Below are 72,089 nucleotides of genomic sequence, written 5' to 3'. Positions count from 1 at the left end.
TGTTTGCACTTGGCGCTACCAGTGTGTGAATTCTGACGTTTGCATTAATTACTGGCAATATTATAAAGCTCCCCCCATGGTGTCTGGCTCATGCCATTTGTATAGCGGCAAGTATTGTGTGTTACGTGACATGGCTGCTTTGTAGGGAGGAACCGTATGGCAGAGTAATTGTGAGGGGGGATTATGCAGTGAAAGTCAGGTTAGAAGTCAAGGGAGAATTCAGAGGAGCTTGCACTTGGGTCTGTGAGACTAAACTCTTAAATACAATGCGCATGCGCAAAAGACGTGCACGAACTTGCTCGACACGGAGCAGTTACTTTCAACAGAGCATTCATTTAGGATGAAGTCTGGGAAAGGAGGGGTCTGGCGGCCATTTCAAATCAGCCGGAGGATGAAAAGTGAGTGATTTTGAACGAAAAACATATATGCATTAAACATGGGCTACAAGGGGGTTACATTAACATTAACTACTACATAGGAATAAGTCATTATAAATGTTGTGTTGACTGTCCCTTTAATGATTCAGATAGGGCGTGTCATTTTAAACAACTTTCCAATTTGGTTTTATCATCAAAATTGCTTTGTTCTCTTGATATTCTTTATTGAAAGCTAAACCTAGGTAGGCTCATATGCTAATTTCTAAGCCCTTGAAGGCTGCTTCTTATCTCAGTGCATTTGACAGTTTCACACAGCTAGACAGTGCTAGTTCATACGTGCCATATAGATAACATTGTGCTCACTCCCATGGAATTATTTGAGTCAGCACTGATTGGCTAGAATGCAAGTCTGTGAAAAGAACTGAGATAAGGGGCAGTCTGCAGAGGCTTATATACAAGGTAATCACAGAGGTAAAAAGTATATTAATAGATACAAACTCAGTGGGAGAATAACTATTTTCTTTAAGATGATCTTTTTAGATACAATTATCAGAAATGAAGCCCATCTTTGTAACCTAGTTTGTATTTTCTTAAATATCTCTCTGTAATTTAATGGGACAGTCTAGCCAAAATGAAACTTTCATGATTCAGGTAGGACATGCAATTTTAAAACAACTTTCCAATTTACTTTTATCATCGTATTTGCTTTGTTCTCTTGGTATTCTTTGTTGCAATATGCTGTGCTATGCTATGCTAATTTCTAATCGCTTGAAAGATGCCTCTTAATTTAGTGCATGTTTACAGATTATAAAAGCTAGACAGTGCTAGTTCATGTGGGCCATATAGATAACATTGTACTCACTCACATGGAGTTATTTATGAGTCAGCACTAATTGGTTAAAATACAAGTCTGACAAAAGAACTGAAATAAGGGGCAGTGTGCAGAGGCTTAGATAGAGGGTAATCACAGAGGTAAAATGTATATTAATATAACAGTGTTGGTTATGCAAAACTGGGCAATGGGTAATAAAGAGATTATCTATCTTTTTAAAATATAACAATTCTGGAGTAGACTGTCCCTTTAAGCATAGATTTAAGTAATTTTTCTATATGGTTCCAACAGATTTGGAAACTGGTGGTATCATAAAAATTCTCCATAGACTTTAATGAGGATAAATGTTTTTATCACTTATTTTTCACAATTTACCACCTCAATGGTATTTAGGTCTTTGTGTTTTACAGCTGACAAAGACCTTTATGACAATAACATTAGTTTGTATAAATGTATATAATGCACCATCATTTATATCAGTAATATATAGAGGAATAAAATATCCACACACACATTTTAAAACTATAGCAAGTAAAACTTGCTGATTTTGGCCTATTTAATCCACTACCTGTACTCAAAATTGAATACTGAAAATTGGATATCGAAAAGCTATGTAAACAAGGGCCAACAGAAGACATTACACTCCTATTTGTTAGTAGGACTAATGTGTACTAAATGTTCAATTTAAATTGTTCTCTAAAAATAAAGGGCTTTGGTTTACAGACAGAGATGAGATAAGGAATCATTCCTGTGTGTAGAATGTGATTAGATAAATAGGTATGATCTCTCTAAAGTTCAGCCCATTTTAAATGACACTCAAGTCAATATTAAACTTTCATTATTCAGATAGAGCACTAATTTAAAAAATAACTTTCCAATTTACTTCCATTAAAAAAATGTGCACATTTTTTTTATATTTAAACTTTTTGAGTCACCAGATCCTACTGAGCATGTGCAAGAATTCACAGAATAAGCGTATATGCATTTGTGATTGGCTGATGGTTGTCACATGGTACCTGTATGCATTTGTGATTGGCTGATGGCTGTTGCATGGTACTGGGGGAGTGGAAATAGACATAACTTTTTAAAATTGTCAGAAAAAAATCTACTACTCATTTAAAGTTCAGACAAAGTCCTATAGCATTGTCTTGTTATCTTGCATTTGTTGATTATGCAAATCTACTGTTTACTGGTCCTTAATTGAGTTGTTGTTTTCACTAAACCTAAGTGAAAAAATATAAAATACTTTTACCAATAATCATCTTCTATAGAATATACATAATACAATCTATTTTACACTTACCCAGCTGTGTGACTAACCCTGCTGATTGGGTAACCAACAGTTACCGATTTGAACCAACGTTCTCTGTGGCTCCTAAGTCATACTTTACCTGTGGGTTTAGCCTTTTTGCGAGGTTTAAACACATAGATTGGCAGGGTGCATAGTGATAATACTACATGATCATGTCACTATAATGCCCTGATATAAGAGTGTAACTATAGATATATACACCCTGGCACACTCGGCTCTCTGGGCTACTGAACTGATGGAATAATCTAGTTTAGCAGATATCTAATCCCAGGACATAGGGGTGGCGGTTTCAGGGTGATCCCAGGGGAGCGGCAGCACTTCCAGAGTGTCATTTTAAAGCTCTTGGTCCCTGGATGCCACAGTCAGAAAATACTAATCCCCAAAAGAGCGGAGCTCTGAGGGAACATGGTTGCTGGAGCGACCAGGGTTAAAGTTAGCGGGTGTCCTGCTGTTCTTTGGCCGACCAGGAGCCCGGGCAGCCTGAGAGGGGTTAGGCGGGTGTCTGTTGTGAGGCGGCCGACCGGGAGTTCCAGGAGCCATACATCAGCTCTTCTCTTAACAAGTTTAGAACACAAAACAAGCAAACAAAAGCTTCCAGAGATTGTGGTTGCTCTGAGGAGCCCAAAACTACTGAAAAACAACAGGGGTGAGGTTGTAGAGGGGTAGGGGTTTAACACTTGCAGCCCAGTATCCTTGACAACTCCCCACTTCCAGTTCGGCAGACCCGGCTAGATCCTTAGCGGATCGGCCTGGGGCTGTCCGATGGTGGCCCTACACTTCTCGGATGATGGTTATCCCATCTCCCCTGCGCTTGAGGCACCCTGGGGGGTTTCTGCTGGCATTTATCCCCTGCGCCCTGCGCACAGGGATAGTTGCACAATGCAAAGTACCAAACAAGTTTGCCAAGGCCGGCTCCCAAACGGTTGCTCTCCCACAAGTTCCAGTGTCATTAAGTTCCATGGCCATACTGCCTCCCTCTGTGACACTCTGAGTACCGGCTGATCCACCCACAAACAAAACCAGTGCAGGTTTCCCAGCTGTATTCCCACCCCAGACCGGAGGGTGAGGTTGCTCCTAGGTGGGGCAGGCAAAGCTCAGGTGCCCATGTGGCACCAACTGCATAAGCTTTTATCCTCCTTGCCCAATGCAACGCCTGCCCCCGGTGAGAAATACTCCTGGGCGCAAAAAGGGTAGAGATCATGCCGAGCTACTGGGGAGAGAGACGGGCTGTCTCTCCTCCTGGGAATGGGATATGCTGCTGGGGAGGGAGGCCGACTACCTCCGCTCCCTGAGAAACTGTGCTTTTGCTGGGGAGGGAGACCGGCTGTCTCTGCTCTCTGTACGGGGTTCTGCCGCTGGGGAGAGAGACCAACTGTCTCCTCTCCAAGAAAGAGATTCTGCTGCTGGGGAGAGTTATCGACATCCGTCTCTCCGTGCAAGGGGTTCTGCTTACGGGGAGGGAGGATGACCACCTCCGCTCCCATGGGATGGCTCTGCCGCTGGGGAGAGAGACCGTCTGTCTCCTCTCTCGGCTCCTGGCTCTGCCGTGGGGAGAGAGACCAACTGTCTCCTCTCCTGGCTCTGCCGCTGGGGAGAAAGACCGACTGTCTCCTCTCCCGGGAAGGGGTTCTGCTGCTGGGGAGAGTTATCGACATCCGTCTCTCTGTGCAAGGGGTTCTGCTTACGGGGAGGGAGGATGACTACCTCCGCTCCCAGGGGATGGCTCTGCTGCTGGGGAGAGAGACCGACTGTCTCCTCTCCCAGAAAGGGGTTCTGTGTAAGGGGAGGGAGGATGACTACCTCCTCTCCCTGGTTTACCAGAGCTGCTGCAGGGGCTGAGCAGAGGCCGGCAGCTCTCTGCCCTGTTGCCAGCTCTTCTGCTAGGGTGGCCCCCTGGTCCAAGACCATAAGCTCGTAGCCAGACTGCTGATCGGGATCCAGCAGCCCTAGTTCCCTTTTTCTTTGTTGCCACTCCTCCACGGTCAAGCTCCATGAATCCCAGAGGGCTGCTCACCAGATCTGTATACCCTTGGCACGCTGCTTAACGCGATCTAGCAGCCTCTTGTATTCCTTGACCAGTGCCTCTTCCTGGTCAATTATAAAGTCCAGATTGTCTAGTAGCCAGGATTCCTCCAAGAGATCCAGCAGTTCCTCTTGGAGCCCAGAGATATCCTCCAGACCCTGGTCCGTCTCACTCCCAAACTGTGGATCCTCTGTCCTTTTTGTAAATAGCAATCCTGGGCCACGGAAGCCAAAGCCCTCTGTGGGAGAGCCATCCTCCAGCCATTGGAGGGCCCGATAGCCTTCGTCCACCCACATCTCTTACTGGACCAGTCTATGTAGAACAGATAGCCATTCCTTCTTTGGCTGTTTTCCCAGGAAAGGCACTCTCACGGTCCGCCGAACCCGTAACCTTGTGTCATTTGTGGGGAGGACCTTTCCATTGTCCCGCTCCTGTTGAAGAGCTTCCCACCAGAGGTCCCGGTGGATCAGGTCCCTCTGTTCAAGCACGTCCTGTTGGTAAATAGGACCGTCCAGCTGGGCCAGCGCCTCCTGTACTCTCCTTAGAAATTCGACTTCCATAGTTACCGACTACTGTGGCCCTTCTCCTCTGTCAGCAGGAATCATGTGGAAGAAGCAGATCCCACCGCTGCCAGCCAATGTGACTTATACCCCGGCTACACCGACTGGGTAGCTCCGCCAAACAAGTCCTGCTTCCTCCCTGCCAACTGCAGCTATGTAGCTGGCAAATAACCACCCCTTATGCCCGACAGCACCAGTACTCAGGGTCCTTCCTCTGCCTGGAACAGGCTGCTATGTAGCCCAGGAAAGTGATTTTAGCAGGAGCCCACCCAAATAACTAGACATACTAGCATTCAGGTGAAACAGGAACTAATTTTATTGAAAACACACATACACAAAGCTCATCTTGATAAGGTACTGGAACAATACCACAATTTTCCCGCCATTCCCGCCTCTCCAGACAGACTGGCACCTCCATAGCAGCCACAGAATCCCAGGACACAGGGGTGGCAGTTTCGGGGTGATCCCGGTGGAGCAGTCCCCGGATGCCACAGTCCAAAAATCAGCATGATTTGTCACTGGGGACCGGAGATACAGCCTGTTGAAGTTATGGGGGTAGGGGTGTCAAAAACCCTGGTTCCCAAAGGAGCTCCCCTCCAGTAATTCCCACACCTCTTGTCCTCCCTAGGGGCTACTAATCGCCAAAAGAGCAGAGTTCTGGGGCACATGGTTGCTGGAGCGACCAGGGCTAAAGTTAGCGGGTATCCTGCTTTTCTGTGGCCGACCGGGAGTTCCAGGAGCCCGGCCAGCCTTGGAGGGTTTTCCCCATCATACATCAGATTTTCTCTTAACAAGTTTAGAACACAAAACAAGCAAACAAAAGCTTCCAGAGATTGTGGTTGCTCTGAGGAGCCCAAAACCACTGAGAAACAACAGGGGTGAGTTTGTAGGGTTTAACCCTTGCAGCCCGGTATCCGTGACAGACAACCCAAAGTATTGATTTAGGCCCATTTTGGTATATTTCATGCCACCATTTCACCGCCACATGCGATTAAATAAAAAAAAAAGTTCACTTTTTCATAAACTTTTTCACAATTTTTAGAGTGCATCACTGCAATAACATTAAAGTGGCTGGAAGTGATCAGGATCAATTCCACCGCTTGGAAACACTAACGACGTACATGCTACGTCCTTGGTCGTTAACTACTATTTTTTGTAGGACGTACCCTGTACGTCGTTGGTCGTTAAGGGTTTAATATCTCTGTTTCCTCTTGTCATGTGTGTTTATGTGAATATATATATAATACATTAGCAAAAACCTTACTTTAACCCCTTAAGGACCGGTCATTTCAGACTAAATCTTCCCCAAAAGACCAGAGCATTTTTAGCATTTTTGCCATCACTACATTTAAACAAAAATAGAGCCTTTTTTATTTTTGTTATTTACCTATATAAAACTATATTTTTTTACCAAACAACCCAAAGCATTTATCTAGGCCCATTTTGGTATAGTAAATGCCACCATTTCACAGCCAAATGCTGTATAATGTCCCTTTAAGACCATTTTTTTATTTATTTATTATTTTCTTCAGTGTATGATTACCCTTTACCTTCAATCTCCCTGATCCCTCCCAAAAAACTCTCTAACCCTCCACTTTTAAATAATTTCTGCCTTCAATAAATGCGATCAAATAAAACAATTTTTTCACAAACTTTGGGGTTCTCACTAAAATGTATTTACATAGCGATTGTGCAATCATGGCATAAATGTTTATAAAAGTTTATCTGGATTCCCTTTTGTTAAAAAATAGCAGACATACATGGCTACTGCTTTTTGGTAATTAGAAGGAAGCTAATTGCAGCTGGGCACCACACTTTTACTATTCCCAGCCGTGAAGGGGTTAATCGAGTAAGGTTAAGTTTAGCTTTAGTGTAGAAATGACCCTCCCACCTGACACCCCCTGATCCCTACCTGACCCCTCCCAAACAGCTCTGTTTCCTCCTTCTCCCCCCACTGGTCGCCCCATCTGAGGTACTAGCAGACAGTCTGCAGTTTAAATGGACAGTATACACTCATTTTCATATAACTGCATGTAATAGACACTACTATAAAGAATAAGATGCACAGATACTGATATAAAAATCCAGTATAAAACTGTTTAAAAACTTACTTAGAAGCTCTCAGTTTAGCTCTGTTGAAAAGGTAGCTGGAAAGCCCACTGCAAGTGGGAAATAAGACCCTCCCCCTTCTTTTGCATATGAAAAGACCCTTTACACAAACCGGAGCAAGCTGGAGTAGGTAGCTTACGGAATTGTCATAAAACTTTGGGGCTTGGTTAGGAGTCTGAAAATGAGACCAATGTTATTAAAAAAAATAAGCAAAACTATAAAAAAACTTTCAAAAAACTTCTACAAAACATTTATGCAAAGAAAAAATTAGTGTATAATGTCCCTTTAAGACCATTTTTTTTATTTATTTATTATTTTCTTCAGTGTATGATTACCCTCTTACCTTCAACCTCCCTGATCCCTCCCAAAAAGCTCTCTAACCCTCCCCTTTTAAACGATTTCTGCCTTCTTGGGTAAGAAACCCAAAATGTTTTTCATTATTTAAATAGAATATATAATTTTAAACAACTTTCCATTATACTTCTATATAATTATTTATAATTATATTTGCTTCATTCTCTAGGTATCCTTTATTAAAGCAGCAGCAATGCACTACTGGGAGCTAGCTGAGCACATACGGTGAGCCAATGACAAGAGGCTTGTATGTGTGACCACTAATCAGCAGCTAGCACACCATAGTGCATTATATACTTTGCCACAAAGGTCTCCAAGGGAATAAAGCAGATTTGATAATATGAGGTGATTTGATCAACAATGGGACGCTAGTGAAAGAATAAATATGTTGATGATATAACATTTAACAGCAAATCATGTCTATTGTGTTAACAACAATACTACAATGGTAATGTATACATACAAAATTGAAAATATACCGGATTGTCCCTGAGTAGAATAAAGTAAAATTTCACTTTAGAAATGTGAAAATCAGCTCTCCTTATATCCAAGAGTTGGCTGCCTCCTCCTCACCGACAGGTCCCGGTTAACTATAAAGATTGAGAAAGAACAGAGGGGCGCCTAATGTGTAATATCATCAGGTGTGTGTAAAAACACAATGTAATAAGAGCCAAGTGGGTACTCACATATTCATGGAGCACACCAATGTGCTGGTAGGTGCAGGCTGTAGATTTTATAGGTGTAACAGCTCACCCACAACTAGGATTTCCCATATGCTGCAGTAAAGGGATAAAGTATAGACAAAGCAGGCACTATATGTGCAGGTCACTCAGAGTACAGTTGTATCAACTTTGTAAAAAGCCAAATGGGTACTCACATGTTAACCAAGCACACTGCTAGTAGAAGCAGGCTGGCAGATTTGAGGATAGGTGTGTCAGCTCACCCCAAGGAGGGATCTCCCAATAAGCAATGTTCAAATGCAGAGGTATTAGAATGATTCAGCTCCCATATGGTAACAGTGAATGCAGGTAAATAGGTAGGTAAGGTATATCCACTCTAAATAGTTTTCCATAAAAATTTGTATTTATTAAAAACAAATATAAAAGAGTGGAATAGGGGTATTCTAGTATCCCCCTAAACATGCAACGCGTTTCTCGGCATAACACGCCGTTTCTTCAGTCATATTGTATATCCTTGGGGTGAGCTGACACACCTATCCTCAAATCTGCCAGCCTGCTTCTACTAGCACATGAGTGTGCTTGGTTAACATTTGAGTACCCATTTGGCTTTTTACAAAGTTGATACAACTGTACTCTGAGTGACCTGCACATATAGTGCCTGCTTTGTCTATACTTTATCCCTTTACTGCAGCATATGGGAAATCCTAGCTGTGGGTGAGCTGTTACACCTATAAAATCTACAGCCTGCACCTACCAGCACATTGGTGTGCTCCACGAATATGTGAGTACCCACTTGGATCTTATCACATTGTGTTTTTACACACACCTGATGATATTACACATGAGGCGCCCCTCTGTTTTTTCTCAATCTTTATAGATTTGATAATAGAAGTAAATTGTAGAGTTGTTTAAATTTGAATCATGAAAGGTTAATTTTGACTTTGCTGTCCCTTTAATTTGTTTCTAATTATTTGTTTTACCTGTGTATAAAATAGTATAAATTGTATGGGAAATTTCACCTTTTAGGTTTATTTTTTTATGTGAAATAACTGTTTGCTGTTTGTAATTTATTTTTCATTATCAAATTGTACACAGCCTTTTAAATGACCTGAGGCTCCGGCTCCTACTTAGCATATGCAGGAGTTCCCATTATATAAAAATATGAGTCTGTTATTCAGTGATGTGAGATGTCATCGCAGAAAATGCAGCATGTCTGCAGAAAGAACAGGACACATGCAGGAACTGTTAGCACTATAACTTTGTAGTGCTGCCCCACAGTTCTCTTCAAACAGAGCTGTGTTCTGGCTGCATTGTGTCAATTTTCCTTAACACAGTGCATCTAGGGCAAAGTGCTGTTTGAAGTGAGCAGTCAAATATGCAGTAGCGCTGAAAAGTAGCAGCACATTGCTCTCAGAGATTTCCCAGTCTGTTTATTCTAAATGTAAGAGCACTGCATCTTTTTATTACTACATTTCTATGTTAGACAAAGAGAAAAGTAAACAGCTTTATTAAAGAGACATTTTTAAATTTCTTTTTTGTATGCAGCTAATTTGCAATGCAATAGTCAACTACTGCACTATATATAAATCATAAAAAATTGCTTTATTCTTCAGTTAACCAACACGTTGGAATTGAACTGGTGCCTTAGTGTAACTGTCTAATTAATTTAAAATTGAATTTTATTTAAAAAAAAAACCTGCAGAAAATTTTTCACTAAAAAAAATCTCATTGCAGAAAGTAAAGAAAAGTTCTGGCTCTGGGGTTATTGGCTGATAGCTGTCACATGGTACAGAGGCAGAAAAAAATATCATGAAAAATAATCTACTGATCTTTTGAAATTCACATTTTATATTTTATGGTCCTTTTTTTTTAAAATGGACTGAGCTTGCCAGGAGAACATATCTAATGATGTTATTACTCCTTTCCTTATCTCTAACCAATATATTAAAGGGCCATTATACACTCATTTTTTCTTTGCATAAATGTTTTGTAGATGATCTATTTATATAGCCCATAAAGTTTGTTTTTTAAAAAAATGTATAATTTTGCTTATTTTTAAATAACATTGCTCTGATTTTCAGTCTCCTAACCAAGCACCAAAGTTTTATTTGAATACCGTCAGCTACCTTCTCCAGCTTGCTCCTGTTTGTGTAAAGGGTCTTTTCATATGCAAAATAAGGGGGAGGGGAGTGTCTTATTTCCCACTTGCAGTGGGCTTTCCAACTGCCTTTTCAACAGAGCTAAACTGAAAGCTTCTAAGTACGTTTTTAAACCGTTTTATACTAGATTTTTATATCAGTATCTGTGCATCTTATTCTTTATAGTAGTGTCTATTACATGCAGTTATATGAAAATGAGTGTATACTGTCCCTTTAATTTAAATGAAAAATGTAGTGCCTATCTCTCCCACACCCCCTTGCAGTGTGATTTAAGACAAAATGTCAGACAGTGAGAATTAGTAGGAAGTACAATACCAATACTGCAGTATCCAATTTAACTTATTTTTAAACAACTGATTATTAATATTTCTTGCTGGAGAAAATATTGTTTCATATAAATGATAGACAATAAAGATTATAATATATTTGTAACGTTGTGATAGGGCCCCACTTAAATAGATTTTCTACCATTATGTTGTATAGCTCTGGAAGATTAATATTTAAAGGGACACTCAAGTCAAAATTAAACTTTCATTATTCAGATAGAGCATGTAATTTTACATTTTCCAATTTACTTCAATTAACAACATTTGCACAGTCTTTTTATATTTACATTTTTTGAGTCACCAGCTCCTAAGCATGTGCAAGAATTCACAGCATATACGTATTTGCATTTGTGATTGGCTGTCACATGGTACGTGTATGCATTTGTGATTGGCTTATGGCTGTCACATGGTACAGGCTGGGTGGAAATAGACTAAACTTTTAAAATTGTCAGAAAAAAAATCTACTCATTTGAAGGTCAGACTAAGTGCTATTGCATTGTCTTGTTGTTTTGCATTTGTTGATTATGCAAATCTACTGTGTTAACTGGTCCTTTAAGGGTAGTTATATTAGAGGATGAAAAATATAAAGATTTTAAATCCTGTTCACAGTAATATACATGTAACTAAGGTAGATATAATGACATCTGGCATCATTTTATAAACTTCCATATGGAGTTACTCTGACCAGATGCTTTTTTTTTTACATTTTATTTTATCAGAGTCCGTATTTCTTTTATGGATAGACTTTTGATTTAGGAATTGCAAATCATTAAAATAAATCTGGGGCACAAAGATTTTATCCCAAAATTGTATTCCTATTCTGCTCATTTACCTCACCTTTTTATTATAGATATTTTTATAATACTCAAAAAATGTATTTGTATATCTTACACCTTGATTTTTTTATTGCCTCAATCCTATTATTATTCTGTTTAGTTCTAATAATCCTAGAAAGATCTTGGGCAGACTTTACAAATTGGTCAGTATAACGTGCTCTAACTCTCATATCTTCTTGTTACAACTTGTGCTTTATAAATAGCTCTCTTGCTGATTTAGCTGGGATAAACCTGTCCCAGTTCTCTTTTGTAGGTTTGGTCTTTAAACATATGGGGGAAAAGATACTTTAGTCCCAGGACTTGCAAGGAAGTGCGCATCTGGCATGTGCAGGCACATTCATGTTATTTCCCTATTCAGTTTAAAATGCCATCTGTGCATATCCTAAAAGGGCTAATTAAGTAAAAAATAGTTTTCATAAAAAATGGTTTAAAAATTGCTGGCAAGTATTTTTAAAATAATAAAAAAAATTAAAAAAGCAAAATGACTTGCATAGCCATGCTGTCTGGAGAAGTCTGACCCACCCCCCTTATCATTGTTTAGACACAAGCATTGTATTTCAACTGAGTTCACAGCTACTTATTTGCTTCTAGGCATGCTCCAGCAGATAATTACTGTGCACTTCTGCATTCTTCCAAAGCAATGGTAGATATAGATGCAGCTATAGAAGGAAATGTGTGGGAGGAGTTAGAGCTGTACAATTCAGAAACCTAAATGAAAGGGTTAATGGTGAGGCACTGCAGTATACATTTGCAGGTAAAGTAATTAAAGTACATATTATTATATTTTTTCTCTATCCAAACTTGTTTTATGTCCCTTTAAGGAAGTTTACTATGAAATCTCCTGAGATCACAGCAAAGCAATGTAAGACCTCAGCACTGCTGATGCTGCTTAGAAATTGGCATTTTTCAGCTTTATATCAGCCCTAACTGTCCACAGAGCACTTAATCTGGTGAGTTTTGAGGTAAATATCTTCCCTTTGTACGTAGAGATGTTCAGGTGATATTTTCAGCTTTTTACAGTTATGCTGCATCACTTTCAAGTCATTTAGCCTTTGAGTATAATGTCCCTTTAACTAGAGTTGGCTGTAATATTGTTTTCTAATTCAAACAGCATCTGTTCTTATTGACTGGAGTAGCTGTGAAAAAGATAAAGAGAGAGATTTCAAGTGGTGCACTAATTTATCGCTCACCCACAGAGCTTGCATTAGCAATTAGCGCTGATAAAATTGTTTTATATAGATCAGATCTCTGGTTCATTTTATAAATGTGCCCCAAATGCCCCCAAAATACAGTGGTGAGTGTTAATAAAAAAAAAAAAAATTAGCATTTTTATTGTTCGATAAAATAACTGCATCAGGCAGTTTTTGGGGGCTAAAGTCGGTGGCTGTGGAGTGTTAGAAAAAAACAGCACTGAAAAGTGCCTTTACATTTTGGTCTATGGAAACTGTCTGTTCCCTGTAAATATATATGTATATTCTTATATACTTATACACAAAGTAACACATAAATATATATGTATATGCTTATTGTAACGGACCCCTGGTACTCCCGTTGAGCACGTCCGTTAACTTTTGGCTTCCTCTGCTAATTTTTGGACCCTCCATTATCACTGCACTTAGTCGAAATGGTAAAAAGCTCAGATAACCTCCTCAGCCGATCTGATCAGCCTACACAGTTGAATTATAGTTGTTATCTCACAGCATAAGTCGAGACTACATGTAGAGGTCAAAAACATAACTAGAAGAAACCACAAAATTATTAGGGCTCCAGTTCACTCTAGCGGGACAGCCCGTCAGCATTTCCATTCTTTTTGCCGGGCCTGAATTAACATAGTAAAATAGAAGGTGAGGTTGAAAAAAGACAGCAGTCCATTGAGTTCAACCTATACAAATCCAAAATACTTACAAAAAGCTCTAGTTATGCTTAAATAATCCCATTAAAAGGTGACCCATTTAATGCTAGCAATCATATCCATGAATTTTGTTTCTAGACAGAAATGTATCCAAACAATTTTTAAATGTATCTAGGATATTTGCATTCACTACCTCCTTTGGTAATGAGTTCCACAATTGTATTGCTCTTACAGTGAAAAAACGTTTCCGTTACAAGAGATTAAATCTCCTTTCCTCCAGCCTTAAATTGTGACCTCTTGCAAACAATTCTTGGAATAAACAGAGCTTCTGCCATCTCTGTATATGGGCCTTGAATATATTTATATAAAGTAATCATCAAGTGCCTTTTATCTAAAGAAAACAGACCCAGTTTGGCTAGCCTATCCTCATAGCTTCAATTATCCATTCCCCTTATTAGCTTTGTGGCCCTTCTCTGAACTTTTTCTAGTTCTGCAATATATTTTTCTTTCATGTAATTAGCAAGAGTCCATGAGCTGGTGACGTATGGGATATACATTCCTACCAGGAGGGGCAAAGTTTCCCAAACCTTAAAATGCCTATAAATACACCCCTCACCACACCCACAATTCAGTTTTACAAACTTTGCCTCCCGTGGAGGTGGTGAAGTAAGTTTGTGCTAGATTCTACGTTGATATGCGCTTCGCAACAGGTTGAAGCCCGGTTTTCCTCTCAGAGTGCAGCGAATGTCAGAGGGATGTGAAGAGAGTATTGCCTATTTGAATACAATGGTCTACCTCTAGGGGATCTATTTCATAGGTTCTCTGTTATCGGTTGTAGAGATTTCTTCTCCTACCTCCCTTTTCAGATCGACGATGTACTCTAATATACAATTTCCTCTACTGATTCTCGTTTCAGTACTGGTTTGGCTATCTACTATATGTAGATGAGTGTCCTGGGGTAAGTAAGTCTTATCTTTTGTGACACTCTAAGCTATGGTTAGGCACTTTATATGTAAAGTTCTAAATATATGTGTTTAAACTTATATTTGCCATGATTCAGGATAATCAGTATTCCTTTAAAATTCAGACTGTCAGTTTCATTATTTGGGATAATGCATTTTAATTCAATTTATTTTTCTTTACCTTGAAAATTTTCAATTGATCATTTTTCCCTGTGTGCTGTTAGGCTCGCGGGGGCAGAAAATGTTTCTTTTTATTGCGTCATTCTTGGAGCGGACTTTTTTGGTGCAAAAATTTCGTCATTTCCAGCGCCGTAGTTGACGCCGGAAGTTGTATTCTGTTAAACGTCATTTTTGACGCATGTGTATTCAGACATTTTTTTGCGCCAAAAAATGTGGGCGTCGGTTCCGACGTCGGAGGATGTGGCGTCATATTTGGCGCCAAAAATATGGGCGTTGTATTTAGCGACAATAATGTGGGCGTCATATTTGGCGCCAAAAAATGTGGGCGTATTTTTTGTTCCACTTTTTTTCCTCACATTATTTAAACCTCACTTTTTTTATTGCTTCTGGTTTCTAGAAGCTTATTATTTTGCATTCTTTTCCCATTCCTGAAACTGTGGTTTAAGGAATTTGATAATTTTGCTTTAAATATTGTTTTTTTCTATTACATATTGCAAGATTTCACTGTTCCTGTTTCAAAACGTTCTAAGGGATTCCCGTTGACTGAGTTCAGTCCTACCAAAGCTAAGTTCATTTATTTTAAATGTTATGAATGTTTATCTTTAGCTATGGTTTGTAATAGTTTATCATGATAAACTTTTACATGCAGAATCCATTAGTATTTATGCTTTATATATTGCTATTCTTTTTTACATCTTATGTACAAGAAATACTTAGAATCAGAAAAATATTCTTATAAATCTTCTATTTTAAAGGCTTTGTCTGACATCGTGCCTTCTAATAAAATTTTTAGGTCTTTTTCAAACTTCTTTTTTAATTATTGAAGTTTCAAATGACCAACAACATACTGATTTATCCTTCTCTGATGATGTTTTTTCTCATTCAGAATTTTCTTCATCAGATATTGACACTAACAAATCTACTTTCTCCAACATAGGTGTGTCCGGTCCACGGCGTCATCCTTACTTGTGGGATATTCTCTTCCCCAACAGGAAATGGCAAAGAGCCCAGCAAAGCTGGTCACATGATCCCTCCTAGGCTCCGCCTACCCCAGTCATTCTCTTTGCCGTTGTACAGGCAACATCTCCACGGAGATGGCTTAGAGTTTTTTAGTGTTTAACTGTAGTTTTTATTATTCAATCAAGAGTTTGTTATTTTAAAATAGTGCTGGTATGTACTATTTACTCTGAAACAGAAAAGAGATGAAGATTTCTGTTTGTATGAGGAAAATGATTTTAGCAACCGTTACTAAAATCCATGGCTGTTCCACACAGGACTGTTGAGAGGAATTAACTTCAGTTGGGGGAACAGTGAGCAGTCTTTTGCTGCTTGAGGTATGACACATTCTAACAAGACGATGTAATGCTGGAAGCTGTCATTTTCCCTATGGGATCCGGTAAGCCATTTTTATTCACACAGTAAATAAGGGCTTCACAAGGGCTTATTAAGACTGTAGACATTTTCTGGGCTAAATCGATCATATTTACACATATTTAGCCTTGAGGAATCATTTAATCTGGGTATTTTTTGTAAAATAATATCGGCAGGCACTGTTTTAGACACTTTATTCTATTGGGGCTTTCCCTAATCATAGTCAGAGCCTCATTTTCGCGCCGGTATGGCGCACTTGTTTTTGAGAACAGCATGACATGCAGCTGCATGTGTGTGGAGCTCTGATACATAGAAAAGTCTTTCTGAAGGCATTATTTGGTATCGTATTCCCCTTTGGGCTTGGTTGGGTCTCAGCAAAGCAGATTCCAGGGACTGTAAAGGGGTTAAATATAAAAACGGCTCCGGTTCCGTTATTTTAAGGGTTAAAGCTTCCAAATTTGGTGTGCAATACTTTTAAGGCTTTAAGACACTGTGGTGAAATTTTGGTGAATTTTGAACAATTCCTTCATACTTTTTCGCAATTGCAGTAATAAAGTGTGTTCAGTTTAAAATTTAAAGTGACAGTAACGGTTTTATTTTAAAACGTTTTTTGTGCTTTGTTATCAAGTTTATGCCTGTTTAACATGTCTGAACTACCAGATAGATTGTGTTCTGACTGTGGGGAAGCCAAGGTTCCTTCTCATTTAAATAGATGTGATTTATGTCATAATAAATTTAGTAAAAATGATGCCCAAGATGATTCCTCAAGTGAGGGGAGTAAGCATGGTACTGCATCATCCCCTCCTTCGTCTACACCAGTTTTGCCCATACAGGAGGCCCCTAGTACATCTAGCGCGCCAATACTCCTTACTATGCAACAATTAACGGCTGTAATGGATAATTCTATCAAAAACATTTTAGCCAATATGCCCACTTATCAGCGAAAGCGCGACTGCTCTGTTTTAGAAAATACTGAAGAGCATGAGGCCGCTGATGATATTGTTTCTGAAGGGCCCCTACACCAGTCTGAGGGGGCCAGGGAGGTTTTGTCTGAGGGAGAAATTTCGGATTCAGGAAAAATTTCTCAACAAGCTGAACCTGATGTGATTACTTTTAAATTTAAGTTGGAACATCTCCGCGCTCTGCTTAAGGAGGTGTTATCCAATTTGGATGATTGTGATTATCTGGTCATTCCAGAAACACTATGTAAAATGGACAAGTTCCTAGAGGCCCCGGGGCCCCCCGAAGCTTTTCCTATACTCAAGCGGGTGGCGTACATTGTTAATAAAGAATGGGACAGGCCCGGTGTACCTTTCGTACCTCCCCCCATATTTAAAAAATTGTTTCCTATAGTCGACCCCAGAAAGGACTTATGGCAGACAGTCCCCAAGGTCGAGGGGGCGGTTTCTACTCTAAACAAGCGCACCACTATACCCATAGAAGATAGTTGTGCTTTCCAAGATCCTATGGATAAAAAATTAGAAGGTTTGCTAAAAAAGATGTTTGTTCAGCAAGGTTACCTTCTACAACCAATTGCATGCATTGTCCCTGTCACTACAGCCGCGTGTTTCTGGTGCGATGAGCTAGAAAAGGCGATTATTAGTAATTCTTCTTCTTATGAGGAGATTATGGACAGAATTCGTGCTCTTAAATTGGCTAATTCTTTCACCCTAGACGCCACCTTGCAATTGGCTAGGTTAGCGGCGAAAAATTCTGGGTTTGCTATTGTGGCGCGCAGAGCGCTTTGGTTAAAATCTTGGTCAGCGGATGCGTCTTCCAAGAACAAATTGTTTGACATTCCTTTCAAGGGGAAAACACTGTTTGGCCCTGACTTGAAAGAGTTTATCTCTGATATCACTGGGGGCAAGGGCCACGCCCTTCCTCAGGATAGGTCTTTCAAGGCCAAAAATAAACCTAATTTTCGTCCCTTTCGCAGAAGCGGACCAGCCCCAAGTGCTACGTCCTCTAAGCAGGAGGGTAATACTTCTCAAGCCAATCCAGCCTGGAGACCAAGGCAAGGCTGGAACAAAGGAAAGCAGGCCAAGAAACCTGCCACTGCTCCCAAGACAGCATGAGATGCGGGCCCCCGATCCGGGACCGGATTTGGTGGGGGGCAGACTCTCTCTCTTCACTCAGGCTTGGGCAAGAGATGTTCTGGATCCTTGGGCGCTAGAAATAGTCTTCCAAGGTTATCTTCTGGAAGTGATTCATCCTGTTCCATTAAAAGAACGAGGGATGGGGTTCTACTCCAATCTGTTCGTAGTTCCCAAAAAAGAGGGAACGTTCAGACCAATCTTAGATCTCAAGATCCTAAACAAGTTTCTCAAGGTTCCATCGTCCAAAATGGAAACCATTCGAACAATCCTTCCATCCAGAAAGGTCAATTCTTGACCACGGTGGATTTAAAGGATGCGTATCTACATATTCCTGTCCACAAGGAACATCATCGGTTCCTAAGGTTCGCATTCCTGGACAAGCATTACCAGTTCGTGGCGCTTCCTTTCGGATTAGCCACTGTTCCAAGGATTTTCACAAAGGTACTAGGGTCCCTTCTGGCGGTGCTAAGACCAAGGGGCATTGCTGTAGTACCTTACTTGGACGACATTCTGATTCAAGCGTCGTCCCTTCCTCAAGCAAAGGCTCACACGGACATAGTCCTGGCCTTTCTCAGATCTCACGGATGGTAAGTGAACGTGGAAAAGAGTTCTCTATCTCCGTCGACAAGAGTTCCCTTCTTGGGAACAATAATAGACTCCTTAGAAATGAGGATTTTTCTGACAGAGACCAGAAAAACAAAACTTCTAAACTCTTGTCGGATACTTCCTTCCGTTCCTCTTCCTTCCATAGCACAGTGCATGGAAGTGATAGGTTTGATGGTAGCGGCAATGGACATAGTTCCTTTTGCGCGCATTCATCTAAGACCATTTCAATTGTGTATGCTCAGTCAGTGGAATGGGGACTATACAGACTTGTCTCCGAAGATACAAGTAAATCAGAGGACCAGAGACTCACTCCGTTGGTGGCTGTCCCTGGACAACCTGTCGCTAGGGGTGACCTCCCGCAGACCAGAGTGGGTCATTGTCACGACCGACGCCAGTCTGATGGGCTGGGGCGCGGTCTGGGGATCCCTGAAAGCTCAGGGTCTTTGGTCTCGGGAAGAATCTCTTCTACCGATAAATATTCTGGAACTGAGAGCGATATTCAATGCTCTCAAGGCTTGGCCTCAGCTAGCGAGGGCCAAGTTCATACGGTTTCAATCAGACAACATGACGACTGTTGCGTACATCAACCATCAGGGGGGAACAAGGAGTTCCCTGGCGATGGAAGAAGTGACCAAAATCATTCAATGGGCGGAGACTCGCTCCTGCCACCTGTCTGCAATCCACATCCCAGGAGTGGAAACTTGGGAAGCGGATTTTCTGATTCGTCAGACATTGCATCCGGGGGTGTGGGAACTCCATCCGGAAATCTTTGCCCAAATCACTCAACTGTGGGGCATTCCAGACATGGATCTGATGGCCTCTCGTCAGAACTTCAAGGTTCCTTGCTACGGGTCCAGATCCAGGGATCCCAAGGCGACTCTAGTAGATGCACTAGTAGCACCTTGGACCTTCAACCTAGCTTATGTATTCCCGCCGTTTCCTCTCATCCCCAGGCTGGTAGCCAGGATCAATCAGGAGAGGGCGTAGGTGATCTTGATAGCTCCTGCGTAACCACGCAGGACTTGGTAGGCAGATCTGGTGAATATGTCATCGGCTTCACCATGGAAGCTACCTTTGAGACGAGACCTTCTTGTTCAAGGTCCGTTCGAACATCCGAATCTGGTCCTACTCCAGCTGACTGCTTGGAGATTGAACGCTTGATCTTATCAAAGCGAGGGTTCTCAGATTCTGTTATTGATACTCTTGTTCAGGCCAGAAAGCCTGTAACTAGAAAAATTTACCACAAAATATGGAAAAAATATATCTGTTGGTGTGAATCTAAAGGATTCCCTTGGGACAAGGTAAAGATTCCTAGGATTCTATCCTTTCTTCAAGAAGGATTGGAGAAAGGATTATCTGCAAGTTCCTTGAAGGGACAGATTTCTGCCTTGTCTGTGTTACTTCACAAAGAGCTGGCAGCTGTGCCAGATGTTCAAGCCTTTGTTCAGGCTCTGGTTAGAATCAAGCCTGTTTACAAACCTTTGACTCCTCCTTGGAGTCTCAACTTAGTTCTTTCAGTTCTTCAGGGGGTTCCGTTTGAACCCTTACATTCCGTTGATATTAAGTTATTATCTTGGAAAGTTTTGTTTTTGGCTGCAATTTCTTCCGCTAGAAGAGTTTCAGAATTATCTGCTCTGCAGTGTTCTCCTCCTTATCTGGTGTTCCATGCAGATAAGGTGGTTTTACGTACTAAACCTGGTTTTCTTCCAAAAGTTGTTTCTAACAAAAACATTAACCAGGAGATAGTCGTGCCTTCTTTGGGTCCGAAACCAGTTTCGAAGAAGGAACGTTTGTTGCACAATTTGGATGTTGTTCGCGCTCTAAAATTCTATTTAGATGCTACAAAGGATTTTAGACAAACATCTTCCTTGTTTGTTGTTTATTCTGGTAACAGGAGAGGTCAAAAAGCAACTTCTACCTCTCTCTCTTTTTGGATTAAAAGCATCATCAGATTGGCTTACGAGACTGCCGGACGGCAGCCTCCTGAAAGAATCACAGCTCATTCCACTAGGGCTGTGGCTTCCACATGGGCCTTCAAGAACGAGGCTTCTGTTGATCAGATATGTAGGGCAGCGACTTGGTCTTCACTGCACACTTTTACCAAATTTTACAAGTTTGATACTTTTGCTTCTTCTGAGGCTATTTTTTGGGAGAAAGGTTTTGCAAGCCGTGGTGCCTTCCATTTAGGTGACCTGATTTGCTCCCTCCCTTCATCCGTGTCCTAAAGCTTTGGTATTGGTTCCCACAAGTAAGGATGACGCCGTGGACCGGACACACCTATGTTGGAGAAAACAGAATTTATGTTTACCTGATAAATTACTTTCTCCAACGGTGTGTCCGGTCCACGGCCCGCCCTGGTTTTTTAATCAGGTCTGATGATTTATTTTCTTTAACTACAGTCACCACGGTATCATATGGTTTCTCCTATGCAAATATTCCTCCTTAACGTCGGTCGAATGACTGGGGTAGGCGGAGCCTAGGAGGGATCATGTGACCAGCTTTGCTGGGCTCTTTGCCATTTCCTGTTGGGGAAGAGAATATCCCACAAGTAAGGATGACGCCGTGGACCGGACACACCGTTGGAGAAAGTAATTTATCAGGTAAACATAAATTCTTTTTTTTTTTTTTTTTTTTTTTTTTTTTTATTAAAGTACATTTGTTCTTTGTTGAAAAGGTGTTGATTATTTTGGATATTAAGGTAACTAGTTCTTTTTCAAGACTAGCTAACACTATTTCTGCTTATTTATTCTTCTGTGTTTTCAGAGGTTTTTTTCCAGTTCCTCATACTAGGGAATGGAATAGGCTGAGAATTTTCTTTTATTCCTTCTTCAAAGGTTTTAAACTATATTCTTTGCCGGCAGTTAATTTCAATGTTGAGGGTTCTCCAATTTAATGGGGCTATCTCTACTACTGCTAATTATGCTATTGTTTCTGTAGCAAAATAGTATTTATTTTCCTTTTAGATGGTTGTATCTTATTTAAGGAAAATTATTTATTTTCAGGTTCTTTTCTTGGACCTGTGATTTATTTGAATGATGTTGCAATTGCTCCATTTTTCTGTTTACTTTAAGATCAAGTATCAGATTATGATTTATTTTAGCATTGTTAAAGGGACAAAATCTACTAGACTATGTGCTGTTGAATTTGTCTTGTTGTTTTGCATTTGTTATGCAAGTTCAGTGTGTTCACTGGTCCTTTAACTGGGTTATCATGCTAATAGTTTCATTTGTGTCTTCATTGTATTGAATATTTTTGCAAATGAGGTTTAATCTATGTCTTTAGCTGTTTTAGCTAGAAGAATTTTGTGATTTCTAAAAATCCATATTTCTTTTTTTCTAAAATAATCAATTATTTGGTTTATAATTGGATTCAATTCTTAACTGTTACTCTGGGCTTCAAGATTGAGTTCTAAGACTAAAACTTTAAGCTTATATTAGTTTGGTTGTTCTTTTTAAGGAACAAATTCCCAAGTAACATGTTTTTAATTGGAAATCTTTTAGTTCAAAATCAGCTCCCTAAAATTGCAATGTATGTGCCGTATTCCAGTTTGGCTGGTAAGGGGCAGGTTAAGAATTTTTTGAAATTTGTTGTTTTGCAAATTTCTTTGATTTTGGGTACAGAATTAAGTTCAGAGTAAAACCGTCTGTGAGAAGTCTTTTTTTTTTCTCTATGATATTCCAGCTATTCCAGTAAGGCTAACACTTTAGTTAAGTGTGTTTCGGTCCTATATATTTTGGGATAATGTTGAAGCGCGGCTGATCACCCGTTGGGGTTCAAGCGCTGCTCAGTCCTGGAATCTTCTGGGGTATTTCTTCCAGTTCCATTTTTAGGAACTGGGTTTTGGAGTTTTATTCAATACTATTCTGCCTTTTGTTGGTCAGTGATGGCATTATTTGTTTTCATTAGATACAATAGATGCATATCTTCATTTTCTGTTTTCATTCAGATTATTTTCTGAGGCTGCGGAATCTCATATGATTCAACTTTGTTCTTTCAGGACATAGTTAGAGGATCTTTTTTTCAAAAGCTCTTGATTCCTCACACAAGGGTCACCTTTTTTAGGTTTCCAGATAGTTTGGGTCACTGTCTTTGTCTCTAAACAGACAAGTGACAATTTTATTGGGTTCCGTCTGTCGGTACCTTCAGTCTCTATTATTTCCTTCAGTTGCTATATATGCATGGAAGTTTTAGGTTTTATGGCTGCAGCGTTGGATTCAATTCCCTTTGCTCATTTTCATGGAAAACCTTTCCAGTTTTTTATGCTGAATAATGGTGCAGGGATTCTAGGATTTCACATTTTAAATCTTCAGATCCTAATGTTTAACTATCTTGATTTGATGGTTAAGTTCACCTTCATTTAGTTTTACAGGTCTCTTCGTTTCTTTCAACCTGGACCATGATCTCTACAGATGTTGAGTCTTTTTGGTTGGGAGGCTGTCTGAGGATCTCTGTCAGCACAAGGGGTTTGAAATCTCAGGAGGCGAGATTACCATTTGATATTTTAGAACTCTGTGCATTTTCTGAGTTCTTCAGTTAGTTTCTTTTGAAGAAGAGACGTTTATTGTTTTTCAGACAATGTCACAACTGTGGTATATGTCAATCATCAAGGTGGGACTATCAGTCCTTAGGCTGGGACAAAAGTATCTCGGATATTTTCTTCGGTTAAATCCAGGTCCTATCTAAATTCTGTGGTCTTTTTCCCAGGTATAGACATTTGTGAAGCGGATTATCTCTGTTAATCAAGCTTTACTTCCGGGAGAATGGTCTCTCTTACCCAGATATGTTTTTCAATTTTTCAGATGTAAGGGTTTCCAGAAATAGATCTGTTGGCATCTCATCTGAATAAAGAACTTCCCAGGGGCCTATTCAAGTCCGGGGATCCTCAGGCGGAAGTAGTGTATGCATTGATATTTCCTTGGAATTATCATTTTGTCTATATCCTTTCGCCTCTAGTTCTTCTTCCAAAAGTGATTTCCAAAATTCTAATGGAGTGTTTGTTTGTACTGCTGGTGGCTCCAGCATGGCCTCTCAGGTTTTGGTATGCGTATCTCATTTGGATGGCCAGTTGCCAACCTTGGACTCTTCCATTAAGAACAGACCTTCTTTCTCAAGGCTCATTTTTCCATCAGGATCTCAAATCTTTAAATTTGAAGGGATGGAGATTGAACGCTTGATTTTTAGTCATAGAGGTTTCTCTGACTCATTGATTAATACTATGTTTCAGGCTCATAAATCTGTCTCTAGAAAGATTTATTATCGAGTTTGGAAGACCTACATTTCTTAGTGTTTTTCTCAATTTTCTTGGCATTCTTTTAGAATTCCTAGAATTTTATAATTTCTTCATGTTGGTTTGGATAAGGTTTTGTTTTCAGTTCCTTGATAGGACAAATTTCTACTCTTTCTGTTCTTTTTTCACAGAAAGATTGCGAATCATCCTGATATTCATTGTTTTGTACAGACTTTGGTTCGTATCAAGCCTGTCATTAAGTTAATCTCTCCTCTTTGGAGTCTCAATTTGGTGCTGAGGGCTTTGCAGGCTCCTCCGTTTGAACCTATGCATTCTCTGAACATTAAATTACTTTCTTATAAAGTATTGTTCCTTTTGGCTATCTCTTCTGCTAGAAGAGTTTCTGAGTTATCTGCTCTTTCTTGTGAATTTCCTTTTCTGATTTTTCATCAGAATAAGGCAGTGTTGCTTCCTGATATTCATCATTTTGTTCAGGCTTTGATTCGTATCAAACCCGTCATTAATCCAATTTCTCCTCCTTGGAGTTTTAATTTGGTTCTGAAGGCTTTTCAGGCTCTTCTATTTGAGCATATCCTTGCTCTGGACATTAATTACTTTCATGGAAAGTATTGTTCTTTTTGGACATCTTTTCAGCTAGAACAGTTTTTTGAATTATCTGTTTTTTCTTGTGAATCTCCTTTTTCTGATTTTTTTCATCAGGGTAAGGTGCTTTTTTGCTGTCCTCATTTCAATTCTTACCTAAAGTTGTAAATTCTAACTACATTAGGGAGGAATTATTGTTTTCCTACGACTTCTTTGGCAAGATTCTTTCATTCTTTGGATATGGTAAGAGTTTTGAAATCCTATGTTGAAGCTATTCAGATTTCAGACAGACTTCTAGTCTATTTGTTATCTTTTCTGGTTTTAGGAAGATCAAAAGGCTTCTGCCATTTATTTGGCATCTTGGTTAAACTTTTGATTCATCATGCTTATTTGGAGTCGGGTGGATTCCCGCCTCAGAGGATTACGGCTCATTCTACTAGGTAAGTTTCTACTTCCTGGGCATTTTAAGATTGAAGCTTCTGTTGATCACATTTGCAAAGCAATGACTTGGTCTTCTTTGCATACTTTTACTAAATTCTGCCATTTTGATGTGTTTTCTTCTTCTGAAGCAGTTTTTGGTAGAAAAGTACTTCAGACAGCTGTTTCTGTTTGATTTGTTTGCTTATAATTTCAGTTTTTTTCATTATAAGATTAAAACTTTTGATTTGGGTTGTGGATTATTTTTTCAGTGGAATTGGCTGGCTTTATTTTATCCCTCCCTCTCTAGTGACTCTTGCGTGGAAGTTCCACATCTTGGGTTGGGTATCTGCTATCCCATACGTCACTAGCTCATGGACTCTTGCTAATTACATGAAAGAAAACATAATTTATGTAAGAACTTACCTGATAAATTCATTTCTTTCATATTAGCAAGAGTCCATGAGGCCCACCCTTTTTGTGGTGGTTATGATTTTTTTGTATAAAGCACAATTATTCCAATTCCTTATTTTTTGATGCTTTCGCTCCTTTCTTATCACCCCAATTCTTGGCTATTTGTTAAACTGAATTGTGGGTGTGGTGAGGGGTGTATTTATAGGCATTTTAAGGTTTTTGGAAACTTTGCCCCTCCTGGTAGGAATGTATATCCCATACGTCACTAGCTCATGGACTCTTGCTAATATGAAAGAAATTAATTTATCAGGTAAGTTCTTACATAAATTATGTTTTTTTGCAATCGGCCCCCAGAACTGCACTCCATACTGGTGAGGTCTTACCAGGGATTTATATAGTGACAGAATTATGCTTTCCTCCCTTAAATCAATGCCTATTTCTCTTGCAAGGTGTATCCAGTCCACGGCTTCATCCTTTACTTGTGGGATATTCTCATTCCCTACAGGAAGTGGCAAAGAGAGCACACAGCAGAGCTGTCCATATAGCTCCCCCTCTAGCTCCACCCCCCAGTCATTCTCTTTGCCGGCTCTAGCAGCAGGGCCTCTCTACGGGAGGGTAAAGTGAATGTGGTGTTAGATTTGTAGTTTTATATCTTCAATCAAAAGTTTGTTATTTTTAAATGGTACCGGTTTGTACTATTTACTCTCCAGCAGAAAAGTGATGAAGAATTCTGCTGAGAGGAAGATGATTTTAGCATGTTGTAACTAAAATCCACTGCTGTTCCCACACAGGACTGAGGAGTACCAGAAAACTTCAGTTGGGGGGAACAGTTTGCAGGCTTAACTGCAATAAGTATGTTCAGTCATCTTTTTCTAGACAAGACTCAGTTAATGCTAGAAGACTGACAAGAATCCCCATGTGGGGAGGGTAAGCTATGTTCTGAGACTCAGTATAGAATTGAAGGCTTACTTAACAGGGCTCAATAGGCTGGTTGACACTGTTACAGGGCAATCGATTATTTAATTTGAGAAATATTCGTTGTAGACACTTTTTAAGCACTTTGGTGTGTTTATTATGGGGTTATTTTCCACATGGCATAAGTTTATCACCTAATTGTGATTTTGGTAGGCCTCACAACTCCGGAGTGGAGGGGGAGGGGGCTTAATTTCGCGCCTCAGTTGCGCAGTTAGTATTGACAGACAGTTCATGCTGCTTCACATGGAAGGTCCAGAGACTGTTTGAGGACTTCAAAGAAGCTTGTTTTCCCCAAAACTAATCCCTAAGGGCAGGTAGTGCCACAGCAGTACGCTGTGGCAAGGTGCTGTAGTTTGTTAACCGGTTGTTGGCTTTAGGTGCTCCGGTTTGGGCATTAAGGGGTTAATCGGGCTGAAACTTGTTGTGCAATCATATTAAAGCCTTAGGCTCCTACGGTGAAAATTTCAAAAGGATTGGTACATTTTTCACTGTTTTGCAAAATTGTGTGCGCTTTTTATTTCTTAAAGGCACAGTAACGTTTTTTTCAAATTGTGATTTTTATTAGAGTAAAGTGTTTCCAAGCCTGCTTGTGTATAATACTAGTCTGTTAAACATGTCTGACACTAAGCAAAGGCCTTGCTCTATGTGTTAAGAAGCCATGGTGGAACCCCCTCTCAAAATGTGTTCCAAGTGCACTAATGTGTCTATACACTTTAAAGATCATATTGTGTCACTTAAAAATGTAGCTCTAGATGATTCTCTGACTGAAGGAAATGAGGATAGTCTGCCTTCCTCTCCCCATGTGTCACCACCAGTTACGCCCGCGCAAGCGATGCCTAGTACCTCTAGTGCATTTGCCCCTATTACATTACAACAACTAGCGACAGTCATGGATAATTCCCTTGCGGCCTTTCTATCCAAACTGCCAGTTTTTCCTACAAAGCGCGATAGCTCTGTTTTAAGAACAGATTATGAGCAGTCAGAAGCTTTGGGAGGTTTATCTGATGTACCCTCACAACACTCTGAAGTGGGGGTGAGGGATTTGATGTCTGAGGGAGAAATTTCCGATTCAGGAAAGGTTTCTCTTCGGGCAGAATCAGATTCACTAGCGTTTAAATTTAAATTGGAACACCTCCGCGTATTGCTTAGGGAGGTTTTATCCACTCTGGATGATTGTGACCCTATGGTGGTTCCAGAGAAATTGTGTAAGATGGACAAATACCTAGAAGTCCCTGTATACACTGATGCATTTCCGATACCAAAGAGGGTGGCGGATATTGTCTCTAGGGAGTGGGAGAGACCAGGCGGGACTCGTGGCAGACGGTCCCTAAGGTAGAGAGGGCAGTTTCTACACTAGCTAAGCGCACAACTATTCCAATCGAAGACAGTTGTGCTTTTAAAGATCCTATGGATAAGAAGTTAGAAGGTTTACTCAAGAAAATCTTTGTCCAACAAGGTTTCCTTCTCCAACCTATTGCCTGCATTATTCCTGTAACTACTGCAGTGACTTTCTGGTTTGAGGCGCTGGAGGAGTCGCTCCAGAGGGAGACCTCATATGACGAAGTCATGGATAGAATCAAAGCTCTAAAGCTGGCTAATTCTTTTATCACAGATGCCGCTTTGCAATTAGCTAAGTTAGCGGCTAAAAATTCAGGTTTCGCCATTATGGCATGCAGAGCACTTTGGCTCAAGTCATGGTCGGCCGATGTGTCGTCAAAATCCAAATTACTAAATATCCCTTTCAAGGGAAAGACCCTTTTCGGGCCAGAATTGAAAGAGATTATTTCAGAAATCACCGGGGGAAAGGGACATGCTCTCCCTCAGGACAGGCCTTTTAGGGCTAAAAACAAAGCTAATTTTCATTCCTTTCGCAACTTCAGGAGTGGTCCAGCTTCAGCCTCTACAGCTGCAAAGCAAGAGGGTAACGCTTCCCAGCCCAAGGCAACCTTGAAGCCTTTACAGGGCTGGAACAAGGGTAAACAGGCCAAGAAGCCTGCAGCTGCTACTAAGACAGCATGAAGGGGTAGCCCCCGATCCGGGACCAGATCTGGTAGGGGGCAGACTCTCTCTTCGCTCAGGCTTGGGCAAGAGATGTTCACGACCCCTGGGCATTAGAGATTGTTACCCAGGGATATCTTCTAGAATTCAAGGACTCTCCTCCAAGGGGAAGGTTTCACATTTCTCGTCTGTCTACAGACCAGACAAAGGAAGAGGCGTTCTTATGCTGTGTAGAAGATCTACTCACGATGGGAGTGATATACCCAGTTCCAATTGCAGAACAAGGACTGGGCTTTTACTCAAACCTGTTTGTGGCTCCCAAAAAGGAGGGAACTTTCAGACCAATCCTGGATCTAAAAATTCTAAACAAATTCCTCAGAGTCCCATCACTCAAGATGGAGACCATTCGAACAATCTTACCAATGATCCAGGAAGGTCAATATATGACTACCGTGGATCTAAAGGATGCATATCTACATATCCCTATCCACAAAGATCATCACCAGTTTCTCAGGTTCGCTTTTCTGGACAAGCATTACCAGTTCGTGGCTCTTCCTTTCGGTTTGGCCACTGCTCCCAGAATTTTCACAAAGGTGCTAGGGTCCCTTCTGGCGGTGCTAGGACCGCGGGGCATAGCAGTAGCGCCTTACCTAGACGACATCCTAATTCAGGCGTCGTCTTTTCCCAGAGCCAAGGCTCACACGGAGATTGTACTGGCCTTTCTAAGGTCTCACTGGTGGAAGGTGAACATCGAAAAGAGTTCTCTGTCCCCGCTCACAAGGGTTCCCTTCCTGGGAACACTAATAGATTCGGTAAAAATGAAAATATTCCATTCCTCGGCCATCTGTAGCTCAGTGCATGGAGGCAATCGGATTAATGGTAGCGGCAATGGACATAGTCCCTTTTGCTCGAATACATCTCAGACCACTGCAACTGTGCATGCTCAAACAGTGGAATGGGGATTATGCAGACTTGTCTCCTCAAATACAATTGGACCAGGGGACCAGAGATTCTCTTCTCTGGTGGTTGTCTCAGGATCACCTGTCTCAGGGAATATGTTTCCGCAGACCAGAGTGGATCATTGTAATGACCGACGCCAGTCTGTTAGGCTGGGGTGCAGTCTGGGACTCCCTGAAAGCTCAGGGCTTATGGTCTCGGGAAGAAGCTCTTCTCCCGGTAAACATTTTGGAACTGAGAGCGATATTCAATGCGCTTCAGGCATGGCCTCAACTAGCTGCGGCCAAATTCATCAGATTTCAGTCGGACAACATCACGACTGTAGCTTACATCAATCATCAGGGGGGAACAAAGAGTTCCCTAGCGATGAAGGAAAGCACCAAAATAATCAGGTGGGCGGAGGATCACTCCTGCCATCTCTCAGCAATTCACATCCCAGGAGTAGACAACTGGGAGGCGGATTTTCTAAGTCGTCAGACTTTTCACCCGGGGGAGTGGGAACTCCACCCGGAGGTTTTTGCTCAGCTGACTCAGCTATGGGGCATTCCAGAATTGGATCTGATGGCGTCCCGTCAGAACACCAAACTTCCTCTCTACGGATCCAGGTCCAGGGATCCCAAGGCGGTATTGATAGATGCTCTAGCAGCGCCTTGGTCCTTCAATCTGGCTTATGTTTTTCCACCGTTTCCTCTTCTCCCTTGTCTGGTCGCCAGAATCAAGCAGGAGAAGGCTTCGGTGATTCTGATAGCACCTGCGTGGCCACGCAGGTCTTGGTATGCAGACCTAGTGGACATGTCATCTGTTCCACCATGGACACTGCCAATGAGGCAGGATCTTCTAATACAGGGTCCATTCAAGCATCCAAATCTAATTTCTCTACGTCTTCCTGCTTGGAGATTGAACGCTTAATTCTATCAAAGCGTGGTTTCTCTGAGTCAGTTATAGATACTCTGATTCAGGCTAGAAAGCCTGTCACCAGGAAGATCTACCATAAGATATGGCGAAAATATCTTTGTTGGTGTGAATCCAAGGGTTACTCATGGAGTAAGATTAGGATTCCCAGGGTATTGTCTTTTCTCCAAGAAGGATTGGAGAAAGGATTGTCAGCTAGTTCCTTAAAGGGACAGATATCTGCTCTGTCTATCCTTTTACACAAGCGTCTGGCAGAGGTACCAGATGTTCAAGCGTTTGCTCAGGCTTTAGTCAGAATCAAGCCTGTATATAAACCTGTGGCTCCGCCATGGAGTCTAAATCTAGTTCTTTCAGTTCTTCAAGGGGTTCCGTTTGAACCTTTACATTCCATAGATATTAAGTTATTATCTTGGAAAGTTCTGTTTTGGTAGCTATATCTTCTGCTCGAAGAGTTTCAGAATTATCTGCTTTACAGTGTGATTCACCTTACCTGGTGTTCCACGCAGATAAGGTAGTTTTGCGTACCAAACCTGGTTTTCTTCCTAAGGTTGTTTCTAATAAGAATATTAACCAGGAAATAATTGTTCCTTCTCTGTGTCCTAACCCATCTTCAAAGAAGGAACGCCTGCTACACAATCTTGATGTGGTTCGTGCTTTAAAATTCTATTTACAAGCAACTAAGGATTTCAGACAAACATCATCCTTGTTTGTCATCTATTCTGGTAAGAGGAGAGGTCAGAAAGCGACTGCTACCTCTCTTTCCTTCTGGTTGAAAAGCATCATCAGGTTGGCTTACGAGACTGCTGGCCAGCAGCCTCCTGAACTAATTACCGCTCATTCTACCAGAGCTGTGGCTTCCACATGGGCTTTCAAGAATGAGGCTTCTGTTGAACAGATTTGTAAGGCAGCGACTTGGTCTTCACTGCATACTTTTGCCAAATTTTATAAATTCAATACTTTTGCTTCTTCGGAGGCTATTTTTGGGAGAAAGGTTTTGCAAGCAGTGGTGCCTTCCGTTTAAGGTACCTGTCTTGTTCCCTCCCTTCATCCGTGTCCTAAAGCTTTGGTATTGGTATCCCACAAGTAAAGGATGAAGCCGTGGACTGGATACACCTTGCAAGAGAAAACAGAATTTATGCTTACCTGATAAATTGCTTTCTCTTGCGGTGTATCCAGTCCACGGCCCGCCCTGGCAATTACGTCAGGTATAAAAAAAATTTGTTTAAACTACAGTCACCACTGCACCCTATGGTTTCTCCTTTTTCTCCTAACCTTTGGTCGAATGACTGGGGGGTGGAGCTAGAGGGGGGCTATATGGACAGCTCTGCTGTGTGCTCTCTTTGCCACTTCCTGTAGGGAATGAGAATATCCCACAAGTAAAGGATGAAGCCGTGGACTGGATACACCGCAAGAGAAAGCAATTTATCAGGTAAGCATAAATTCTGTTTTTAATATATGCTAGTGTTTTATTGGCCTTTGTAGCCGCTGCCCTGCATTGTGCACCCATCTTTAGCTTGTTATCTATTACTACTCCCAAATCCCTTTCCTCCTCTGTTTGGCTAATCCTTGTCCCATTTAAAGGGACAGTATACACTCATTTTCATATAACTGCATGTAATAGACACTACTATAAAGAATAAAATGCACAGATACTGATATAAAAATCCAGTATAAAACTGTTTAAAAACTTACTTAGAAGTTCTTAGTTTAGCTCTGTTGAAAAGGTAGCTGGAAAGCCCACTGCAAGTGGGAAATAAGACACACCCCCCCTTCTTTTGCCTATGAAAAGACCCTTTACACAAACAGGAGCAAGCTGGAGAAGGTAGCTGACGGTATTCACATAAAACTTTGGGGCTTGGTTAGGAGTCTGAAAATCAGAGCAATGTTATTTAACCCTTTGAGTGCTAAGCTGGATTTAATATTTTTCTGATTTTTACTATTTTTAACAAACTATTTTTGACTCCCCCCCCCCCCCAGATCCCCAAGACTCATACCATTGGAAAGGTTAGGCGATTACCTTTCCAATGGTGGGTCTTGGGGGTCTGTAGCTGCTCAGATCCCTGAGATACAGGTTTCTAAGCAGCATGCCCCATTTCCCTATACTTTGTATTGTCAATTTTAAATAAAGTTGCGTGGTGACGTCATTACGCATGACGTCACCGCACGTAACGGGAGTAGGAGCGGGTGGGAGCCCCCAGATCACCAAAAAGATAGTTGAGTGCTAGCGACGGCTCTGAGCCGTCGTTAGCACTCAAGGGGTTAAAAATAAGAAAAACTATACATTTTAAAAAATAAAAAAAAACTTTATGGGCTATATAAATAGATCATCTACAAAACATTTATGCAAAGAAATAATGAGTGTATAATGTCCCTTTAAATAATACATTGCCTGCTTATTTTTACACCCAAAATGTAGAACCTTGTATTTTCCCATATTAAATCTCATTTTCCATTTACCTGCCCATATTGTAACGAAAGTTTATCCTGCGACCTTACTTAACTTAGTATAATCTGCAAAAATAGAGATGTCACTATTTAATCCTTGCTCCAAGTCATTTATAAAAATATTAAAAAGAACAGGACCCAGTACTGATCCCTGGGGGACTCCACTAATTACCTTTGTCCAATCTGAGCTAACATTTTCAGATATTCACAGTCCCTTAATTTTGTGCATTAATCTCATGCGGCACTGTATCAAATGCCTTTGCAAAATCTAAGTATATCACATCAACTGATTCCACTTTATCTATATTTTAACTTAATTCCTCATAGATAATTTCAAACTAATTTAATTAGATTCTATTTCTCATAAAACCATGCTGATTTGAACTCATTATCTTGTTTACACGAATGTGCTCATCAATCTAATCCCTTTAAATATCTTCCCCACTATTGATGTCAGACTAACTGGTCTATAGCTTCTTGGATCAGCCCTGCTTCCCTTTTTGAAGAGTGGCACCACATCAACTTTACGCCAATCCTAGGGTACCATGTCTGAGGATAATGAGTCTTGAAGTAGGGGTTTGTCTACAACAGTGCTAAATTCCCTTAACAAAAAAGTACAGTTAACCTTAGCGCAAACCTATCTGTTAGTCTGCTGGTCTGTATAAATTCAGCCTTCCCTAATAGCTGCAAAGAAATATAGTACAAGTGGAAGAAATACAGACTAGCCCTTAAAGAAAAGCTGCTAACAAAACTAGAGTTAGAGAGAGATTATATTAAATAGAAAATATATGACATTGAAATATGTATATAAAGCAAATAAATATTTATTTCACATACAGGCTTTAAAATGACTATGATGTGACCGGTCACATAAAAAAAGTTATCACAATATCTGGCCAGATAAATAGTGAATAAAAAATGCAGTTTAAAAGAAACCAACAAAAGCCATTGGCGAGTGGAAATTTTAACAGTGGCGACTCTGGCGAGTAAAAGTTAGTGAGTGAATATGTACAAATATTATCTAAAGGGATATTATCTATCCATATAAGGGTAAGGAAAGATATGTTATTCCTCTAGGGCTACAGGGACTCCATTGGTACTTAGACTATTACTTCTGAGAGGGTAAACGGGCAGACAGATTGGAGAGGAAAAGTAAAAGTGGAAAAAATATAGCGTTAAGAAAGAGAGGAGAAAGTAAAAAAAGAGTGAAGAGAGGTATGTGAGAAAGAATGTAAAGAGAAGGGAAGGGGTAAAAAGAGACTGCAGAGAGGAGGAAGTGGAGAAAGATAGATGAGTTGATAATTCTAAAACAATTTTTCCAGGTCTGCTATGACCTCACATTAATGTCAACACTCTCTGCTTTATCTCAGTTCAACAACTTCCTTTTTCTGTCCTGCTGATGTCTTTCCCAGAACTCTCTTTGAGGTTTCTAACTGTTATGCACTTATTTTTGTTCATGTATTACTGTAATGTAGCCTTATTTAATTTATGGTATAAAACATAAATATTTTAAAAACAATACTGCACAATAAGTTGTTTCACATTGGCTAAACATATGCAAAGAGAGAGGGGGGGTTGTGGGTGGGATCAAAAGTGGCGAGTAACATTTTGGGCTGGCTAGTAGCTTAGGGCTTGAAATTTTGAGCCCTGCATTAAACATATATTGCCCAGGAGGGCACACCCCTGCAATTCAACAAGACAATACACATCCTTCAGGGCTATGTTCATCATGAACAGACCCTCTTGAATCAAAGGAGAATGGATACTACTTTGAAGGACTGTACTCCGAGAATACTTGAGATAAGTACCTAGACCCCATTCCCTGAATGTAACTGGAACTATCACTCCCAGAGAGGAAGGTCCTGAACCCAGTTCAAGAATGCCTCTCATCATACCTGGTCTGCAGGTACTCAAGAAAGGAAAAAACTGTCCCTGGGAGGAAATCTTAGATTGCTACCCCCTGGACCAAGACTGGTTGGGATTGTCCCTGCAGAAAAAAAGCGAAAGGTAGACTTTCCTCTGGTCTATTCCGCTTGACGTGTGGTAGAAAATACCTTTTTCCATCCGCAAAGTCAGAGGCCAGATCCAAACAAGGTTTCTCCCTTGAAAGGAAATGCAAGAAGCTTGGACTTGTTGGAACATTAATATAATCCAAATATGGCCACGGAAGATAAATGCCTTTAGTCAAATTGAAGATAGAAGCTGGATTGTTATAAAGCCTAGGTTGTGCCACTAAGCCACAGGTAGGCTGCACAGCTGACCAAGGTTTAAGCCACAATGTCCCACAGGCTAGTACAGCAAGTTTAAATAGGCAAGGCATTGCTCTAGATAATCAAGAAATCTCCAGCTTCTTATCCATGGATTCGCAGAGGAGCAGCTATCCTCTATAGGAATCAAAGTTCTCTGAGCCATAGTACAAATGCTCCCTTCTACTTAAGGCACCATACAAATAAATGGAGTCAGTGACAGGAAAATCCTTTAAAGGACGGGACACAAGGAGAAAGTTATCTCTAGCTTCTCCTATTCCTGGAAAAATTCCATAGCACGCCTAGAAACACTTCCTCAAAGGAAGGAACATCACAGAGATAAGTGTACAAAACGTCCAAGGGTTGACAACGACAAGTTTATTAATGTCATCCAAGTAGCCAAAACCTCCTTTAACAACACACAAGGTGTTCAAGCATACATCTGAAGGAGAGGACTTCAGCATCAGATGAAGGACTTAAACTGTCCAAATCTGAGATTTCTCCCGCAAACTACCGGCAACACCTCCTCGCCAAACTTAGGAGAGAGAGCATCCTATGTAGCAGAATGTGGAGCAAAAACCTTACTATCTGAAACTTTAATGTTCTCTTGCCTTTTCCCTGTAGGTAAGGAAAAACGGACAAAGCCACAGATATTGCAGAGGATACCTGAGCTGCAAAATCTGTAAACTAATATACTCCTCCAGGAGATTGAGCGGAACCACAGGGCACTGTATGTGACGCCAAAGAGGCTTGGGACATTTAAGGAGAAAGCTGTGGCATAGCCTGAACAGCATCATCCTGGGAGACATGAGGCTCAGATTGATCTGTACAATCAATAGCTTTAGCTAACAAAGTGGTACAGAAAACATAGACATTTTAAATGGTCTAAACTTATTCTTAGAGGCAAAGGGCTCCATTAAAGAATATCTTAATTTAAAAGATATATTCTAAATAAGAGGGACAGTTGGGTTTAATAAAAACAATATGTTTCTCAATCCAATAAATATTTGTTCCTAGGAACAGACCACTGTTCCAACCCAGAACATAAGCCCCTTATTTAAGAAATTAGGTAATTCAGAAACCATTATACTTAAATATTTAAGGTACCAAAAAAAGTTACTAATAAGTACCTGCATATAAGCATACTGCACGAAAAGCTAATTGCAGATAAGGCAAAGAAAAGAAAAATCCAAGTTTGCTCTTAAACTGAAAAATAACTTAGAAAGGGACATCATTTACAACTCTCCCCATTAAAACATCTGTTTGCTTTAATTTATTCGAAGCCGACAGAACAATAACTCCACTCAGTTCTCATGGCGGAGAACGAGGCAGAGTTAAATATCCAGGCTCAGCAACCACTAAAAATGGCGCCACTCTGATTATCAAGAATGAGGCGTGGCCAAGAATCGGCATGGAATGAAAGCTTCATTCCGCCGACTAAAATTAAAACAAGAAGGACCAAGCTCTCCTCTATTATGGGAGTGGAGAATAAATAGGAGCGCCTAGGGCTTAGGTATAGTCAGGAATCACACTGTGATTAAAAATGTATTAATTTATTACACTATCTCAATATAACAAAAACTATTAAAATATTATAATATTAAAAATGAATGCGACCATTGATTTGAACAAGTAATTTGGACCCTTGTTAGAGGATCTTAGCTAAACTGGATCATTTTCTTTTCTGGTTGTGACAGATATAGAAATTAGAACAAGTAGAGTGCTTGATTGCAATAAGACATTAAAACAATGCTGTGCTTAATCACAATAATAAATTAACTTAACTTGATTTACACAACATATGGTACATATAATTGTGACAGATAGTGGAATCAGTGATTAAAAAGCTAGTGTAAAAAACTGTGGTCCAAAAATATAGTACCAAACAGAAACGTGGTGAAAAATCCACAAGAAAAAATTCACAAGAAAAAATTCAATTATTTAAAATAGAAAGATCAAAAAATCAAAAGATGATGAAAAATGAAAATAATGAAAAAATAAAGGACAAAACCGGTTCGTCAAAAAAGTGAATGACAAATATGTGCTTAAAAAGTTAAGTGATAAATTGTGTCACAATGGTGATAGTGATTCTTATTCGGGTCTACAATCAACCATAATACAGACTCCTAATATGAAATCCTCATATAATATGCAATGGTGTTGACCCAATAAGCGGATCAAAAAACAATGTAGTAACGGTATTTCCGTTACCAATATAAAGCTAAAAGAATTGCAATATTGCTGATAAAAACTTACAAATATGTCAATGAATTATTACAAAAATGCGAAATATTAAATATTAAAAAATTCTATAGAATGTCCAAATGATTAGTCCAATTGGATATAATCCAAACTGTGGGAAACTGTCAGAGGGGAATAAAAACAATATCCTTAGAGGCTGTCCTGATCCAGAATCCTAATCTTTACAACATGGACCTGAAAACAAAACAGAAAAAATCCTCACATAAAGGGCCTATAGGAAGAAGTCTAATGGTAATCAAACTCACCCTAAGAGCCAAAAAGTCCTGGTACTGATGAAGCCTCACAAATCTCTACGCGTTTCGGCCCTGCAGCGGGGCCTTTCTCAAGATATAATGAGGCTAAGATATGACTAAACTTATATACCCCATGTTTGGGGAGTTTCTAACCAATTTGCGCCAAATTACAAATTCCGGCGGTAAAAATTGCCGCCAAACGATAACCGCGTCATTTCCCCGCTATACCAGATATCCGTTTGCCAGATACTTCCGTTGCGTCATTTCCGGTAGCTGCGGCCGACTTCCGGTTCATTGTACTTCCGGCGGACGCGCTACCATTTTGGATATTGGCACAAAATTGGCAAAAGATTATGGGAAATTTTTTTAGATAAATTATATATTTAGTTTACCAGCTGGATATTAGATTCTATGATTGAAAAAAAGGGGGATAAAAAGGAATAAAAAATTGTTTCTATATTAAATTTGAGCTAGATTTTAGGCTCATGGATACCAGGATATACAGGTTTGGGACACAATGTTAGTTACATCGATGCACGTTATAGTGGAGGGCTAATAAAATACGTTGCTTAATTAGATTACCGTAATAGGAATATATGTAAGAAACTGGGATCATATTAAATTGTGGGAAAAATAAATATAAATATAAAAGATGTATATACCTCGATTATAGCTTGATCAGTGTCAACCTCTCAATCATTTCCACTAGTGGTTATTCATGGGAGGCAAGGGAACAATTTTATAAACTTTCTAGACAATTGGATAAAACAATCAATATCATTAGAATGTGGATTACTTGTGGGGTATCTAACACCATGATCAACCTTTGTACACAAATTAAAATATATATACATATATATATATATCTAAAAAACATTGGTTTCAATTCATAATTCATAGAAGACTCAGGATTCAATAACTTCATATGGTATGTGTGGCACTATGGACTATTAGACATGTGATACTGGATACATATAGATAACGATATAGATGGGAATGTCAGTGTAAGGGGATAACTTTAGGATACCGGTGTAGGAGGAGGCCTTTTGTGCTATTGGAATAGATGCACTATTTCAAAACTGGCATTATGTCCCTTTGGATAGATGCAGTCTAAGTTGAATATCCACTCTGATTCAATCTTCAACATTTTGCTTTCCATATTCCCACCCCTCCAATCTTTATTCAGTTTACAAATCCCCATGAATCTGAAACTTTTGTTATTTCCCCCATGTACTTCTTTAAAATGTTTATAGAGGGGCAAGTCTATTTTACCCCATTTTATCTGTAGTAAATGTTCGCGGATTCTATCCTTTAATTTCCTGGTGGTCTGTCCGACATACTGCAGACCACAACCGCATTCAATTAAGTAAACCACAAACTTGTCTGTACATCTGATGGTTTGTTTAACTTGGAATACTTCATTGGTTACTTTAGATTTCAGGCAGTTACTTTTAATACCATGTTGACATGCCTTACATAGATGGCACGGATAGAAACCGCAGAGTTTCTTGCCTATGACTCCTAAAGAATTATTCAGATTAGTATTGCACTTAGGGGTGCTTGGAGCCAATTTGGACTTTAAATTCTCCGCCTTTCTATAAATGAAGTGGGGTCGTTCAGATAGATGTTCCCCTATAATGTCATCATCCTTGAGAAGGTGCCAGTGTCTTTTCACTATGTCTTCTATTGTTTTTTTCCTCTCATTATACTGGGTAATAAAAGGGACCTTAAGACTCTCATCTGGTCCTGTGTTTTGTTTGATTTTATATGCGAGAAGGGTTTCTCTTTTCATGTTGTTCACATCACGTATGTTTCTATCTATATGTGATTCATCATAACCCCTTTCAAGGAACCTGTCCTTAAGTATTTGAGATTGTTTGATCCAAGTATCTTCTTTTGAACAGTTCTTCCTTATCCTCATAAGCTGCCCTTTTGGAATGTTGGATATCCATTTATTATGGTGACAGCTTGAATGATGGATATAGTTATTGGAATCGACTTCCTTGAAGTGTGTTGAGGTCTCAATTCTCCCATCTTTGACTCTGATATCTAGATCTAGGAAGACAATGTGGTCCTTGCTGATGGTATTCGTAAACCTCAGATTGGATTGGTTTTCATTCATTATCCTTAGTGTATGTTCCAAGTCTTCTTGGCTTCCTTTCCAAATGATTAGAAGATCGTCTATGTATCTTTTATAGAGAACCAGGTCCGCGCTCGCTGGGCACGACTCCCAAAAGATGGTTTCCCAGCTGCCCATATAGAGATTGGCGTAACTGGGCGCGAACCTGGTCCCCATGGCGGTCCCACACACCTGACGGTAAAAGACCCCATCCCAACAGAAATAGTTATGCTTTAGGATGTAGTCTATTCCGTCTAATATGAATCTTCTCTGAGGTTCAGGCATGCTTTCATCTTTGTCCAGATAATTTCTGATGGATTCTAAACCTTCATCATGTGGTATAGAAGTATATAGTGATGTTACATCGCTGGTGACCATTATATAGGTGTCATCCCATTCCATGTTCTTTAGTAAATTCAAAACCTCGGTGGAGTCTCTTAGATAGGAGGATAGTGTTCTTACATAAGGTTGCAATTGTTTATCAATGTATTCCGATAAATTGCTTGAGAGTGATCCTATGCCCGATATAATTGGTCTCCCAGGGGGGTTGACTATGCTCTTATGGATCTTCGGTAGATGGTAGAATACAGGTATCTTAGGATGTTTATTAATTAGATACCTGTATTCCTTGTCATTCAATATGCCCATTCCATTTGCTTCAGCCAATAGATCATCCAAAGTAGTTTTGTAATGACCCGTGGGATCTGAGTTCAAGATTTCATACGTCTCCTTATCATCAAGGATCCTCTTGGACTCTCTCCAATAGTCCGTTTTGTTCATCAGGACCACCCCACCTCCCTTATCTGCCGATTTAATCACAAGGTCTTTGTTCTTTTCCAATTTTGATATTGTCTGTAGTTGTTTGGCATTCAGATTTCTTTTATGTGCCTTAGTGGAACTCAATTTCTTGATGTCGTTACACACCATAGCTTCAAAAGCCTCGATTGCAGGGCCCTTACAATGGGTGGGATAAAAGTTGGACTTGGGTTTCAGATTTGAGTGTTTAAAGTGATTCTCATTAGTCGGTCTTGGTGCGGTGATAGTACTTCTTTCTAATGATGATTTCAAGAAGTATCTCTTGAGAGTGAGTTTGCGAACAAACTCTTTGGTATTCAGATACGTTTGAAACTTGTTTAATCCTTTCGATGGAGCATAGGAAAGACCTAATACTGAGAGTTCGACTGAATTGAGGTTCGTATCACTCAAATTAAAAATCCCTTTAACTTCTTCAGCCGGTTTACTGGTTTCCAATTCTTTGGTATCTTCTTTTAGTCCTGGTCCGGTCTTATATCTTGACCCTGCTCTTCTTCCCCGATGTGTCTTCTTTTTATAGGAGTGTCCACGTTTTCCAACGTCACCTGTTTCCTTTTCCCTTTTGGTTCCCTTAGGGGTGGGTTGTTCTGTCCTAGCCCTAAAAAAGGAGATGATGAAGATGCTTCTGTGTCATCTCTGGGGGCGTTGTAGGGTTCCCTGGAATTGGGGGTGACCAGAGGTGAGAACCTATTCGGCATTTCTCTGTAGTTGTCCCTCCAGTCTTGTTGTCGTCCCCTCAAATTTCCTTGGGGATATTGATCAATCATATAATCATCATCGGTCCTTTGCCTGTGATGGTTCCTTTGTTGTTGTTTCCTCATGTTGGGTTGATTAAAGCCACTGTAATTCTTGGGCCATTGGTGTTGGTCTCCATAGGTCTCTCTGTCAGACTGATAATCGGATGGTCTATGTGGGGGTACATAACCCCAATGATGTGGGCGGTAGCCCCTCCTGAAGTTCTGTTTACATAACCCCAATGATGTGGGCGGTAGCCCCTCCTGAAGTTCTGTATATATATATATATATATATATATATATATATATATATATATATATATATGTGTATATATATATATATATATATATATATATATATATATATATGTATATATATTTTAATTTGTGTACAAAGGTTGATCATGGTGTTAGATACCCCACAAGTAATCCACATTCTAATGATATTGATTGTTTTATCCAATTGTCTAGAAAGTTTATAAAATTGTTCCCTTGCCTCCCATGAATAATCACTAGTGGAAATGATTGAGAGGTTGACACTGATCAAGCTATAATCGAGGTATATACATCTTTTATATTTATATTTATTTTTCCCACAATTTAATATGATCCCAGTTTCTTACATATATTCCTATTACGGTAATCTAATTAAGCAACGTATTTTATTAGCCCTCCACTATAACGTGCATCGATGTAACTAACATTGTGTCCCAAACCTGTATATCCTGGTATCCATGAGCCTAAAATCTAGCTCAAATTTAATATAGAAACAATTTTTTATTCCTTTTTATCCCCCTTTTTTTCAATCATAGAATCTAATATCCAGCTGGTAAACTAAATATATAATTTATCTAAAATTTTTTCCCATAATCTTTTGCCAATTTTGTGCCAATATCCAAAATGGTAGCGCGTCCGCCGGAAGTACAATGAACCGGAAGTCGGCCGCAGCTACCGGAAATGACGCAACCGGAAGTATCTGGCAAACGGATATCCGGTATAGCGGGGAAATGACGCGGTAAGCGTTTGGCGGCAATTTTTACCGCCGGAATTTGTAATTTGGCGCAAATTGGTTAGAAACTCCCCAAACATGGGGTATATAAGTTTAGTCATATCTTAGCCTCATTATATCTTGAGAAAGGCCCCGCTGCAGGGCCGAAACGCGTAGAGATTTGTGAGGCTTCATCAGTACCAGGACTTTTTGGCTCTTAGGGTGAGTTTGATTACCATTAGACTTCTTCCTATAGGCCCTTTATGTGAGGATTTTTTCTGTTTTGTTTTCAGGTCCATGTTGTAAAGATTAGGATTCTGGATCAGGACAGCCTCTAAGGATATTGTTTTTATTCCCCTCTGACAGTTTCCCACAGTTTGGATTATATCCAATTGGACTAATCATTTGGACATTCTATAGAATTTTTTAATATTTAATATTTCGCATTTTTGTAATAATTCATTGACATATTTGTACGTTTTTATCAGCAATATTGCAATTCTTTTAGCTTTATATTTGTAATGGAAATACCGTTACTACATTGTTTTTTGATCCGCTTATTGGGTCAACACCATTGCATATTATATGAGGATTTCATATTAGGAGTCTGTATTATGGTTGATTGTAGACCCGAATAAGAATCACTATCACCATTGTGACACAATTTATCACTTAACTTTTTAAGCACATATTTGTCATTCACTTTTTTGACGAACCGGTTTTGTCCTTTATTTTTTCATTATTTTCATTTTTCATCATCTTTTGATTTTTTGATCTTTCTATTTTAAATAATTGAATTTTTTCTTGTGAATTTTTTCTTGTGGATTTTTCACCACGTTTCTGTTTGGTACTATATTTTTGGACCACAGTTTTTTACACTAGCTTTTTAATCACTGATTCCACTATCTGTCACAATTATATGTACCATATGTTGTGTAAATCAAGTTAAGTTAATTTATTATTGTGATTAAGCACAGCATTGTTTTAATGTCTTATTGCAATCAAGCACACTACTTGTTCTAATTTCTATATCTGTCACAACCAGAAGAGAAATTGATCCAGTTTAGCTAAGATCCTCTAACAAGGGTCCAAATTACTTGTTCAAATCAATGGTCGCACTCATTTTTAATATTATAATATTTTAATAGTTTTTGTTATATTGAGATAGTGTAATAAATTAATACATTTTTAATCACAGTGTGATTCCTGACTATACCTAAGCCCTAGGCGCTCCTATTTATTCTCCACTGCTATTACTCCCAGACCTAATAGGGGGTCTTCCTAATAGTGTAGCCGGTATTTAGTCTTAGGCGCTGTCCGCCCTCTCATCCATTACTATCTCCTCTATTATGAGAAGTTCCTGCAGGACAAGCAGAGAAATGTACAATTGTACCCTCTTGCAGTTTCCCTGATGCGCTTTCAAAAAAGCGGAGAAAAACGGAACACCTGCGCAGCCCCATAGGAATGGCGCCATTCGCGCTCTCCTATCAGTCCCTTGTCATAGTTCAATTTTCAGACAACTCTTCAAATTAACACTAAATGGGACCTAAAGGGGCTGCCAAAAATACAAAGGTCCTGCATATTAAAAACATAGAAATTAACCCTAATGAAATGTTCTAAAACACTCAGCTTTGGAAAATATTCCAACTCTAAAAAAATCTAGAAAACTAGAGTTTGCCAAGAGTATTATATATGAAAAAATAGATTTGAGCCCCATAGATGGTTAACCCCTTCCTTGCTGTGAAGGAGGTTAACCCCTAAGTCTCCAAGTCTCATCCAATTAATGTGCCTGCCCACTTCCTTAACCATCCATAAAGGATTTGTCCCACATAAAAAGTAGAGGGTCCTTAACCCCTTCAGTGCCAGCCTCCTAGCGCCAGAAGACAAAAGGCACTTACCTGCATTCTAGCCGTCAGGCAGTCAGACTACTCACACGATATGAAAGAACACCACTCTTTACAGAGACCTGTGGAAAAAAGAAAGAACAGAGTAAACCTACTCTGGCTTTCTATACTAGGGCAGCAAAATGTTAGGAAAATGCAGCAAGGCCCACCTTACAAGTTCCTAACTGCTTTAAAGCCACCACTGCCCTACTGAAGAGACTAACGTGGAGTATGGCTAGACCCAATCCTTGAAAAAGGGGAAAGAACAGAGTAAACCTACTCTGGCATTCTAAAGTAGATACAATCTTGCTTGTAGCGAAAGTAATCCAATTTTCTTCAGACACCAAAACTTCACCTCCTCCATGCACCAAGGCAAAGAGAATGACTGCGGGTTGTGGGAAGGGAGGTGATACTTAAAGGGACACTGAACCCATTTTTTTTTTCGTGATTCAGATAGAGCATGCAATTTTAAGCAACTTTCTAATTTACTCTTATTATCATATTTTCTTCATTCTCTTGCTATCTTTATTTAAAAAAGAAGGCATCTAAGCTTTTTTTATTGGTGGGTGAATTTAACCACCAATCAGTAAGAACTTCCCAGGTTGTAAACAAAAAATGGGCCGGCATCTAAACTTATATTCTTGCATTTCAAATAAAGATACCAAGAGAATGAAGAAAATTTGATAATAGGAGTAAATTAGATAAATTGCTTAAAATGTCATGCTCTAGTTGAATCATTAAAGAAAAAATTTGCCATCGTTGTCAGCTGAGTGGGAAACTGCGACGGCTCAGAGCCGTCGTTGGCACTGAAAGGGTTAAAATGTCATACTCTATTTGAATCACGAAAGAAAAAATTTGGGTTCAGTGTCCCTTTAACAGCTTTGCTGTATTGCTCTTTGCCTTCTCCTGCTGGCCAGGAGTGATATTCCCAACAGTAAATGATGAAGCCGTGAACTCACCATATCTTAGGAAAGAAATAACAATTGTAATCAGTAAAACATAATATAATGCTGTATCCTGAGATATTTTAGGGCACAACAGAATAATCTCTCACATTTAAATAAACAGTTTGTTTCCTCCTTACTTATCCATATGATAATCACACCCTGAGGGGGAGGCAGGGACTCTGTATTCATGTGACACCAGAGGGGACAATAGACATCTATATGAGAACAAAAGTCCAGGTGTGACACTCTCATTGTCTCCCAACTGACAAGTTGTACTCATGTGAGTCACACAGAGAAAGGTGACACTCCCACATTAGTATAAATTTCTCTTGTAAGGTGTATCCATTCCACGGATTCATCCTTTACTTATGGGATATTCTCCTTCCCAACAGGAAGTGGCAAAGAGAGCACACAGCAGAGCCGTCCACACAGCTCCCCCTCTAGCTCCACCCCCCAGTCATTCTCTTTGCCGGCTCTAAGCAATAGGGTCCCTCTCGGAAGGGTAAAGTGAATGTGGTGTTAGATTGTAGTTTTTGTTGCTACAAGCAAAAGTTTGTTATTTTAAATGGTACCGGTGTGTACTATTTACTCTCTAGCAGAAAAGAGATGAAGATTTCTGCAGGGAGGATGATTATTTTAGCATGTTGTAACTAAAATCCACTGCTGTTCCCACAAAGGACTGAGGAGTACAAGAAAACTTTAGTTGGGGGGAACGGTTTGCAGATTAGGCTGCAATAAGGTATGTTTAGTCATTTATTTCTAGACAAGACTGTGATAATGCTAGAAAAGGACTGATAAGATCCCCATGAGGGAAGGGTAAACATTATTCAGAGACTAAGTATGGAATTGCAAGCTTACATAACAGGGCTAATTTATGCTGGTTGACACTATTTTTTGGCAAACGGTTTTTACTGATAAATATAGTTTTTTGAGACACTTTGAAGGTTCCTTTGGGTTTCTTTTGGGGTTGTTACCCACATGGCTATTATTTAAACACTTAGGAGTGTTTCTTTAGGCCTCACAGCACCGGAGTAAGGTGGGAGGGGCCTAATTTTGCGCCTCAGATGCGCAGGTAGATTGACTAGATCTTCAGGCTGTTTCACATGGAGGGTCCTGCTGCAGTTTGAGGGCCTATAAGAAGCTTTTTCCCCACAAATCTGGTTCCTAAGGGCAGGTAGGGCCACAGAGCTGTGGCAAGGTGCTGAAGTTGTTGTTAACTGGTTGTTAGCTTAATATTGATCCGGTTTGGGCATTAAGGGGTTAATCGTTTTGGTTGCTAGTTGTGCAATCTTACCAATGCTTTAGGTACATACTGTGAAATTTTGAAAAGTTTGCTGCATTTTTCACTGTTTTGGAAAATTGTGTGCCTTTTTTATCTCTTAAAGGCACAGTAACGTTTTTTGCAAAGTGTGTTTTTTACTTGATTAAAGTGATTTCTAAGCCTGTTTGTCTTACTACTAGTCAGTTAAGCATGTCTGACACCAAGGAAAATCTTTGTTCATTGTGTTTAGAAGCCATGGTGGAACCCCCTCTCAGAATGTGTCCCACTTGTACTGATATGTCTATACACTTTTTAAAGAACATTTTGTTGCACTTAAAAATGTGGCCCAAGATGATTCTCAGACAGAAGGTAATGAGGTTAGCCCGTTAACCTCTCCCCAAGTGTCACAACCAGTTACGCCCGCTCAAGCGACGCCTAGCACCTCTAGTGCGTCTAACTCTTTTACCTTGCAAGATTTAGCGGCAGTTATGAATAATACCCTCTCAGTGTTTTTATCTAAACTGCCTGTGTTACCTGCAAAGCGTGATAGCTCTGTTTTAAGAACAGATTCTGAGCATTCTGACGCTTTGATAGCCGTATCTGATATACACTCACAACGCTCTGAAATGGGGGCGAGGGAGGCGCTATCTGAGGGAGAAATTTCCGATTCGGGAAAGGTTGCTCCTCAGACAGACTCGGATACATTGGCCTTTAAGTTTAAACTAGAACACCTCCGCTTATTGCTCAGGGAAGTATTAGTTACTCTGGATGACTGCGACCCTTTGGTGGTTCCAGAGAAATTGTGTAAAATGGACAAGTACCTAGAAGTTCCTGTTTACACTGATGTGTTCCCGGTCCCTAAGAGGATTACGGATATAGTAACTAGGGAGTGGGATAGACCAGGTATTCCGTTTGTTCCCCCTCCTGTTTTTAAGAAGATGTTCCCTATATCTGACCCCATGCGGGACTCGTGGCAGACGGTCCCTAAGGTGGAGGGGGCTGTTTTTTCACTTGCTAAACGCACAACCGTACCAATTGAGGACAGTTGTTTAAAGACCCTATGGATAAAAAATTAGAGGGTTTACTTAAGAAAATTTTTGTTCAACAAGGTTTTCTTCTCCAACCTATTGCGTGCATTATTCCTGTAACTATTGCAGCTGCATTCTGGTTTGAGGCGCTGGAAGATGGGCTCCAGACGGAGACCTCATATGAGGACATTATGGACAGAATTAAGGCGCTTAAGCTGGCTAATTCTTTTATCACAGATGCCGCTTTTCAACTAGCTAAGTTAGCGGCAAAGAATTCAGGTTTCGCCATTTTGGCGCGCAGGGTGCAATGGCTAAAGTCCTGGTTGGCCGATGTGTCGTCAAAATCAAAACTACTGAACATCCCTTTCAAAGGAAAGACCCTTTTCGGGCCTCAATTGAAGGAGATTATCTCAGAAATCACTGGGGGAAAAGGCCATGCTCTCCCTCAGGAAAAGTCCTTTAAGACAAAGAACAAACAAAATAATTTCCGTTCCTTTCGGAATTTCAGGAGCGGTCTCTCTTCATCCTCCCCTGCTGCAAAGCAAGAGGGTAACACTTCACAACCCAGGGCAGCCTGGAAACCTCACCAGCGCTGGAACAAGGGTAAACAGGCCAAGAAGCCTGCAGCTGCCTCCAAGACAGCATGAAGGGGTAGCCCCCGATCCGGGACCGGATCTAGTAGGGGGCAGACTCTCTCTCTTTGCTCAGGCCTGGGCAAGAGACGTACACGATCCTTGGGCCTTAGAGATTGTATCCCAGGGATATCTTCTAGAATTCAAGGACTCCCCTCCAATGAGAAGGTTCCACATTTCTCGTTTGTCTACAGACCAGACAAAGAAAGAGGCGTTCTTACGCTGTGTAGAAGACCTACATACAATGGGAGTGATTCACCCAGTTCCAATTGTGGAACAAGGGCTGGGTTTTTACTCAAACCTGTTTGTGGTTCCCAAAAAAGAAGGAGCTTTCAGACCAATCCTGGATCTCAAAATTCTAAACAAATTCCTCAGAGTCCCATCATTCAAGATGGAGACCATTCGGACAATCTTACCAATGATCCAGGAGGGTCAATATATGACTACCGTGGATCTAAAGGATGCGTATCTGCACATTCCTATCCACAAAAATCATCACCAGTTTCTCAGGTTCACCTTTCTGGACAAACATTATCAGTTTGTGGCCCTTCCTTTAGGGTTGGCCACTGCTCCCAGAATTTTCACAAAAGTGCTAGGGTCCCTCCTGGCGGTTGTAAGGCCGCGGGGCATAGCAGTGGCGCCTTTTCTAGACGACATCTTAATTCAGTCGTCGACTTTCCAAAGAGCCAAGTCTCACATGGAAATTGTATTGGCCTTTCTGAGGTCTCACGGGTGGAAGGTGAACATCAAAAAGAGTTCTCTCTCCCCCCTCACAAGAGTTTCCTTCCTAGGAACTCTATTAGACTCGGTAGAATTGAAAATATTTCTGACGGAAGTCAGAAAGTTAAAACTCTTAACCACTTGCCGAGCTCTTCATTCCATTCCTCGGCCATCTGTAGCTCAGTGCATGGAGACAATCGGACTAATGGTAGCGGCAATGGACATAGTCCCTTTTGCTCGGATACACCTCAGACCACTGCAACTATGCATGCTCAAACAGTGGAATGGGGATTATGCAGACTTGTCTCCTCAAATACAGTTGGACCAGGGGACCAGAGATTCTCTTCTCTGGTGGTTGTCTCAGGATCACCTGTCTCAGGGAATGTGTTTCCGCAGACCAGAGTGGATCATCGCAACGACCGACGCCAGTCTGTTGGGCTGGGGTGCAGTCTGGGACTCCCTGAAAGCTCAGGGCTTATGGTCTCGGGAAGAAGCTCTTCTCCCGATAAACATTCTGGCACTGAGGGCAATATTCAACGCTCTTCAGGCATGGCCTCCGCTATCTGCGGCCAAATTCATCAGATTTCAGTCGGACAACATCACGACTGTAGCTTACATCAACCATAAAGGGGGAACAAGGAGTCCCTTAGCAATGATGGAAGTAACAAAAATAATCAGGTGGGCGGAGGATCACTCTTGCCACCTCTCAGCAATTCCCATCCCAGGAGTAGACAACTGGGAGGCGGATTTTCTAAGTCGTCAGACTTTTCATCCGAGGGAGTGGGAACTCCACCCGGAGGTATTTGCCCAGTTGACTCAGCTATGGGGCACTCCAGAATTGGATCTGATGGCGTCTCGTCAGAATGCCAAACTTCCTCTTTATGGGTCCAGGTCCCGGGATCCCCAGGCGGTGCTGATAGATGCTCTAGCAGCGCCTTGGTCCTTCAATCTGGCTTATGTGTTTCCACTGTTTCCTCTCCTTCCTTGTCTGGTTGCCAGAATCAAGCAGGAGAGGGCGTCGGTGATTCTAATGGCACCTGCGTGGCCACGCAGGACCTGGTATGCAGACCTAGTGGACATGTCATCCATTCCACCATGGACTCTGCCAGTGAGGCAGGACCTTCTACTACAAGGGCCTTTCAAACATCCAAATCTAATTTCTCTGCGTCTGACTGCTTGGAGATTGAACGCCTAATTCTATCAAAGCGTGGTTTCTCTGAGTCGGTTATCGATACCCTGATTCATGCTAGAAAGCCTGTCACCAGGAAAATCTACCATAAGATTTGGCGAAAATATCTTTCTTGGTGCGAATCCAAGGGTTACTCATGGAGTAAGATTCGGATTCCCAGGATATTGTCTTTTCTCCAAGATGTATTGGAGAAAGGATTGTCAGCTAGTTCCTTAAAAGGATAGATATCTGCTTTGTCTATTCTTTTACACAAACGTCTGGCGGAGGTACCAGACGTTCAAGCATTTACTCAGGCTTTAGTAAGACTCAAGCCTGTTTATAGACCTGTGGCTCCGCCATGGAGTCTGAATTTAGTTCTTTCAGTTCTGCAAGGGGTTCCGTTTGAACCCTTACATTCCATAGATAATAAGCTTTTATCTTGGAAAGTTTTGTTTTTGGTAGCTATCTCTTCTGCTCGAAGAGTTTCAGAGTTATCTGCCTTACAGTGTGACTCACCATACTTGGTGTTCCATGCAGATAAGGTAGTTTTGCGTACCAAACCCGGTTTTCTTCCTAAGGTTGTGTCCAATAAGAATATTAACCAGGAAATTGTTGTTCCTTCTCTGTGTCCTAATCTTTTGAAGAAGGAATGTCTGTTACACAATCTTGATGTGGTTCGTGCTTTAAAGTTCTATTTACAAGCAACTAAGGATTTCAGACAAACAACTTCTTTGTTTGTTATCTATTCTGGTAAGAGGAGAGGTCAGAAGGCGACCGCTACCTCTCTTTCCTTTTGGCTGAAAAGCATAATCCGTTTGGCCTATGAGACTGCTGGCCAGCAGCCTCCTGAAACAATTACTGCTCATTCTACCAGAGCAGTGGCTTCCACATGGGCTTTTAAAAATGAGGCTTCTGTTGAACAGATTTGTAAGGCAGCGACTTGGTCTTCGCTGCATACTTTTTCCAAATTTTACAAATTCAATACATTTGCTTCTTCAGAGGCTATTGTTGGGAGACAGGTTTTACAAGCAGTGGTGCCTTCCGTTTAAGGTACCTGTCTTGTCCCCTCCCTTCATCCGTGTCCTAAAGCTTTGGTATTGGTATCCCACAAGTAAGGATGAATCCGTGGACTGGATACACATTACAAGAGAAAACAGAATTTATGCTTACCTGGTAAATTACTTTCTCTTGTGGTGTATCCAGTCCACGGCCCGCCCTGGCTATTAAGTCAGGTAGATTTTTTGTTTAAACTACAGTCACCACTGCACCCTATGGTTTCTCCTTTTTCTTCCTAACCTTCGGTCGAATGACTGGGGGTGGAGCTAGAGGGGGAGCTGTGTGGACGGCTCTGCTGTGTGCTCTCTTTGCCACTTCCTGTTGGGAAGGAGAATATCCCACAAGTAAAGGATGAATCCGTGGACTGGATACACCACAAGAGAAAGTAATTTATCAGGTAAGCATAAATTCTGTTATCTGTGTAACACTCAGTGATATCACAGGAGGAACCAGAGAGACTTCATACTTATAGAGCTTCTGCTAAATGGTAATATGCAAACCCTGACATAAATCTCTATTAGCAGCCTCACACTGTACAGGAATTCTCTCTCATAACGGGAATGCAGATGGATTGTCCCGGCAAACTGACATTCCTACCACCTCCTAGTCCGGTCATCCCCAAGTTGACCCGCCAAAGGGTCAAGCCGGGTCTGCTGGAGTGTCCCACCAGGAGGGAGCCGTGTGACAGACCCCTCTGTCAACCTCCCTATGGATTATGGATTCAAGGCATTATGTAAAGTGACCCTGTGCCCAGTATAGGTACAGGGTGTGAATCCAACAGTACTGTAGGGGTTAACTCTCCTCTTGTTCAGTTTTGAGTAACTGTATTTTCTGAGACAGGTTTCCTGGCATCAGCTATTGTTTACTGTAATTAGGTTTAGGTGATAAGCGTTCACCTTGTTTAATCACCTCCAAACTGATAGGTGCCAGGAAGGAATCCCTTGTTTTCTTGTGTTTGATTGTTTATTTGACTACGTAATGTGATTCTATGTATCCTGTAAAAGGACGTCTTCTATCTATCTAATGTACTATACTCTTCCAATCTTCCATCTTGTCCCCTAGGAGAGTGTCAACCAGGTGGGAGACCTGCATAAATACCGGGCATATAGCTCTCAATAAAGTATTCTCTGTTTTACCCTCAAGACGGAGCTTGGTCTCGTGTTTGGGGGGAATTAACTGGTTCGTGTGTTGCTGATCCCGTATTCAGGGCATATTTCATCTGGTATTAACCCTCGATATCAGGGTTATACCATAACAATTGGTAGCAAGTGACGGGATGTTCCTCATCATCCAGAAGAGCAACTACACATCCGGATCTAATGGGAATACCATATGAAAGACTGAAAAGAGCCACCCTTAAAGACCTGCTAGAACAACAGGACCGACAGGCCAGTAACCTCAGGAAGAGGGAGATTATTACAATACTGACCGAGATGGACGGAGTACCAGGGACCGAAGGAACCAATGAGCCCAGCATATCAGACAGAACTCAAAAAGAAGCAAGCATTGACAGTGCGGTTAAAATAAGACTGGCACATTATGGACCCAACCCGACTGCCGAAATTATCTACCGGGTCATAGCAGTTGTGGAGGCCAACCTACTTCGCCAAAGCGGCGCTGCAGCAGCCCAAGTCACAGCAACCCCAGTGGAAAAGAGAAAAGTACATTTTGCAGCTTTTAAAAACTTCATGGAAACAGAAGAAGAGATTGATGGGTACCTTGCGGATTTTGAGAGGCAATGTGCCCTACACAAGGTACCCGCAGAGGACAGGGTCACGATATTATCCAGAAAATTATCCGGCCGGGCCAGTGAGGCTTTTCGGGCCATTCCAGATGAGGAAGTCGGGGATTATAATGCTGTAAAAGAGGCTCTGCTCTCCAGGTATACGATTACACCGGAGGCATACAGGAGACGGTTCAGACACACTGTTAAACTAGCTGGAGACTCCTACGCCGAGTGGGCATGTAATGTGCACCGCACAGCAGCTCACTGGATGGCGGGGTGCCAAGCCGTATCTGGGGAAGAGGTGCTGCAGCTATTCCTGTTGGAACATTGCTTCGACAAGTTATCCGCAGGAGTTAGAGAGTGGGTTCAGGACCGTAAACCCTCCACCCTGCATGAAGCTGCTCGCCTGGCAGATGAGTATACGGATGCCCACAAACTGGACACTGCTACCACTAAGATCCCTGCCAGAGTGGAGTACAGACCCACAGTCACCCCAGCTGCTACCAGTTACCAACCCCCGGCGCACTGCTCTAACACACCGCCTCCAGCCATGAACTATCCTCAGAAAGCCCGGTTCAACTCACGGGACTACTCACAGCCTATTCGGTGCTTTGGATGTAAGCAACTAGGGCACAAAAGACCAGAGTGTCCCCTAAACACAGCGAACCAAGCACAGTCCTCGAAGACCCGTCGGCGGAAACCCGCGTAACCCTCAACCTGCTGCCCACTGCGTAGAGGAGGAAGAATGCTGGAGCATCCTACATGAAGCAGACCCCGTCAAAGCTGCCCACCGGGATAACTGGCAACAGCACCGGCAACTGGTTAAAGTGAATGGGAAGGAGGTCAGTGGTCTACGGGATACTGGTGCTACCATGACCTTGCTCCAAAAGAACTTGGTGTCTGAGAACCAGCACACCAAAGACACTGTGGCTGCGAGGGTAGCAGGGGGCGCTGTGTTCCGCCTACCTGTTGCCCGGGTACATTTGGATTGGGGAGTGGGCGCTAGACATGTTAATGTGGGGGTCATGAAGGACTTACCAGCTGATGTTCTCCTTGGAAATAACTTGGCCCCCCTTGTTTCTGCCTACGCTCCCATGGGTCCCGCCGATGTTAACCCTGTGACGATCCGTGCCGCCGAGACCGACCCACCTGCTTCTGAGCCCCAGGACACTGAGCTCAGTAAATCTCTATCCGCTATTAATACGTGGAAGTCTCGTTACAACGCGCTGATGGAGAAGAGTCAAGTAGAGGATGAAATGGTCACGTTAAACAATCGCGTAACGGTGCTAGCATGAGAGAAGCGGAGCGCAGAGGAAAAAGCGCGTTTAGAACGGGAATCACTGCTAGACAAGCTACACCGACAGACCGCAGAAAACACCAGCTTGAGACTGGAACATGAAACATTAAAGACAAACTTAGCGACACTGGAGGAAAAGCTGACGCTGGCTCATAGTGAGGTGCAGCAATTCAAGGGCACCCTACGTCAGTATGAAGGGATTGTGGATACCTATAAAGAGCAGGTACAAAAAACTCGTAAAGAAGCGGATGAGATTTGTCTCCAACTGGAAAGAAGCGTCTCTGAAAACAAAAACTTGAAGGAATGTTTAGCCCTGGTCTGGGCACTGAAGAAGTTGAACCCTTATTTATACGGACAGGAATTCTCTCTCATAACAGGAATGCAGATGGATTGTCCCGGCATACTGACATTCCTACCACCTCCTAGTCCGGTCATCCCCAAGTTGACCCGCCAAAGGGTCAAGCCGGGTCTGCCGGAGTGTCCCACCAGGAGGGAGCCATGTGACAGACCCCTCTGTCAACCTCCCTATGGATTATGGATTCGGGCATTATGTTAAGTCACCCTGTGCCCATTATAGGTACAGGGTGTGAATCCAACAGTACTGGAGGGGTTAACTCTCCTCTTGTTCAGTTTTGAGTAACTGTATTTTCTGAGACAGGTTTCCTGGCATCAGCTATTGTTTACTGTAATTAGGTTTAGGTGATAAGCGTTCACCTTGTTTAATCACCTCCAAACTGATAGGTGCCAGGAAGGAATCCATTGTTTTCTTGTGTTTGATTGTTTATTTGATTACGTAATGTAATTCTATGTATCCTGTAAAAGGGTGTCTTCCCTCTATCTAATGTACTCTACTCTTCCAATCTTCCCTCTTGTCCCCTAGGGGAGTGTCAACCAGGTGGGAGACCTGCATAAATACCGGGCATATAGCCCTCAATAAAGTATTCTCTGTTTTACCCTCAAGACGGAGCTTGGTCTCGTGTTTGGGGGAATTAACTGGGTTCGTGTGTTGCTGATCCCGTATTCAGGGCATCTTTCATCTGGTATTAACCCTCGATATCAGGGTTATACCATAACAATAGTGTTCTGTATTTTGTTATAATAAAGCTAAAATATTTCACTTCATGTAAGAAACTGAGTTTATATAAAAAAAACTGTACTTATTTAATTTGTTTCCTATATTTTTCACACCGTGTTAATGAATTTAACATTAAGTTCTTTTATTTAAAAATCCCAAGTTAATAATGATTTATAGCATTTTGTAAAATGAATGTTTGTAACAGAACCAATTGATATTTTCAAGCTTGAGGAGGTCTGTCCAATAATACATTTGTGGGGGTTGTTCCTGTTATCCAATGAGCAACAGATTATTAAGTATCAGCCAATTAGAATCCTGTATTTCCCTATAGGTTTATAATTAACTGTAGAGCCCAGATAAACCATTTTTATTTAATATTAGTGTGAAGCTGCTATTTGCTCCAGTAATAAATATCACTCAGCTTATGGCCCTGTTGTATCAGTCTCATCACATATACTGATCTAATTATAAATATCTTGTGATCTGCATATTATTTTATTTCTAATGAGCTTATTTTATAATACATTTCTTATTTCTATTAGCTGCACCTGTTTATCATCAGAACTTTTATCCCACTGATCTGTGACTGATTCTTGTTGTTAGTAAAGACCTTAGTAAGTGTATTCTGTACCTTCAGCTGCTGCTGTTTGTGTCACATGATCAGACTTAAATTAAGTTGTGTCACTGCCCTACTAAAGAGACTAACGTGGAGTATGGCTAGACCCAATCCTTGAAAAAAGGGGAAAGAACAGAGTAAACCTACTCTGGCATTCTAAAGTAGATAAAATCTTGCTTGCAGCGAAAGTAATCCAATTTTCTTCAGTCACAAAAACTTCACCTCCTCCATGCACCAAGGCAAAGAGAATGACTGGGGGTAATGGGAAGGGAAGTGATACTTAAATGGATACTGAACCCAATTTTGTTTTCAAATAAAGATACTGCTGTTTATGTCACATGATCACAGACTTAAAGGGACAGTGTCCTGTAAATTTGGTTTTCCCTTAAAATAACAAGAAACCACAATTTTTTTTTCATCATTTAAATAGAACATAACATTTAAACAACTTTCCAACTGACTTCTATTATGATATTTTCTTCATTCTCTAGGAATCCTTTATTGAAGCAGCAGCAATGCACTACTGGGAGCTAGCTGAGCACATAAGGTGAGCCAATGACAAGAGGCTTGTATGTGCCACTAATCAGCAGCTAGCGCACCATAGTGCATTTTATGCTTTGTCACAAAGGTCCCCAAGAGAATAAAGCAGATTTGATAATAGAATGAAATTGGAAAGTTGTTTAAATTTGAATAATAAAAGTGTAATTGTGACTTTGCTGTTCCTTTAATGTGTTTCTAATGACTTGTTTTACCGGTGTATAAAATAGTATAAAGTGTATGGGAAATTTTACCTTTAGCTTTATTTTTATGTAAAATAACTGTTTGCTGTTTGTAATTTATTTTTATTATTAAATTGTACACAGCCTTTAAATGACCTGAGGCTCCAGCTCCTACTTAGTATATGCAGGAGTTCCCATTATATAAAAATATGAGTCTGTTATTGGCTGATAGCTGTCACATGGTACAGGTGCAGAACTACATTTATCAGAAAACAATCTATTGCTCTTTAAAAAAATCATAGTAAGTTTTATTGCATTGTTTTTTTATTATGCATCTGTGGTTTAGTAATTCTATATTTTATGGACCTTTTAAATGGACTGAATCTGCCAAAAAAACATCTTATATTATCACTCCATGTAAACACAAATTATTTCTTTTCATAACTCTATCCAAGAAAACAATTGAAATGAACATTTTAGTGCCTATGTCTCCCACACCCCCTTGCAGTGTGATTTAGCACAACTCAGTATTGACCAAGAGAAGTTAAAGGACTGGGAGTGGAGCACATGACAAAATGTCTGACAGTGCTAATTAGTAGGAAGTACAATACCAATACTGCAGTATCCAATTTAACTTATATTTAAACAACTTATATTTAACATTTCTTTCAGTAGAAAATATTGTTTCATATAAATGATAGAAAACAAAGATTATAATATATTTGTAACGTTGTGATATGGCCCCACTTAAATAGATTTTCTACCATTATGTTGTATAGATTTGGGAAGATTCATATTTTTTTTTTTTTTTAAAAGATAATTTTTATTGAGGTAAATCAAATGGCATACAGCTTATGCATTACAGATTGAATAAAGAACAATATAACATGATACATAAACTTCGTAGCATGAGGTGCATTACCACCTCGGTTAACAAACGAACCTCATTTTTACAGAGGCCATCATTAAGAATCTTGTCGAACTATATTCTATATATATATAACTATAAGTTCGATTGTTGCATCCTGGGGGATATGTAACTGGGACGGCCATTAAGTTAGTAGGTCAGGTCTCTAGGGCTTTTAAGTAGGCAAACACTACAGGCATTGGTGGGGGTGCAGATACCTGAGAAATCATGTATCGCACCATGTACTATACAGGGGTCAAGAGAGGCCACATTAATCCATCCCTCGGCTCTCTCGAACTCCCCGTGTCTGGCATCCTCGTATAACAGAGTGTGGGGGTAAGTCCTTGGGGGTATTGTGATAGCGTCAGGGGTGTTTCGGACTCATTATCGGGCAATCTGGCTATGTATTTTTACAGGTCATGAGAGTATCCCAGGGTTCCCAGATGAGGCAAAAGTCAGTCAGTTGCTTGCGTTCCCCGTATACATAGTTTTCCATACTCTTAATGTAGTTCAGACAATCTACTACTCCCTGCCACCTGGGGGGCTGACTTTTCTTCCAGTTCCTGGCTATAAGTAGTTTGGTAGAAATGAGAATGTATACAAGTAAGTTCCGTTTAACTCTGGGGAGCAGGTCCACTCCTAGGTGTAAAATCGCCAGAGCCGGTCCAAGTGTTTCCACAAGTTCCAGGTCTTTACACAGTGTTTCTACCCTTTTCCAGATGCCGGCCAGTTTTGGGCATGCCCACCAGATGTGGGTCAGGGTGCCCCGTTCTCCACACTCTCTCCAGCACATGGGGGAGTGATCTGGGTAGAGCTTCTGCAATTTAGTGGGTACTAAATGCCACCTCGTAATTATTTTGAAGTAAAGTTCGTATAGAGTGACACAGTGGGTGGCTCTATTAGTGATACTGATTGTCTCCTCCCAGTCCTCCTGTGGGTAGGTAAGCTGTAGATCTTTCTCCCAGGCCTCCATATGGACCATTTTGGAGGGAATAGGTTCCCCCAACAGGTACTGGTAATGTGCTGAAAGAGGTTTGTAGAGTTGGAGATTGGCTTTCCAGCGTGATTCCCATGGGGTGGAGTCTCTTAATTCACCCTCTAGGAAGCCCCAGGACCTCATAAGCGCTCGGAGTCGCAAGAGTGTAAAATGAAACTTCGGGGTTACCGTGGGTAGGGCTAACATAGTCGTATGGGCCTTTAGCTGCTTGTTGAATTAGAAGTCTGACAAAGAAGCTACACCTGTGGTGGACCACGAAGTGGCATGTATATCAGGCAATCCCAGGAGGAGGCCTCGGATAGAGTGCGTGGGCGAGGGGTGTGGGGCTATAAGTCTATTGTGCCTTAATCGCAGCCAGGTCTCCTGACATCCCTTGACTATGCTGTTAGATATGCAAACTTTTGCCGCCAATGCGGGGGGAACCACAAAAGGTCCTCCAAGTCCACAAACGCTGGCAGCGATGCCTGTTCCAATTCCTTCCATCTAGTTGCAGGGAGGCCATTACCCCACGCTGAAGCGTGGGTGATCATTGCTGCCTCATGGTATTTCCTCATGTTAGGGAGGCCTGTTCCACCCTTCTCTATGGGAGCTTGCAGGATGTGGGCCGCGACTCAAGGTCTTTTGTCGTGCCAGGTATAGGCATGAAAAAGAGTCTGGAACTTCCGAGTCAAAGATAATCGGGATTGGGATAGGAATACATCGGAACGCATATGTAAGTTTGGGTAGGACCATCATTTTGAGGGCCGCTACCCTGCCAAACCACGAGATCTCGCTATATATTTTAGAATTCAATTCTAGTGTGACCTCTCTCAGTAGTTTATCATAGTTTTCTCTAATGGTAATCAGCTTGGAATGAGAGAGGAATACTCCTAGGTGTTTAATTCCCTTATTGGACCAGTTGAAAGAGTAGAGGAGCCGAATACTGCGCTCTTCATTTGGGGGAATATTGATAGAGTATGCCTCCGTTTTACTAACATTGATTTTGTAGTATGAAAGTTCGCCAAATCTCTTCAACAGGTGGAACAGTGGAGGAAGGGAGTCCAGAGGTTTCGTGAGGAAGACCGTAAGGTCGTCCGCGAACAGAGCCAGTTTCTGGGTGGTATCATGGAGTTGGAGTCCTTGTATCTCCGGGCATTTCCTAATAGCTGCGCCCAGGGGCTCGATTGCCAGCACGAATAGGAGAGGGGACAGGGGGCACCCCTGTCTCATCCCGTTCGTTATCTGTATTGTGGGGGAACAGAACCCCAAGCCCCTCACCACAGCAGTAGGGGATGAGTAGAGTGCCATAACAGCTTTGATATAAGCGTCTGGTATACCAAACGCCACTAGAGTCTGAGTTAGATACTCCCACCTCACTCTGTCAAACGCTTTTTCAGCGTCGAGTGACAGAGTGAGCATGGGGAGGCCCAGATCCGCCACCTCCGCATGGATATTCAAGAGACGGCGAGTATTATCAGAACCTTGTCTGTTAAGGACAAATCCCACCTGATCAAGGTGTATGAGTGTCTGGAGGTGCACTCTCAACCTGTTGGCGAGGATCTTAGCGTAGATCTTGGCATCAACATTAATAAGGGAGATGGGCCTATAGCTAGAGCATAGCGAAGGATCCTTACTCTCCTTGGGAATCGAGTAATGTTTGCCTCCAGGAATTCCGGGAGGAATTCGCCACGTTGGGCTACTCTTTTAAAAAGACGTAGCAGGATCGGAGAGAGTGTGGGACTAAGGGTCTGGTAGAAGGCGACAGTAAAGCCATCTGGTCCTGGGGCTTTGTGGGGGGTCAAGCCAGCTATTGCCATGCTGACCTCCTCTAGCGTAAATGGCTTCGCTAATATGGCCTTGGCGTCATCTGGCAACACAGATAGATCTAGTCCCCTCAGGAACTTACAAATGTCATCTGGGGTGGCTTTATCTGTCATCTCTGATGCGATGTTATAGAGGGAGGAATAATATTCTGCAAAGGCTACTCCTATTGCTTTGGGGGAGTGGACTGGTCCCTTTTTGGTAGTGATGGAGGCTATCCTACTCTGTTGTGTGCGTTTTCTAAGCTTATTAGCTAGTAGCCTGTCTGCCCTATTGCCTTTATAGTAATATAACTGCTTGAGCCTATGTAGACTATCTTGTACCCGTAAAGTTTCCCTTCTAGCAATTTCTTCTCTAATGTGGCCTATCTGCTGGGCCAATAGGGATTCGGGACATGATTTGTTGGTAGTCTCTAGGGAGCGAAGATCCCCATATAACTTGGCTAAGGATTGGTTACCCGATTTACGATGGTGGGCTAATGTCTTGATGAAGTACCCTCTCAGATAGGCTTTGAGAGCTGCCCAGACCATATCTAGGTCAGTGGTGCCTGTGTCGTTGTGTGTCAGGAAGTCAGTTAACGTCCTAAGGAGTGAGGGTAGCTCTCTCTCAGTTAGTAGTTGGTTGGAGAGTCTCCAAGGGGGCCTACCGGTCAAAGCCTGTAGCTCAGAGAGATCTAGATAGACCATGTCATGATCTGACCATGTGCATGGTTGAATGGTTGGGTTTGTCATCTTGTCTAGGGACCAGGAGTCACATAAGATATAATCGATCCTTGAGAATGAGTTGCGGGCTTTGGAGTAGTGTGTAAAATCTTTGGCTGTAGGAGCTAAGCACCTCCATGCATCATATAGGTCATGTTGGAACATAAGTTTTCGGAAAGCATTGGAGGTTGATGAAATATTTCTATCTGAATGTGTAATGAGGAGGGATTGCTTATCTTTGTGGGGGTCCCATACCATATTAAGGTCTCCTCCTATGACTAGACGTCCTCTTTTAAGTTGGTCTACCCTGGCTAGAAACTGTCGTACAAATGGGATTTGCTTCGCGTTTGGTGCGTAGACTGAGGCTAAAGTGTACAGTATGTCATTAAGTTTACAGATTAGTATGAGGAATCTACCCTCAGTGTCTCTCTCAACGTATTCTAGTGTGAAGGTTAAGTCCCTACTGATCAAGATCGCAACCCCTGTGAAATAAATGTGATAACAAAAATCATAAAAGGAAAACCAAATAAAGTTCTGAATCAAGGATATGTCTGTGTCCTCTGGATGAGTTTTTCAGCTTGTTAGCATTCCTCAGTGAGATCCCATAAAAAAGGAAACAGAAAATTGCAACATAGTGTGAATCTGTAATGGCACTTTGAGGAAGTAGTTGTTTTGTAACAAATGACTACTCACATTTGTTGGAGCTTTCGACTAAGCTCAAGGATATGCGCACTCCCACTTTATACTGATGGGAAAACAGTACACTAGGCAAAACTTGGATACAAATTTATTTTAAAATATATAAAAGCGTCTCATAAGCCTTGATGACACCACAATGTAAGGGTACAAAAGCAGATATGCTGTAACAAATGCTTCAAATCGCCAAACTTGCAAAGAGGTAAATGGATCAGAAGGAGTGTGACCAAAACCTCTTTAGTAGCAAGACAATAGCGCTAAGCCCCCAGGTGTCCTGGCTAGTGTAGAGACGCGATAAAACTCAATATAGAACAGTTCAGTTCCGACGTACATTTCGCTGGTATGCTTTGTCAAGGAATCAAATAAGATATGGATCTTAAGTTAACGAATATAGTTAAGCAGGAGTTTTCTCTTTGTTGGGGAGTTCAACCCCTGTGCATTGAGGGTAGCTATGCGGATTGGTGCCATTATAGAGGCAAATCGTGGACAGGGGGAAGGGTAAAATCCGGATGAGGGGAGGGGGGCAGCGGGATATGTTATCGAGGAGCCAGACACGGTGGTCCACAAAGCCGGGATGTCTGCTATGGGTAAGAGACTAAGTGCCCTAGAGGTTACTCTAAGGAAAAAAAAAAAGTGTCAAATAATCACTTTCGCGATGAGTGTCTCCCCTGATTTCTATCAGGGGGGCACAACTATTTTTGTGGGGCGGAGGTTAGCAGAGATCAGCCATGATCCCTGCCAAACCCAGAAACAATTTTTTGTATAAACATAAATATAAACATAACATACTTAATTAAATGTGCAACATATTAAACATCAATAAACGAGATCATACATTCAAACCAGAGAGGAAGTGTGCTCCGTTATTTGACCAGGTAGCTCCGTGCTAAGAGGAATAGGGTAATGGCCATCTAGGTTCGTGTTAGTGCCCGACTCTGGGTCATAACTGACACAGAGAATCAACCTTGTTCACCTTGGTCCCCTGGTATTGTAGTAAGTGTTGTGCAATTAATTCCGTCGTCGGCTAAAGTTGAATCTGTCTTGGGGCTAAAATTAGACTAGGGTATAGCTGCGCATTACACATATTGAGGGGGTGAACCGGAAAAACCCTCTAAAGTGGTCTAGTCGGGTATTGGAGATTTCATTTGACAGTTAAGTGGGCGAGATGTCTATTACAGTAATTTAATAGAGGATGAGTTACACATGGGTCTTAGTCAAGGAGGGGGTATGGTCTTCTGGTTGAGCAGGTAAACTGGCGGCATGAGAAAGATGGATAGTTGGCTAGGTCTGTGTTGGTATATGACTCCAGGACCAGGCTGGGGTTGTGGTTCTGTCTGGGTTATTTACACAGACCCTACTTCGTTTCAGTAGCCATTGTGTGTCAAGTGTCACAGAAGGTTGTACTTGGCTCTGTTACAATGTAGGGACTAGTTAAGTGCATGGTCGCTAGGCGTCAGGATTATGGGGGTGGCCTGGGAGTATTGTGTGATACAGACTAGTCGAGCAACAGATGTCTCAGCCTACCGTCAAGTAATCAGAGCAAACATTTCAGGAGGGTGATAAAGAACATATTTTAAATGAGACATTACAATGAATCCTCTATGCAATCATCAATGGGTTCAAGAGCTTTTGCACCTGATTATACTAGGCACTATTAATTAACGTACTGAGCATTTTAAGAACAAAGTGCAAACAGGAAAAACATCTACAACTTGTATCAAAAATATTGCACACCTGAGGGTTATCATTTAAACTGCAAATTTGTGTGAACACAGTCAAATAGTTCTATTTGGTAAGAAATGTGAAAGTCTCACCCGTCTTCATCTGTGGTCTTAAGTCCCCTTTGGAGGGTGTGTGTGGGGAAAAACCCACCAGTGTCTCTGGAAATATGTTGAACTATTTTAATAGAACTGTAAGCGGACTTCCTATGTGTCTTCGGTTGGGGCAAGTCTCTAGAATCCAGTGATCTCTTTAAAGTGGGTGCTGGCCGTTGTGGAAGCGGTCTCCAGGTCGGTGCAGAGGCTCTGAGTCCGCTGTCCCTAATTGAATCAGGATCTCGGCCTCCCGGATCCGGTGGGAGCAGTTCCCATTTCTGCAGCAGTTCTCTGGCTTGTTGTGGCGTTGTGGTGATGAATTGCTGGCTGTCCTTGGTGATGAATAGTCGCACTGGAAATCCCCATCGATATTTGAGGCCTTTTTCTCTGAGGATCTTGGTGTACGGTTGGTAATGCCTGTGTAGTTGGAGCGTGTGCGGGGAGAGGTCAGGGAAGATCTGTAGGTCAGCATACTTGTCTGGCAGTGATTTTTCTCTGGCTAAAACTCGGAGGATCTTTTCTCGAAATGTGTAGTAATGAAGTTTGGCTATAACATCGCAAGGTTTCCCCTCGTCCACAGATCTAGGCCTGATTGCCCTGTGCGCTCTGTCAATAAGGGTTTCATTACCCAGGTCAGCACCTAGTACTGTTTTGAACAGGTCTTGGAGGTAGGTATCAAGATCCTGGGGTGGAACAGTCTCTGTGATCCCCTTGATTCGGATGTTGTTACGGCGTGACCTGTCCTCCAGATCTGCCAATTTTAGTTCCAGGTCTGTTATCTGGCCGGCCAAGCATTGAGAGTAACTAAGGAGATTTGTGTGATCTACCGCAAGATCTTCTTGTCTGCGTTCCAGCACATCCGTGCGTTCCCCTATGCTACATATATCTTTTTTTAGGTCAGCATGGGATCTGTCGAACTTCCTCGACAGGGAGTCGTGGTGGGACGCTAGTAGTGATGTGATGGAGTCCATCAGATTGTTTGGAGCGCCCTCTATTGTTGGCAAGCGGGAAGCCCTTTGTGTTAGAGTTTTGCCAGGGTGGCCATCTGAGAGGCTCCCAGCATCAGAGCCTTCATCTTCAGATCTTGTATGGGACATCCTGTTTGGGTGCTGGAAATGGTCAGCGACCATTCTTTTTGGTGTATTATGGGGTTTTTGTTTTCTTTTATGGGGTTGAGACATTCTGAGTTAAGGCCCGCAATCATAATCCTGAGTAGCTTTACTTTTCTTTGTCGTCTTTCAATAGGAGTCCGCTTGCTTCTAGTATGTTGTTAAAGTGTTCATGGGTTGGTGGGGGTAAAGGCTGTTGCTGAGTGAGCTTACATGTTAAGGTATCCTGAGGCCCCCAAGTGAAAAAGGAGGATGCCTCAAGTATACAGCAGGGTCCAGGCCACTACGGCAGCATGAGGGGATCTGCTGGATTGCCCAATAGATGTTTCAGGATAGCTGATCTCTCTCCTGGGGAATTGCCCCTGCAGGGCGATGTGGGATAAGGTATTTGGGGTATGACCTACAGGCAAAAAGGGCCGGCAGGAAAGGGGGGAGAGAGATCAGGTTCTGTATAGTATGCAATCACTGAGGTGACCTAGGCTGCAGATGAGTGGTAGTTTATAAAGAGGTGAGGGCTTAACTTTGCGCCTGGGGTTGTGGTACGATGTTAGTAGTTCAAGGACCCTAGGCCCATAGGCATCAGTGAAGGCCCATGGAATGGGCAGATTTAAGCAATAAAAGAATCAGGAGTTTGTATAGAAGGTACCCAGCTAGTCAGCAAGCTATTGTGGCTGTGTTTTGTTTCCCAATATTTAGCTCCCAGGGCCCAAATTATGGAGAGGCTGGGCCTCAGCGGTACACTTATTTGTGAGGGCAAAGGGTAAGGAACCAATAGGCCTATTTAGTTTTGCAGAAGGCCTTCAGTAAGGCCCAATATCTTTGGCTTTGAAGTGTCACTAGGGCCATCTGGATGCTGTAGCACAGGCTTGTGGGGTGGGGCTGGGCCGTATAGCTTATTCAAATTGGCAACCCCGGTGTGCGATTAATCCCCTCTCCTAATGCCCTTTAGCGTGTACTGCCCGGTGGCACAAGGAGCCGCTTCTAGCTGCCTGGGTCTCAGAGAGCGGATGGCCCTCATCCGCGATATGGGTAATTGGTGGTCTCGTGGCTAGGCCCCGGGTTTCACTGCACTGAAGAAGACGGCTCCCGGCAAGATGGCTGTCTGTCTCACCCGGCCGCAGCTTGGAGGAGCCTCAGTAATATTCGCCCGAATAAGGGCTTGGTATGCCTCGCTGTCCTTCTAAGGGGGGGGCAGTGTGACCCTGTGAACACCTCTCGGGAGAGTTGGCGCAAGTAGCGCTAGGTGATGTCGGTGAATGGCGTGACCGGAGGGTCTCCAGGTGCGTTAGCGGTTAGTTTTGCTGCCTCCAGACAGCACGATCAGCAGTAGCACTTTGCTCCGGAGCAGATCCCCGACCCTCTGGAGTAGATGTGGGGCGCCTCCAAGGCACAGGGCTCAAGATAGACAGAGGTGAGCCTCGGAGCTTTTTAAGAGAAAGCAAAAACTGTTCAAAGTCTCTAGGTAACAGGCTCAATGTACAGTAGTTATTCTCTAGGCAGGCTATCCAGTATATTTAAGACCAAAACGTAGAGGTATATCTAATAAAATAGACTTTTAAAGAATTTCTAAGCAGGAGCTCACTGTCTGCACGACTGCTCACGCTAGCGGTTAACTCCGCCCCCACCGAAGATTCATATTTAAGGTGCAACTGTAACACCCACAGAGCTAATTGTACTAAATGCTTGTGGTAAATCAATAGCACATATGTAATACCCTAATCAGCTGATCTGTATCACATGAATTGTTATGCTTGCCTTTATTTATACCATACGTACAGTTAATCAGAACCATTATTTATTATCTGTCTAAACCATTTAATATACTTTTTACAGACACGGCCAGAGCACTGAGAGATATCAGGTATTGATGTAACTGGAGTGAATAAGGGAACCTTCTTCCTGATCAGACATTGGAGCCTGTTATCAGCATGAACTCATATGTGTTGGGTGAGTAAAATAGATATTATGCTGACTTTAATTACTGGGAAAATAGAATAGATCACTCATTAAACAAATATAAACTATTATTTTTATATCTGCATCTATTAAGAACATTTGTGTCAGTGACGTTATAAAGAAGGAGCAACCCCCATTGGGATGAGGATCAGGGTAAAAAATAATATTCCCCCCCCCCTCTGTCCTTTTTAGACAGATCATGTCTATCAACTGCCTAATCTCCCCCCCTGACCTGGTTCTGTACTCAGAATACCTGCAATTCCACCTTCCCCTACCCTGACCTCGCTCATGGAACACCCATAACTACACTTATGCCTTCCTTGTTCCCATGTGTGAAACACCCACAACTTCCCCAGTGTTCCCCACACCAGAACCACCACTGATTTGTGTGTTTAATTTTACAGTGACTTATTATTATTATTATTATTATTATTATTATTATTATTATTATTATTATTATTATTATTATTATTATTATTATTATTAAACTAATAAAGTTGTTGGCTGTTTATATAAATCAAACAACTACACCCTCTCAAAACATCTCACTTATCATTCTGTGATGATTAAGACATCATGTTCTCACCCAACTGGTTGAGCATGAGCTGGGCAGAGCTGTATGTGCAGTTGTTTGTGCAATGTTAAATGAGGATGGTGGATGCCATCTTCTTGCCCAGAATACAGATGTACTTGTTCCCTGGCTGAGAACATTATCCACACGCACCTTGCTTAATGCAGCCCTATAACTTGTTTTGATCAGTAATTTAGTTTACTATGATGTAGTAATGTTTACATTCTATGTCATCCTTTTTTAATTTGTGATTCACAGGAAAATAAATTAAAAAATACAAAAAGGAAGACATTTTTTAGTATAAAAAATGTTTTTTTATTGAGATGGATTATATTATAAAGAATAAACAGTCTTATTTTTCTTCCATTTCTTTTGATGTAGACCAACACTTGAATCGTTCATATCCATCCTTCACTACAGGAAGCATCAGAATGATACCGCAAACTCCAAAAGTCTTAGACACTAATGACTATTCACAAACATTGGGGATATCACAGCAGATATTTAAAGAAGATGGTGAATTTGCAGGAACTGGGCAACAAACATGTACAGAGAGTAATTTAGTCATCAAACAAGAGGACAACATTTATGCCTTATCTAGTGAAATGATTATCCCAGAGGATAAACCACACACATTTACTGAGTTTTCAAAACATATTAAAGAAGGGAAAAGTCTACAGTCTAGCCAAATGATTCATACAAAGGAGAAACCTTTCAAATCTACAGAATGTGAGAAAAGCTTTAGAGGGAAGTCTCATCTACTAGAACACCACAAAATTCACACAGGTGAGAAGCCACACACATGTACTGAGTGCGGAAAATGTTTTACACAAATGGATCATCTGAAAACTCATAAAAAGATTCACACAGGAGAAAAGCCTTTCACGTGTACAGAGTGTGGAAAATGTTTTATAGAAAAGAGTCATTTGAAAACTCATAAAAAGATTCACACAGGGGAGAAGCAGTTCACATGTACAGAGTGTGGAAAAGGATTTACAATAAAGTGTAATCTGAAAACTCATGAAAGGATTCACACAGGTGAAAAGCCTTTCACATGTACAGAGTGTGAAAAAAGTTTTAAACGAATGGATTGTCTGAAAGCTCATGAAATGATTCACACAGGAGAAAAGCCATTCACATGTACAGAGTGTGGAAAATGTTTTACACTAAAGAGTAATCTGAAAACTCATGAAAGGATTCACACAGGGGAAAAGCCATTCACATGTACAGAGTGTGGAAAAAGATTTACACATATACATTGTCTGAAAACTCATGAAAGGATTCACACAGGAGAAAAGCCTTTCACATGTACAGAGTGTGGAAAAAGCTTTACACAAATGAGTAATCTAAAATATCATGAAATGAGTCACACAGGGGGAAAGCTTTTCACATGTACAGAGTGTGGAAACTGTTTTACACAAAAGATTCATCTGAAAAAGCATGAAATGATTCACACAGAAGAAAAGCCTTTCACATGTACAGAGTGTGGAAAAAGGTTTACACGTGTGAGTAATCTGAAAACTCATGAAAAGATTCACACAGGAGAAAAGCCTTTCACATGTACAGAGTGTGGAAAAAGGTTTACACGTGTGAGTAATCTGAAAACTCATGAAAAGATTCACACAGGAGAAAAGCCTTTCACATGTACAGAGTGTGGAAAAAGGTTTACACAAATGAGTAGTCTGAAAACTCATGAAAAGATTCACAAGGGAAGAAACCTTTAACATGTTTAGAAAATAGGGTTGCTACCTTTAGCTCAGCCGATTCCCGACACTTTGCAAATGGGCGTGGTTGAGGATGTGGTTAGGGGTGTGGCTTCACACGACCTTAAAGAGACATTCCAGCCAAAATTGTAATCCATGTGTATGCATTTCAGTTTTGAGTAGAAGCATTTTTGTAACATACATGTATTAGAAAAAATGCTTCTAATACGTTTTATAGTTGTTTCAAAAGTGTATTTAAGTATGCCCCGTGCACCAGCATTTTAAACATAGCACTTGCTCAGAGAGCCTAAGGTGCTTTTACTAATGACTCAATTTGTTCATTGCTGACATGCACACATGCACGTGCAGAGAAAAATATTATCACTAAAATAGTTATAACTTTAACTAGAAACATTTTTGCCAATACGTGTTTATTGCAAATATGTTTCTATCCAAAGATGTAATTCATCTGTGTATTTAAATTTTGATCGGAGTGTCTCTTTAATAAAATACATTTTACTATTTTTTGGTCTGTTATTAAAGGATTGAGTGTTTATAATGTTTACTTTAATACACACACGGCAAAGATAGATGAGAGAGAGATATTATATATATATATATATATATATTCAATTTGGTAGATAGACTGACAGAAAGCTGTATGTGTGTATATATACCCATTAAGGGTCTAGCCAGATCTGCCAAACTGGAGGGGGGGGGAATGTCACAGATACCAGACAGCCATGGCTGCCCCCACCCCCCCTACTGCCTGCCTGACTCCTTGTCACACCAGATTTGGCCCTTTCATGGCTAGCGGGATCTTGCTATCTAATGTTTTGCCATACTGTGCTAGCACGCAAGAGTTGAACCCCTACCACCTCATCCCCTTCTGTTCCTAAGCGGATTTGGGTTCCGGAGAGCAACCGCAATCTCCCAGACATTTTGTTTGTTATTTGGTGATGAGTACTTTGTCAGAGAAGAGCTGGTCTCTGTTCGGAAAAACCCTCCTGGGCTGGGCTGGCTCCTGGAACTCCCGGTCGGCCGCCGTGACAGCAGACACCCGAACAGCAGGACACCCGCTGACTTTACCCCTGGTCGCTCCAGCGGCCCTTTGCCCTGGAGTGCTGCTCTTATGGGGATTGGTAGCCCCTAGGGTGGACAAGAGGGGGAATTACTGGAAGGGAGCTCCTTTGGGGACAATCCTACCCCCATAACTTCAACAGACTGTATCTCCGGTCCCCAGTAACAAATCACGTCGCATTTTTGGGCTGTGGCATCTGGGGACTGAGAGCTTTAAAATGGCACCTAAAAGTGCTGCCGCTTCACCAGGATCATCCCAAAACCGCCACCCCTGGGTACTGGGATTCTGTGAGATTGTGGCTGCTATGGAGGTGCCAGTCTGTCTGGAGGGGCGGGAAAATTGTGGGATTGTCCAGTGTCTTATCAAGATGAGCTTTGTGTATAAAAGGAGTGTGTGTTTTCCAATAAAATCAGTTCTTGTTCCACCTGAATGCTAGTATGTCTTGTTATTTGTGTGGGCTCCTAAGACAAACTCTCTAAATAGAAGCATCAAAAAGGATGTTATTGTAAATAATACTTTCTACATCCCAGCTATAAAAGCGCCGGATTGGAAGTGCTCTCCTGCAGGCCTTTGTTCCTCTATATATGTGCACGTCAGTTTCACTCATATAAATGTGATAGAATCCAAACACCACACAGGATTATACAAATCTGTCCTCATACTGACCAGTTAACACAACCATTCACCTCCAAAGCACCCCCAGTGTATATTGCTATGCCAGTGTTCGGAGTTGTATGTTTGATTTACATAGGGGAGAAAATAATTATATTTCTTTCATGTAATTGACAAGAGTCCATGAGCTAGTGACATATGGAATATACATTCCTACCAGGAGGGGCAAAGTTTCCCAAACCTCAAAATGCCTATAAATAGACCTCCCACCACACCCACAACTCAGTTTTACAAACTTTGCCTCCTATGGAGGTGGTGAAGTAAGTTTTTGTGCTTGATTTTTCTTCTATGATAAGCGCTTCTCAGTATATTGAAGCCCAATTCCTCTCAACATCCTGGCTTTTAGCTAACAAAGTGGTACAGAAAACATAGACGTTTTAAACTGTCTAAACTTATTCTTAGAGGCAAAAGGCTCCAATAAACAATATCTTAATTTAAAAGATATATTCTAAATAAGAGGGACAGTTAAGCTTAATAAAAACAATATGTTCCTCAATCCAATAAATATTTGTTCCTAGGAACAGACCACTGTTCCAACCCAGAACATAAGCCCCTTATTTAAGAAATTAGGTAATTCAGAAACCATTATACTTAAATATTTACGGTACATAATGAACGTTTTTCTTCCAAAAACACGTTACTAATAAGTACCTGAATATAAGCATACTGCACGCAAAGCTCATTTCAGATAAGGCAAAGAAAAGAAAAATCTTATTTTGCTCTTAAACAGAAAAATAACTTAGAAAGGGACATCATTTACAACTCTCCCCATTAAAACATTTGTTTGCTTTAATTTATTTTATTTTTTATTGGTGGGTGAATTTATCCACCAATCAGCAAGAACAACCCAGGTTGTTCACCAAAATGGGCCAGCATCTAAACTTCTTGCATTTCAAATAAAGATACCAAGAGAATGAAGAACATTTGATAATAGGAGTAAATTAGAAAGTTGCTTAACCCTCTGAGTTCTAAGCACTTTCCCACTTGGGTGCTAAGCTGCTCAAAGGTTTTTTTTTCTTTGTTTTTTTTTAACTTTTTTTAAAAACTTTTTTTTTTTTCTTTTTCCAGATCCCCAAGACATGCCCCCTTTTCCTATACTTAACATAGTTAAGTTTAAATAAAGTTGTGCGGTGACGTCATCACGTCATTGTGGGTGACATCACCGCGCATAACGTGAATCCTGATCGCCGGGGTAAGAGTGGGTGGAAGCCCCCAAATCTCCCTCAAGGTGGGAGAGTGCTAGCGACGGCTCCGAGCCATCGTTAGCAGCTGAGTGGGAAACTCTGCGACGGCTCAGAGCCGTTGTTAGCACTGAAAGGGTTAAAATGTCATACTCCATTTGAATCATGAAAGAAAAAAAAATGGGTTCAGTGTCCCTTTAACAGCCTTGCTGTATTGCTTTTTGCCTCCTCCTGCTGGCCAGGAGTGATATTCCCAACAGTAAATGATAAAGCCGTGGACTCACCATAACTTAGGAAAGAAATAACAATTTCCATCAGTAAAACATAATATGATGCTGTATCCTGAGATATATTTTAGGACACAGCAGAATAATCTCTCACATTTTAATAAACAGTTTGTTTCCTCTTACTTATCCATATGATAATCACACCCTGAGGGGGAGGCAGGGACTCTGTATTCATGTGAGACCAGAGGGGACAATAGACATCTATATGAGAACAAAAGCACAGGTGTGACCCTCTCATTGTTTCCCAACTGACAAGTTGTACTCATGTGAGTCACACAGAGAAAGGTGACACTCCCACATTAGTATAAATATCTGTGTAACACTCAGTGATATCACAGGAGGAACCAGAGAGACTTCATACTTACAGAGCTTCTGCTAAACGGTAATATGCAAACCCTGACATAAATCTTTATTAACAGCCTCACACTGTTGTGTTTTATATAATGATGAGAAAATATTGTTCTGTATTTTGTTATAATAAAGATAAAATATTTCACTTCATGTAAG

General features: G+C 41.2%; 1 protein-coding gene across 1 annotated transcript; it reads left to right on the top strand.

Moving 5' to 3' along the window:
• Positions 1-12,388: 12,388 nt before the first annotated feature.
• Positions 12,389-69,872, top strand: LOC128659934 (gastrula zinc finger protein XlCGF26.1-like). The gene is made up of 3 exons (XM_053713525.1): positions 12,389-12,518; positions 65,965-66,078; positions 67,040-69,872. Exons 2-3 carry the CDS (start codon positions 66,060-66,062, stop codon positions 68,380-68,382), a joined length of 1,362 nt encoding a protein of 453 aa, XP_053569500.1. The 5' UTR covers positions 12,389-12,518; positions 65,965-66,059; the 3' UTR covers positions 68,383-69,872.
• The last annotated feature ends 2,217 nt before the right edge of the window (positions 69,873-72,089 follow it).

Source organism: Bombina bombina, chromosome 5 (assembly GCF_027579735.1).
Source record: "Bombina bombina isolate aBomBom1 chromosome 5, aBomBom1.pri, whole genome shotgun sequence".
NCBI classification, from domain to species: domain Eukaryota; kingdom Metazoa; phylum Chordata; class Amphibia; order Anura; family Bombinatoridae; genus Bombina; species Bombina bombina.
This window is presented reverse-complemented; position numbering and strand designations above follow the sequence as displayed.